Raw genomic sequence first — 71,078 nt, forward strand, 5'->3', positions numbered from 1 at the left:
GATCTGATTTGTCATGGAATCCAAGATTTATTGTTGTTGAAGATATTTTGGAAGTTTGTATCAGATAAAACCATAAATGAAGTCTCTATATGGCTGCAAAAGCCAAAATAGCCAATTTTGGACCTTTAAGGGGCCATAACTCTGGAACCCATGAAGGAATCTGGCCAGTTCAAGAAAGGAAGCAAGATCTTGTGGTGATACAAGTTGTGTGCAAGTTTGGTTAAAATCAAATCATAAATGAAGCTGCTATTGTGCAGACAAGGTCAAAATAGCTAATTTTGGCCCTTTCAGGGGCCATAACTCTGGAACCCATTAAGGGAGCTGGCCGGTTCAAGAAAAGAACCGAGATCTTATGGTAACACAAGTTTTGTGCAAGTTTGATTAAATTCAAATCATAAATGAAGCTGCTATTGTGCAGACAATGTCAAAATAGCTAATTCTGGCCCTTTCAGGGGCCATAACTCTGGAACCCATAACAGAATCTGGCCAGTTCAAGAAAGGAACCAAGATCTTATGGTGATACAAGTTGTGTGCCAGTTTGGTTAAATTCAAATCATAAATGAAGCTGCTATTGTGCAGACAAGGTCAAAATAGCTAATTTTGGCCATTTCAGGGGCCATAACTCTGGAACCCATAATGGAATCTGGCCAGTTGAAGAAAGGAACCAAGATCTTATGGTGATACAAGTTGTGTGCCAGTTTGGTAAAAATCAAATCAGCAATAAAGCTGCTATTGTGCAGACAAGGTCAAAATAGCTAATTTTGGCCCTTTCAGGGGCCATAACTCTAGAACCCATAATGGGATCTGGCCAGTTCAAGAAAGGAACCGTGATCTTATGGTGATACAAGTTGTGTGCAAGTTTGGTTAAAATAAAATCATAAATGAAACCACTATCGTGCAGACAAGAAATTGTTGATGCACGGACTGACGACTGACGACGGACGACGGACGAAGGGTGATCACAAAAGTTCACCTTGTCACTATGTGACAGGTGAGCTAAAAACAAAATACATAAAGAATCTACACAACAATGTATTCTCAAAAATCTTAATTGGATAATTAACAAGCAAATTCGATGAATTAGTATCCCCGCTGAAAGGGCTTGAGGTGAGGAATGGCAAAAAAATATTTCTGGCAAAAAGTTAAGGATGTTACTAAGAAGCAAATAATTTCATAAGTCAAAATAATTTTAACAGAAAATGAATGGTTTTTTTTTTTTGTTTTTTTTTTTGAGGGGGGGGGGGGGGGGGGGGGGGGGACCGAGTGGGGGTGTGTGACCAGGTGAGGGTACAAAATTTCACCTGTTGATTATAAATATTGATGGAAAATTAAAAATGAAAAACAAAAGAAAACAAAAACAAGAGCTGTAGGATGACAGCGCGCTCGACTATTCGAAGAATTGATTGAAGAATGGGGTCAAAATATTTCCATAGATTTTCAGACAAAAGAAAAAAATGGATTAAACAAAAAAGTTCCTGTATTTGTGGATTTCGATTAGTCTTGCACTAAATGGCAATGTGTGACCATGATGGCAAATATGTTAAGTTATATGTTAGGCAAAAAATGGACTTGTATAAAAAAACTTATATAATTTCCAAGTCCAAAAAGGGTCATAATTCAGTCAAAATAATTGAAAAAGTTATGTACACTTGCCTACAGATGGAAATCATGTTGATATACTAGTGTTAAAAGTTTCAAAGCCACAGTTCAAATAGTTTTGACAAAAATTTCCAAAGTCCAAAAAGGGCCATAATTCAGCCAAAATAGTTGTCAGGGTTATGTACTCTTGCCTACAGATGGAAATCATAATAATAATAATAATAATAATAACGACTTTATTTTACGTGGATAACATATTTGGTGTTTAACCAATTTTCAATATGGTCCACATTATCAAACAAAAGATACATGATTAATTACAAAATTTACAAATCAGAGAACAGTAATGATTGATAAATATACAGCTATACAGCTGAGAAGCAAACCTGAAAAGAAAGTTCAATAATGAACAAATGTAGCATAAAACACAACAAGATAATAAAAGTAACAGCAAAGGCATGCATATATACACATATATTACAACTTAAGAAAATTTAGCTTAAACCATGAAATTACATATATAAATTGGTGGTCCCAGCCTGAGAGTACTTCCACTGAAGGTATGAGTTTTTGAATTTTTGAAGTGTATCTGAATTTCGAATATATGCTGGAATAGCATTCCAGATTACAGGTCCAGAGTATGATAGGGATTTGCGAAAGAATTCTATGCGTGGTTTGGGGACAGCCAGGTTAGCATTATTTCTGGATCTAAGTTCAAGCTCACATGAATTTTGCAGGTACTGAAATTTAGAGTTTAGATACTGGGGGCAAATGTTATGTAGGGATTTATAGACCAGAACAGCCTTTTTATAATGAATTCGTTCAGGAAAGGTCATCCATTTGAGTTCTGTAAAGAGTTCAGCTGATGGTGCATTGAAATCCTTATCAAGAATAATTCTTGCTGCTCGTTTTTGAAATTTGACAAGTTTTTCTATAAGGTCATCACTACAGTTGCCCCAGATTGTACAACAGTAGTCTAGGTGGGGTAGGATGTATGCATTAAAGAAAAGCTTGCGGGAATGTATACTGAGAAAGGATTTAATTCTTAGCAGAAGGTACAGATTAGTGTTACACTTTTTCAGTGTATTTTCAACTTGAATCTTCCAGTTAAGATTTTTATCAACCTGAACCCCTAAAAGTTTTTCTGCAGATGAGTATTCTAGTGATTGTCCTTGCATCTGAATTGAGTTTGTGCTTGTATGAGCATTGATTTGTTTGTTATTGTAGGATGCAGATATAAACATTGCTTTTGTTTTAGATACATTTGGAATCATACAGTTCTGTTGACACCATTTCTCAACTCTATTGACATCATCTTGGAGAGAAGTGTGAACTTCAGTAACTGTTTTGCCGTTAGCAGACATTGTTGTATCATCAGCAAACATGTCCACAGTAGAGTTACCTGTGTGAAGTGGCAAGTCATTTATGTAAAGAATAAATAAAAGAGGCCCAAGGACTGAGCCTTGGGGCACACCCGCTGAGATATCTTGTGCTTCTGATAGATGACCAGATACAGAAACCTTCTGTTTGCGATTTGTTAAATATGATGTAAACCAAGTAATGGAAGAGTCACTGAAGTGATATAGCTTTAGTTTGCTTAATAAAAGGGAATGATTTACGAGGTCAAAGGCTTTAGTCAGATCTAGGAATATTGTCCCAACACAGAACTTATTGTTTATTGCCATAATCCAGTCATCAATTATACTGGTTAGTGCTGTTTCACATGAGTGGTTTACACGGAAACCTGATTGCTTTGGATGTAATAATTTGTTTTCTTCTAAGAAGCTTTTCAAATGTGTAGATACATGACGCTCAATGATTTTAGATAGCACAGGCAGGATTGAGATAGGCCTGTAATTGTTTTTGTCTGACTTGGATCCTTTCTTGAAAATTGGTGTTATTTTGGCTACTTTAAATTTAGCTGGGAATTTGTCTTTACATATGCTGAGATTTATTATTTTAGACAGTGGTTTTGAGATTATATTATGACTTAATTTTATTATTCTGGGTCCAATTCCATCAAGCCCAGTTGACTTTGAGACATCTAGGTTCCTCAATTCTTTTGAAATGAATTGTTCTGTCACTGGAGGTATTTCAAATGTTTTGTTACTGTCAATTTTTGTATTGACAAACTGTTTAACTTTTTCTAGGCTTGCATTTTCAAGACATTGTGGTGGTTTAGGCCCCATTTTGAATATATTGGAAAAGAATGAATTGAAAGTTTCTGCTGTAGACTGCGGATCTAATATTGGGTTACCATTGTCATCGTTTATATAATTTGTTGGGTGATGAGTAGATTTTCCTGACAAGCTCTTAAGATTTTTCCATAATCTCTTTGGGTTTGCTTTGTTAGAATTAATGGTTGTAGTGTAAAATGTTTTCTTTGCTTGACTAGTAAGTTTTTTTACTTTTTGTCTCCAGAGTTTAAATTCAATTTCATTTTGCGCTTTCTTAGCAGAGTCTCTTGACCTTATTGCATCAGCTATTTCAGTATTAAACCAGTCTGGTTGTTGTTTATGTTTAACACGCTTTTGTTTTTCAGGAATATGAGCATTCATTAGATCAAGTATTATTGTGAGAAAAAAATCCAAGGCATCATCAGGATCATCATACATGTCTATTACAGACCATGGTTGATTTTCTAGTTCAAAAAGGAATTGTTCTTCACTGAAGTTTTTGTAAGACCGATATTTGTAGAATGCAGAGGGCCATTTTCATTGTTAGAAGAACATTTTCGGGTGAAGCAGATAGGAAAATGGTCACTAAATGTTAGACATGGTACTTGAATATTGATGATGTGGTCTGGCCTGTTTGTGTAAATATGGTCTATTATTGTGGATGTTGTAGAAGTTACCCTGGTAGGCTGATTAACAAGTTGTATGAGATTATAAGCACTTGTTAAGCAGTTCCATGCATTATTAACAGTTGTGTTATTCACATAGTTATAATTAAAGTCTCCGAAAAGAAGTGTCTCCTTATTTTCAGTGAAAGCTTTTTCTAGACATAGTTCTATTTCAGTATTCCACACAGCTGTTGAAGATGGTGGTCTATATACATAGCATAATGATAAACAAGTGTTTAAAGTTTAAAAGCCAAATAGTCTTGACAAAACACGGTAATATACGAAAACAGAACCAATTTCCAAGTTCAAAAAGGGCCATAATTCAGCCAGAAAAGACGACAGAGTTATGTACTCTTGCCTATTGATAGAGACTATAATACTAAACAAGATATAAAAGTTTCAAAGCCATATGTCAAACACTTTACACAAAATATAAACTGGTACGAAAAACTTAACCAAGATTTCTAAGTCAGAAGGGGCCATAATTCAGCCAAAATGCTTGATGGAGTTATGTACTCTTGCCTACAACTGGACATGGTGAAGGTAAACAAGTGTTGAAAGTTTCAAAGCTTTATCTCAAAAGACTTTTTCAAAATATGAACTGGTACAAAAAACTTAACCAAGATTTCTAAGTCAAAAGGGGCCATAATTCAGTCAAAATGCTTGACAGAGTTATGTACTCTTGCCTATAACTGGACATGGTGATGGTAAACAAGAGTTGGAAGTTTCAAAGCTTTATCTCAAAAGACTTTGTTAAAATGTAGACTGGTACGAAAAACTTAACCAAGATTTCTAAGTCAAAAGGGGCCATAATTTTGTCAAAATTTGGACTGGTACGAAAAACTTAACTAGGGTGTGACGCCGACGCCGTGGTGAGTAGGATAGCTCTACTTATTCTTCGAATAGTCTAGCTAAAAAACTGGGTGGGGGATGGGGATGCATGATCGGGGTGACGGGGAAGACCAAGTGGAGATTGAGGTGGGGGAACGGTACACCTTTGCATGCTAATAAATATTCATGGAAGGTTTGAAAATAAAATAAAAAAAGGAATTTTTTTTTTTTTTTGGTGGGGGGGTGTGAGTGAGAGGGGGAGGGGGTAAGACCAAGGCAAGGTGGTGACCAGGTGTGGGTACAAAACTTCAGATGTTTATACTAAATGTTCATGGAAAAGAATGAAAGAAGTGTAACGAAATTCTACCAATGAGTTGGTTTGTTATGTACAAATCTGTCGATTTTTAAACAATTAAAGGGCAATAACTCTAAGGAAAATTGACTAATTGAGAAAAAAAATGACAGGCATCATCAAAGTATGTTGGTTCATATTTATTTCAAGTTTCATGAAATTCTACCAGCTTGTTACTGAGAAATGGCTGCAGACGTAGATTTTTCATTAAATCAAGGGCAATAACTCAAAGGGAAATTGACCAATCCGATATATCATCGCAGTATGTTGGTGCATGTTTATTTCAAGTTTTATGAAATTCTACCCGATAGTTACTGAGAAATGGCTGCGGACGGACATTTTTTGGTATTTTTCATTAAATCAAGGGCAATAACTCTAAGGGAAATTGACCAATCAAAAAAAAAACTTGACGGGCATAATCACAGTATGTTGGTTCATGTTATTTCAAGTTTCATAAAATTCTACCTTCTAGTTACTGAGAAATGGCTGCGGACGCACGGACGGACAATGCCATTTCAATAGCCCCCTCCTGATTTCATCGGCGGGGGATAAAAAGTGTGTTTGTTAATTCATAATATCTTTAAAACATAATATTCATAAAAATCATTTTTGTAATAATGATAATACATTAAATGATTTTTATCAGTATTATGTTTTAAAGTGATTTTTGGGAATAGATTCTTCAGTCTTGGAAAATATAGACCATGAAGCTATGAGATCCATTTTTAGCCCACCATCATCAGATCAAATCACTCTGTGTCCATGGTCCGTCCGTCCTTCCATTAACAATATCTCGTTATTGCATCTCCTCAGAAACTACTGGGGGGATTTTCACCAAACTTTGTCAGAATGATGTAATAGTACCCTAGTTGTGTCCCCCTGAAAATCAGACTGGTTCAACAATTTTTGAGTAAGTTATGGCCCTTTACTTATTTTTATAATTTACATAGATTTATATAGGGAAAAACTTTGAAAATCTTCTTGTGCAAAAGCACAGGGCCTAGGGCTTTGATATTTGGTATGTAGCATCATCTAGTGGTCCTCTACCAAGATTGATCAAATTATTGCCCTTGGGTCAAATATGGCCCCACCCCAGGGGTCACATGGTTTATATAGATTTATTTAGGGAAAAACTTTGAAAACCCTCTTGTCCAAAACCACAGGGCCTAGGGCTTTGATATTTTGTATGTGACATCATCTAGTGGTCCTCTACTAAGATGGTTCAAATTATTCCCCTAGGGTCAAATATGGCCCTGCCCTGGGGGTCACATGGTTTACATAGACTTATATAGGGAAAAACTTGAAAATCTTCTTGTCCAAACCACAAAGCCTAGGGCTCTGATATTTGTAATGTAGCATCATCTAATGGTTCTCTACCAAGTTTGTTCAAATTATCTCCCTAGGGTCAAATTGTTCATATAGACTTACAATTGAAAAACTTTTAGAATTTTCATGTCAAAAACCTACACCATTCAAATTTGGACCACATGTATAGTTTCGAGTGGCAAGATGAACCCTGACATGAGCTGACCTTGATCTTGACCTAGTGACCTACTTTTACATTTCTGTAACTACAGCCTTCAAATTTTGAGAATTTGACCACATGCAGAGGTTTGTGTACCAAAACAAACTTTGACCTTAACATTGACCTATTGACCTACTTTCAGTTTTGAAGGTACAGACTTCAAATTTGGACCACATGCATAGTTTTGTGTTCCGAAATGAATTTTGACCTAGTGACCTACTTTCACATTTCTCAAGCTACTGCTTTCAAATTTGGATCACATGCACAGTTTTGTGTTCCAAAATTATATTTGACCTTGATTTTGACCTAGTGACCTACTTTCACATTTCTCAAGCTACAGCCTTCAAATTCGGACTACATGCATAATTCTGTGTACTGAAATGAACTTTGAACTTTAAGTTGAGATTGACCTAGTGACCTACTTTCACATTTCTAAGCTACCATGCAGCTTCAAATTTGGACCACATATTTTTGTGTTCTGAATTGAAATTTGACATTGAATTTTACTTAGTACCTACTTCCACATGTCTCAAGTAAGTCAGCTTTCAGATTTGGACCACATGCACAGTGTTGTGTACTGAAATGAAATTTGACCTCGATTTTGACTTTGAACTAGTCCTGAAATTTGGAGCATTCAAAAATGGCTCAATTGTGGGTGCCAAAATCACTGTGAGAGCTATGTTGTCTTACATGTGTATCTTTCACATTCCTCTGTTTAAATTCCAATCTAAGTCAGAGTCACTGTTTGATAATAATGGCACAATTGGTATTTTCCTTCATATCATTTCTTACATTCATGCAATTTTAATTTCACTATATCACATATTTGGAATTTTGTTTAATTATACATTGAAAATGTTAAGAAGGAAAAGAAGATGGCAGAATTATGGACTGGACAAGAAACAGGGAGGTGTAAAATAGTCTCTATGAAATTAAATTCATCAAAAAGTGAACAAGAGGGCCAAAATGGCCCTATATCGCTCACCTGTTATCATTGCACTTAAGGACAAGAAGGTCAAAAAATCATAATCAAGATCAATCAAAAGAATTATGAGAAAATATAGTTGAAATTTTCTTAAAGTTACTTCAAATAAAATTATTTTCAAATCAGGCCAGTAGTTTCATGCCTGAAGGATTACATCAGAGGAGGTTAGGAGCAAAAATTTGACTGATGAAGCCCAAAGGACAGGAACAACAAAGGGAAGATATTAAAAATAAATCTAAGTCCTCAGAAAAAAATCTAAGTCCAAAGGACCAGAACAACAAAGGGAAGAATTTAACCAAAATTAAAAAAAATTCTTACAAGGTACAGATATGTCAAAATACACCTAAAAATTGGAGGTACCATCCATGTTGTACCACAGAAAAGTGGTCTCGGTTTTTCCCTACGGCCAATAATTAAAAAGTTTCTTAAATAAGATATTATAGTAACATAAAAGGGAAGTAATTAAAAAAAATTATTGTAAGTGAACAAAAGGATCTGCCAAATAAAAACAAGAGCACTGCAATCGACGCAGATGCAGAGCAATATACACACAAAACAAAATCATATGACCTTGACCTTGAAGTGAGCCATCCGAAACATGCGCTCTGCACATTGTTTCGATGAGGTGAACATTTGTGTCAGGTTTCTTTGAAATCCTTTAAGGGGTTCAAGAGTTACAGAGCGGAAGGGAAATTGCTAACCAACAGACATACAGACAGATGGACACCGAGGCTAAAACATATTATGTCCCGTCGGAGAATACAAAGGAATCGAGATCTTTTGGTGATATAAGTTGTGTGCAAGTTTGGTTGAAATCAAATCATAAATGAAGCTGCTATTGTGCAGACAAGGTCAAAATAGCTAATTTTGGCCCTTTCAGGGGCCATAACTCTGGAACCCATAATGGAATCTGGTTCAAGAAAGGAACCAAGACCTTATGGTGACATAAGTTTTATGCAAGTTTGATTAAATTCAAATCATAAATGAAGCTGCTATTGGGCAAACAAGGTCAAAATAGCTAATTCTGGTCCTATCAGGGGCCATAACTCTGGAACCTATAATGGAATCTGGCCAGTTGAATAAATAAACCAAGATCTTGTGGTGATACAAGTTGTGTGCAAGTTTGGTTAAAATCAAATCATAAATGAAGCTGCTATTGTGCAGACAAGGTCAAAAAACCTAATTTTGGCCCTTTCAGGGGCCATAACTCTGGAACCCATTATGGGATCTGGTTGGTTCAAGAAAGGAACCAAGATCTTATGGTGACACAAGTTTTGTGCAAGTTTGGTTAAATTCAAATCATAAATGAAGCTGCTATTGTGCAGACATGCTCAAAATAGCTAATTCTGGCCCTTTCAGGGGCCATAACTCTGGAACCCATACTGGAATCTGGCCAGTTCAAGAAAGGAACTAAGATCTTATGGTGATACAAGTTGTATGAAAGTTTGGTAAAAATCAAATCATAAATAAAACTGCTATTGTGCATTGTGTACACTACGGTAGCGCTTTCATACTGTCGCACTGACCCGTGTACTTTCGCTCGGGGCATTATGGGTAAGAACTATTTTCAACATGGAGTCGTAAACAAGGAAGTGAAAGTGTGCTTTGCATTTTAGTTGAATATTCACCATTGTTGTTTCCAGAGTATGATTAATTCTAGTGTATCCATTTTAGTATCATTTGAAATGATGAATTTAAGTTATCTGCAGTTGTGCAAATCGATTCATACATGAAAACGGCATCGTTTAGCTTGTTTACCTGCAAAATTGTACATGTATATTTCTGTACAGCTTTTTGATTGTTTGTTTTGGGTTTAAAGCCGTTTTTCAACAGTATTTCAGTCATGTTACGTCGGGGAGTTAACCTAACCAGTGTTCCTGATTTCTGTACCAGTACAAACCTGTTCTCTACAAGTAACTGCAAACTTCTCCACATGAATCGCAGGTGGAGGACAAATTTTTTCAAACACAAATATTGTTTATCAAATAGCCGCAAAGAACATTAGCCCCGCCCGAGGATCGAACTCACGATCCGTAGATCTACGCGCTACCTACTGAGCTGTACATGTACATCATTCATTGTACGAATGTACAAAAGTATTGAACGTACCATTTTCGAATTCATTATAACTATAAATTGAAATAATGTCAATCATACATTTTTTTTATTTTTTGCAGGACTAATTTCCAAAGTATCAGTTCGATGTAGTCCAGTAAGGCTAAATGTACAGTCTAGTCAGAAATGGTCCAGACTTAAGGTAGTTCTGCACGTTTGGATCGAAATTTTTTCTACAATGTAGAATTCGATTAAACTCTGATTTTTCAAAACTTCAGAATATACCTAGAAAATTCAGCAAATAAAAAAGATAGGGTCGTGTGCTTGATTTTTTGCTAGACTGATTTGAAAAATTTGGACCTCACGCAATATTTCATAATAGGAGTCTATGGGAAAATCATAACTTTCATAACATTTTCGCGAACAGAAATTTTTCTACAATGTAGATTTTGATGAAACTTCTCATAGTTGTAAATAAACACATGGCCTATAATTTGATGAAATAAAATGTATAGGTCCGTGTGCTTATTTTTGAGATATTTGTCCATGATTAAAGTAAACCGGACATTTCACGCTAATTTTAAGACATAATTTTGAATTATTTAATGTGTGATATGTTTTAATATCTTATTTTGACTTTAGAAATATAGCAACAGTACCATTGTAATAAATTTACTCACAGGCTGCAATTAATTCATAAAATGATTTTCATTTCCGTACGCCGAATCCAGTCTTTATTCTACGTTTTCCGGAAAAATGACGTTACGCCATCACTTCCTGTTTATCAAACGTGCAGAACTACCTTAAAAGGCTAATTACCAGAATGATGCACACTTTGTTTTCTTGTATTGTATTCTTGTTTTGTTAATTGATATTTTTCTATACAAATTTGAATAAACAGTTGATAATTAGTACGAGTTTATATGATATCGGAATAGTAAAAATCTTATTCAATAAAGATTTCTCAGCTTGCTTCAAAATTGTAAAAAATCTCAGAATTTATTTCCTGGTGAGGACAGTCAGTGACAGGTAGCTCAGCTGGTTAGAGCACCCCAGACATAGAAGTACAATGTCATGGGGAGGTCTCAGGTTCGAATCCTGACCTGGCACTTGTCCACCTTATTACCTCCAATTATGTCAATTTACACTTCCAAATTTTAACACATAAATCTTCAATTCTTCATGTATGTACATTTGATCTTATGATATTTTTCATAACACAAGCACATTTAGAAAGTGTTTCAAGCATTTTGCCATGGAAAACTTATGAGACTGATGCTTTAATTTATTTTTGTAAATTTTGTTGTTGAATACAATATCCTATTAACTTTGATATAATGTTACAGGTTAGATACATGAAATGGTAGGTATATTAATGTAACATTTACATTTTTTCAACTGAGAAACAGGCATGTCCCATGTTTTATAACTGCAGGTCAATAGGTAATACAAACTAGGACATTTTTGTTTTATTTAGTAAAAATTGACTAGATGAATACTGACCAAGATACTAGTAACAGTATATTTCATTACATATTTGTAAAGGTCACTATAAAAAATCCTTGCATATTTCTTAATCTGCTGCATGAACTGTCAGAAAGGTGTACTGATAGAAATAATGGAATCTTTTGAAACTAAGTGACATTCTTATTTTTGTATCTGAATAAATTATGAATAAAATCCATTTCAGAAGAAAGGGACTTGATTTAAACATATTGCTTTGTGTTTTAAATGGTATGGTTGACATAATATTTGCTAAAAGTTTTGGTTGGAAGATGTAAAAAAGATGGAAGGAATCTTTGGTCAAATATTGGAAATTAAACCTACTTTCTGAGAGAAGAATGAACCAAATATTTTACAACTAGCCTGGGAAATAGAATTTTTGTGTGAAATACTATCAAATTAAAACATTGAACAGAATCTAGAAACATTTTAAACATCTTTTATTGACTGTATATATATATATACTGTTAACATTTTAGTTATTATTTTCATTTAAGTTATGAGTGTATTACCCTTTTACCTCTTACTGATTTGATAAAATGTTTTAATGTGTGTACCAGTAATAATATTAATAATCATTAGTAATATTGCATGACTTCTTACATAAATATCTGGTCCATAGTTTGTGTTTTATGACATGTCTAATATTTGAGAATAATAGTTAATATTAATGTCTAAAGTCATGTTATATACCACTTATTGAATGGCTTGCCAGTCAGTATTCATGACTTAGCCCTTTTTTACTATTGATCAGCAAATACTTCCATTAATAATTATATTGTATTGAAGTTGTCTGTGCTTAGGATTTTATATGTTTACCTGAAGTGTATTTGTTTGATATGTTCCCCATGTTTAAAAGGCCTGTTAATTAATAAAAAAAATAGACTGCAAAATAATGTGTATGAATTTTAATATATGTACAAATAAAACTGGAATTTACAAAGGTGGTTGTTTTTCACTCATGATAGTGATGTTGAAAACTGAAATTCTGTCAGTATTACATTGTCCATGATTCATACGTTAACAACAAGTACTTTTTAGCATTTCCAGTTAGTAATAGCAGAGAAATTATTCTCTCTTTTGTCTGTCAGTGGTGCACCAAGGGAAGGACTAGACTATCAGAACTGCAATATGTAAACTTTGAGTAAGTGTTTGATTATTAACACTTTGAACAGAATATGAATTATGATATACATGTACATTGACATGGGGTGCCAGCTGGTATATCAGGCCACACAGTATTCCTTCTTGATGACATGACTTAAGCACTCTATTTGTGCATCATTTAGACGTTTAGGACATTGATCTTATGGTATCTAAGTCTCCAGATCAAAATTGAATATACCATAATTGCATTGCAATACTATAGTATAGGAAAGTGAAAGTAGATCTTCCTTTTTGTCAAAAAATAATTCTATGACACAAGTCAGAGAACGATAACGGTTTAAAAAGTTTAAGTAATCACAATTACGCATATTTCTTGTAATAACATGCAAAAAATAAGTAGATTCTGAACATTTACATTCCTCTGCGGGACTATGTTTTAGTGTATGTACAATTATCCAAAATCGGCTAGTTATCAGTTCCTAGTATAGAGGTTAGACGGAATGTGTGACGTCACGCTCTATGTATAGAATGGCTATTGTGCAGACATTTAGGTCAAAATAGCTCATTTTGGCTCTTCAGAGGCCATAACTCTGGAACCCATAATGGGATCTGGCCAGTTCAAGAAAGGAACCAAGATCTTATGGTGATACAAGTTGTGTGCAAGTTTGGTTAAGGTGATGTCACTTTTTGAATTTCCGGTGAATAACAAAAAACCAAAGAATATTCAGCTCTTTCCAAAAACCGTTATATCATGATTCAACCAAATAGTTTCCTTTGTCTACCAGAAAGGAACAATTCTTATATCTTAATATTGAGATTTGATACCTTTATAACAGACAATAAACTAAAACAATAGACATTCATATGTGACGTCGGTGAGCTCAACAAAGCAATTTCAAGCACAAATATTAATGTGGAATATAAAGTAAGTTGCACATTACAATATCCGTCCAAGATACTTTCAAAAACAATGCATTTGCAGAATAGAGAGATAAAAATAAGTTTGACAGCTCGCGAAAACTAATGACAAATTTTGACAGGTATATGATGACTCATGACCTAATTAATTTTTTTCTGTTATTTCTAACTTCCAGTTTGATTTTCATAAAATGGGTATTCTTTATTGTAGCTTACAACTCATACATTTAAACAATAAAAGAATATATTGTTATCTCACTGTTGTTTTGTCTATCCATCTCTCGTACGAATTCCTATTGTTTCAGTCATTTGTCAGTAATTAGAGCAACTCAGTGTTGCAATCATACAAAACACATCCCTTATTTTCACATAGATATTGAGGATTTATCTAATTAGCACATGTATTGTAATAATGCTAAACTATCTCAGTCGTGACGTCTCCTTAAAATAAAATCATAAATGAAACCACTATCGTGCAGACAAGAAATTGTTGACGCACAAAAATAGCAAATTCTGGCCCTTTAAGGGGCAATAACTCTAGAACCCATGATGGGATCTGGCCAGTTTTTGAAAGGAACTGAGATATCATGCCAAAACAAGTTTTGTACAAGTTTGATCAAAATTGCTTGCAAAATGTGGTCTCTATCTTGTTCACAAGAAATTGTGGACAGACGACAGACGGAAGACGGACTAAGGGTGATCACAAAAGCTCACCCTGTCACTACGTGTCAAGTGAGCTAAAATGTAGAAATATATTATTATCAGTCTAGTGACTAGTCTAGAACACCTCCGACTCCGGGACAATACACCCTAGGTATTTACAGATTTTCACAGAGGACTGCATGATGTTGAAATTATCATGATATGGACATAGAATATAGACTGGCTCAGTTCAGTACATTTAATCATAAAAATGTAAAAAATATATATCATAGTCTAGGAGCTAGTCTACAGTAGAGGTGTTCCTGTGTTTATAATTTGCTAATACTGTTAGCTGGAAATTCTAATTAAATGTTTCACAGACAGGTCTACTTTCGTTTTCAGACAATATAAAAAAAAAACCGTCAGGAAACAAAAAGTTTATACCTTGGCCTCAATTGATCTGTTTGCTATTTAACTTCCAATTTCTTGGAAACAGCTTTCAAAACCGAAAGTAGAATGCATGTCAAAAACTAGGCTGAGAACTACCAAAAGCCGCTAGGTTACAACACACTAAATAGCTGTTTAGGTTACAACACACTAAATAGCAGTTATATAAATTGATATATTTTTAATGGCTGCTTCACACATCAGGACCCATTTTAAATGACTGTGGCTTACATTTTCTTGAGAATATTGTCAGTGCTGAATAAAAATTAAAAGAAAAGTGGGGGTCAAGTTTGATGCAAGAAGAATATTTTCAGTCAAACACACAAACTGCAAAATCAACTAAAAATGAGACCTCAAATTGTAGTGGTGGACGGATAGTTCAGTGGTTTGCAAGCTGACTTTCCAATCCAGAGGTCCGGGGTTCGATCCCCGACAGATGCCTTAGGAATTTTCAGAAATGCTTTTCAGTGTTTCCCACCCAGCTAGAGGTGTACTGGTCAGAATATGTCAGAAAGCCAGACAATCATCGCGTGTATTGGTGCTGTACACCGGGCACGTTAAAGAACCAAGGGGTCTATTAAAAAAAACCCTAGGGTCTGGTACCCGTATTCCCTTGTATCTCAATCTGCACCTGTCAGACACTTGTAAATAATGGTGGTGATAGTGTAAATATGTAAATAATGGTGAAGGATTTGACGCATTATATGCGGTTCGTCTCATAAGGCGGAAAAGATGAAAGATGATGATGGTGGTGTAAGATCTAAGTTTACATGAAGCTGTCATGTTATTATTTCATTATGAAAATGCTACCTACATGTCAAACATAGATTTCAGCAAAGAAAATTCAAAGAAAATAAGGAAAATAGCTATACAGAGCAAAAAATCTGAGGACTATTTGAATGCTACCATTTTTTTCACGCCATTTTCCTATTTAGTGGTGTCTGCGCATATCTGATACAAGGTATCATCATACTAGTTTATTCGAGTTATATTTAGAGAGTATATAACCACGGAGAAGTGTAAAGAACAACGACGATATTTATCACAGTTTCCACTAACACTTCCGATACCATTACATATATTTATCTGTCTGGTCAAATACCAATCTCCCCAAGATCCAGATTGCCGAATCACCAGTCAATATACTCGGTGAGGTCAATTCAAAACACCTGAAACCCTTCTCCACCAAGAGTATCCTCCACATCTAATTTGAAAGAAAAGGTAAAACGCCCAAAGCGTGTTGAACTTAACACAAATGAAGGAATTATTGACCTTAATATCAATTGTAGATCAATAAAAAATATTGAGGACTAGAAAATGGCTTGTGACCAAAATAAATTTGTTACCGCAATTATAATGGACCTTTTCAAGCACTTGACTGCCTGTCACATGACTCACTTTTTTTTCAGATTGCAACATTTATGAATATGGTTTATCTGAGTCTGCTCTGAATTTAGTAAAAAAAAAATAATTAAGCTATCTAAATAACTTTAAGTGTTGCGTTAAGATTGGACTCTTATATATATATATTAGCGGGTTTAAAGAAATACATTTAAGGCGTCCCATAAGGCTCTGTATTAGGCCCTATCCTGTTAAATATATTCATTAATGATACTAGTAGTTTTTATTTTGTTGAAAACAGTAACTTGTATAATTATACAGAGGATAATACATTATAGCATGCAAACCACGATATTCAAATGTAGTAAGAAGTCTGGAATAAGATAGTATGTCTCTCGTTAACTGCTTTACAAACATTCAAATGAAAGCCAACACAGATAAATTTCATGCTATTACTATCGGTTATAAGACAAAAAAGAAAACATTAATTTTAATCTTAATAATATCAGTATTAAGTGTAGAATGTGGTACTTTTAGGTATAACTGTTGATTGTAAGCTTTAATTTATTGCAAATATTTCCAACATACGTAAACAAGACTTCGAGACAGCTAAATGTCCTAAAAAGAACTAAAAAGAACTGCAAAGTACTTATGCCGACAGGGGAAATAAAGCATTTATAACTCTTTTATTTTGTCAAATTTTAATTATTGCCCGCCATACTTGTCACTTCTGTGGGGAGTGACCAGATGGTAAGGTACGGAGCCTGAAATGACCACAAATAGGCTCGATTCGGGTAAGAAAATTTGTCGTAACTTTGTCGGATTTTCATGAAATAATGACGAACGCCTTTCTCTATTAAAAACAGACACTCGGTGCTGGTAAGAAGCCAGAAAAAATGATATTTTTCGCAAAAAAATGTAACGGCGCATTTCGTTGATCACAAATTGCTGTGCTATGGCACGGAGCATTTCACTTAAAGGTGCTCTAATTGATTTGTAAATCATCTTCAGGCCATAATTCGTTAGTTATTATGTGGCCTTCCCGATTTTAGACTGATGAGCGAATTTTTTTTTGATAATATCGGTGCTTGTCGCCACGGCCTGACAAAAACAGAAGCACTATGGTCCGGTGCACTTTTGGGAAATGCTATGGCCCGGAGCAATATTAAAAACGCTCCACCTTCTTTGCTATTTTTTCCCCGTTTTTCCTAAAAAATGAATACGTAAAGTTATTTTACTTTGAAGAATGTACGAATTTAAACATGTCTTGGCTCTACATGATTTCTACTTGTTCATGTTTCCGCATAGATAGTCAAATTTAGTCGCTGGAAATGAAATACATTACCAAGTTGAAATTGTTTATAAATTTGAATGTATAATAGAATAAAGAATCATCTTAAGTTTGTATTTCAGAAATGGTGGAATACATATGTGATGTATGCGGCACAAATTTTACCCCCCAAAAAAATCTTCGCAGGCATCTTATGAAACATAATATTCAGGGGAAATATGTATGTTGCGGAAAGCCATTCAAGGATTTCTTTGACCTGAGGTCTCACCGTGCCAACAAATATAGGGAAACTAAGAGTATATGTGTACGTCTTGTGGGACAGAGTTCTCAACAAATCCCTATTGACTCGACATGAGAGAAACGAGAAAAAAAAGATCATTTTGTCAGTTGCCATCAGTGTAATTAAAAAGCGCGGGATAGAGGCAGCCTTAACGAACACCTGGCAACCCACACTGGTGAAAGAAAACACGTCTGTGACAAATGTGAAAAAATATTCAAGCATAAAAGTAGTTTGTCCAGGCACAAGAAGTGCCATTGATAATTATATACACAATGAACATACATGTGGTTATAGACAGTAACGATACAGATCCAGTATTACTACTTTTTTAATGTTTATTGATAAACAACTGTTTAAGTTTCAAGTTGTAACTAGTGCAATTAGTCGATATGAAAATGGATCTTCTGTAATAGTTTAAGTTATACACCAGTTATCTTTAAAACCTGTATGAATGTTCGATGTCATGGTAAATTGTAGTTTTGAGCATTTCTTTATTGTCAAAAATCGTAAAAAGTCGACCTGTCCTCTGTGAATTCATTTCCATAGCAGAGCTTACAGTTTAACAGGTTAGCCGTTTCGTGTCCGCATCATAAAACCTCTTGACAAATTTCAAATAAACTTGACACAAATGTTCAACACATCGAGACGACGCACAGAGCGCTTGTTCTAGTTGGCATGCTACAGCGTCAAGGTCACACTTAGGAGTCAAAAGTCATATGACTTTATTTCGTGCCCGCTCTGTAACTCTTGAACTGCTAGAAGGACTTTAAAGAATCTTAGCACAAATGTTCACGACATCCAGACGACATAATGCAAGTTCTAGATAGCAGGCTTCAAGGTTAAGGTCACACTTTGGGGTCAAATGTCATATGATCATGTTTCGTGTCCGCTATGTAACTCTTGAACTACTTGAAGGATTTTAAATAAACTAGGCACGAAATTTCTCCATATCAAGACGATTTGCATAACGTTCTGGATGACTCGCTTAGCTGGAAGGTCAATGTTACACTTAGGGGTCCATGATTATATTGCTCTTCATTGCGGTACTCTTGTTTTAATCTTAGTTCAAACCTGCATAACATTCAGTATTGATAGCATTTTTTGTACCAACAGTTGGTCTAAATTGTAATTGCTATTTAAATGTTCATTACAGTTTTTGGTCGATATAAATATCAATAAGACGTAACACTCGACATTGCATTGTATCTGTTGTACCTCTGAACTGTTCAGACAGAAAGAAATCCTGAAATTGTGATAGATATAACAAAACCTAACGAATATTTTTATCTAAAATGCTAAAAATGCATACAGCTTGTGTAGAGTTAGGCTTTCGTAGACTTGTGTACGACGAAATATGCTTGTATTTCGGACAGCTACTGGTCAAAACCTTTATTCATATTAACTGCTGTGTATGTGTTTAATAATTAGCTTATTTTTTACATTCCTTTGCACAAGATATGTGCTGTGATATTACTGAGCTTTTTTGTTACTCGTGATTTACCATTGAGACATAATACAATCACTTTTGTGAACATATTTAATTCTGATTTTGAAAGTTTCTGGAATGTATTTGAAATCATGGGGAAAAAAATCAATGACCAGAAGCATTTATGTAAGTTCAAAATATGTAGCTCTTTCTCGTAAATATATGAAATTAACTCCTATTGCTATTTCAGTACAGTAGCCTGACATATTTCGAATTTTTTTCATTTCCCGAACCTTAAAAGCTTTCGGCACTTTTACGATAAAATTTCGTCATTAGGTAAGTCGATGAAGTCAAGTTACAATGATAAGAACAAAACAGAATATTGACCGTATAATATTATTATGTTTCATTTGTAAATCAAAATATAACATAATCTTTCCTTGTAAATCAATATGTTCTGTGATAAATCACATTTACAAGGTTAGTTTTGCAAAACTTCACTTTCTTAAACTAATTGATTTCAGGTGAAGCCTGAAGCAGTCTACCAATTAAGACACCAGTCTCCATATCTCATTCATGCGAGTCTTAGGCAACACAACCTCCCATCCTATGCATCAGAAAGAGAATCAATCATGCAAGTTAGAATCCCCGGCTGTGATGTTCATTACCTCCATCATATGTTTGCAAATTATATGGATCAAACATTCTCAACACACTCATCGAAGGCACTGCAAAATTAATTTCGGACTAAGAAGGTGTTAACATTCCTTTTTCACCGCGGCTTCCAATAAGCTATCATTTTTAAATCACCCATAAAATGAATAAAGCGCCCACGAAATAGCCTATAGCCTAATTTCCAGAACAATTTACTTTGCTTAGAATAGCGCATGCCACTTGTGCTCTGTAAACTATACCATTTTAAAACGTGTATAAACAGTTGAAGGGCGGTATTGTCTAGATGAAAGTTCCCAGTGCTTACTAACTGAAAGAAGTTTAACATCACTTCATCTGAGTCACATTCTTTTAACTTTCTGAAAGCAATTGGTAAAATATTTTCAATGCTGTCGTCAATCTCATTTTTATACACTTCGTCAAACGATGTACACATGTTATCATTCAATATGTCATTACAGCTGTTGTTCTGCTTTTCAGTAGAAGCTCTGAATACAGATTTCCTTGTTGTTTTTTTAGAGGGTGTTGGCTTTGAAAAAATATCTGGTAAACATGCCAGTGGTTTGTTTGAGGAACGGCTAGGACTAATTTTGAAAGGACTAGAATGTATAACTCTTTTTTTCTTGGAACTTGATCATCCAGTCGGCGTCCACTTATATGGCGATCCGTGAGCTCTTATTGTTGAGACCTTTCGTGAGTGAGAAGAAAGTGTATTGAAGCCACTTAATAGTTAATACTTAAATAGTTTTGTTGTTGGCGCTTTCACGATATATTTCGAACTTCCTAAAATTTCTTCCGTTTAATTCGGCCAACATTTTTGTCTAACTACTTTTGGATATCATTGTCGAAGTCTGCCGAAAACATTGAAAGATAACTCCACCCGTCGACCTTCGGCTCCTCATCATTGACTGAACCTGAAAATGAAATCACAAGCACATAGAACAGTTTTTACATTTCTTAAAGACGCACTTCTTTAACTACAGCTGAAATCATGTGCTTCAAATTCCAAGGGATCCAGTGTTTTACTTAGAGATAGTCGAAATTTCGTTTAGAATTATATCTTAAACAAGTATTTTCGAGACGAAACTTGAAAATTTCCTCTAATTTTCCAGAATTTTTGAAATAATTGATAATCTACTGTATAATAATGACATGCCGTGAGTAAAAACATGAAAAATTCGGCAGAGGATGGAGCGCTTTAATATTGCTACGGGCCATATAGCATTTCCCAAAAGTGCTCCGGATCACAGCGCTTCTGTTTTTGTCAGGCCGTGGCGACAAGCACCGATATTATCCAGAAAAATTTCGCTCATCAGTCTAAAATCGGGAAGGCCACATAAAAACTAACGAATAATGGCCTGAGGATGATGTGCAAATCAACTAGAGCACCATTAAGCAAAATACTCCGTGCCGTAGCACAGCAATATGTGATCAACGAAATGCGCCGTTACACTTTTTGCAAAAAAATATCATTTTTTTTCTAGCTTCTTACCAGCACCGAGTGTCTGCCTTTAATAGAGAAAGGCGGTCATCTTTATTTCATGAAAATTCCGTCAAGTATTAAGAAAGTTACGACAAATTTTCTTACCCAAATCGAGCTTATTTGTTGTCATTTCAGGCTCCGTACCTTACCATCTGGTCACGTGGGTTCCCCACAGTGGTCAACATGCTTTCATATTGATGTTCGTGTGCATGCTTATATCAGTTTATGATTTGCCTTTTCTGCTTGGCAATCTTTAATTTCATATATATTATATTCCTGTTTGTTACTTATTTGTGCTTGATAGCTTTATAAATATGTGCTTCATTTGGTGTTTTAAAAATTTGACATACCTGAGCTGTACGGCTATATTATGTTTGTTTCTATCTGGGGCTTTGTATGTGCTTCATTTGTACCAGGAAGGTCTAATACGTATCAGTTGTTCCAGTTTGTACGTTCTATATATCTGTGCAATAGAACATTTCTTTCTGGTACCCTGTGAGACTTGTGCTTATGAGGTAATAGTTTTTAATACAATTCTTAAATTTACACATATTTGTGTTTTTTTCCTTTCAGGTCTTCTGTTTTCACATTTTAGAGAACTATTTAGGCCGTTTGTCTATATTAGCGCAATTCTCACAGGTCTAAACATGTATTTACGTTCAATGCAAAAGCCCATGCTGTAATAATATAGATGTACTTAGTGTTGCCTGCTTTGTTATCTTATATCGGTTAATAGCTAAGCATAGTTAATGATCTCTGTTTATATATGAACCGACTTTTAATAAAATTTATATTGTATTGTATCAATCAAGAACAAAATCCCAGACAATCATCAAGTTATTAACCATGTCAAACCCTATATCGTCTGTTGTACGGAAACTTGGCTTAAACCCGAGGTAAGAACTCATAAAATCTTCCTAGATAATTTAACTACCGAGTATTCCGGGATGATAGACTGAACAACCAAGGCGGTGGGGTTCTCACTACCATTTCCAGGAAATTCACCTGTCGAAATGCAACATGTCCTTTGCTGTTCGCTGATTTGACAAAAACTATGTTTGGTCAAACAAGTTCATTTTTCTCGAAAAGAAAACATGTTCGAGAAGCGTTTGTAAAATGTTTCGTGTATGCGGATACTCGTTTTAATACATTTCAATTTATTGTGTAACTGGTATTGTAGACTAAGTACTATGTAGAATGTCCTAATGAAATATCATAGTATATTACCGTCTGAAAATAAAAATGAGATTGCCGTTATTCCAGTTAATCAAGAACTCTAAAAGAGCTTGCTTCACCAGTCTGACTGTACATACACTCAACAAAATTCCTAATCGGTCAGTTTATATTGTATTACTTTTTTGTAAATAATGCATTTATTCGCACGAAATTTCACATACCGACATTTGAATAAGTACTGCAGCTAATTATTTATTTAATTTTTGGCCTACTCACGGATAAAGTAACCGCATTAGGCGTTTTGACTAACATTACATATTTTGTACGTGCAGGGCATGTGCACCAACATGAACGTGTTCGTTTACACTTTTGGCATTACTGACGAAAGTCCTACTAGAAAAAATACATATCATGGTGAAATTGGCACAAAAGCAACGCGATAGAGCTGTCGGAACGTTGCTAGCCGGGACACATTTACGACACATGGGTAAATGTTTTTGCAATTTCGAAATAATTTTGATATAATTTGTTTGTAGCTGTTACTTTGATGGGTTATTCCAGTTTTCAAAGTTATTTCCGTTTACAAGAACCTTCAATCTTTGGCTATCTACCATCCGAGCTCTTTTGGCGAAATTTAACCAAAGTACAATTCACTGAAGCGACCGATTTGGGATTTTGTTGTAAAATTCCGACAGCTCGGGCGCGTTACTCTTGTGTCAATTTCACTATGATATGTGTTTTTCTAGCAGGACATTCGTCAGTAATGCAAAAAGTGTTCATGAACACGTGCATATTGGTGCACATGCCCTGCGCGTGCAAAATATGCAAAACTGTCAAAACGCCTAATGCGGTTACGTTGGCCGTGAGTCGGCCAAAAATAAACAAACAAAAAAAAACAAAAAAAAAATAGTTGCAGTACCTATTCAAATGTCGGTATGAAATTTCTTGTGAATACACGCATTATCAATAAAATAGTTATACAATATAAACTGACCGATTAGGAATTTTGTTGAGTGTGTATCAGTGTGATATGAAATAATCTCAAATCAATCTAATGAGTTCCTACATTGGAGCATATTCTCTAGTGTTATGTAGAAGGTGTGCCTTAATCAGTTTGGTATTACTTTTAATTGTCATTTTATTGTAAAGGTATATGATACAATGCCATGATATCTTCTGTTTAGTGCATGTTTAACAATTGTTATATCTGTTACTGAAAAAGTAGGAATACAATATAATGTAAGAGATATTGATCTATAATTACCCGAGTCTGACCTATCATATAGGGCTAGATTTTTTTCCACTTGAAATGTGTAGATCTCTCGTCGATAGGTGTTTGAAAGATAGTTTTAAGGATTAGTGATAGTTTCTTTAAAAGTGTTTAACGTACAGTGAGTTGATTTTAAAGGGCTAATGCACTATACACAATGAGAGTTTAAGTCTGACAGGAGTTTTATATACCATTGTTACTTACATGGATATTTGGAATTCTAGGATATACTATTAACTCACATTCTAGCCAAATCGTCCCAGTTTTGTCCATTTTTGGGGGCAATGCCCCCAGAGTTAACAAACCGTCTTTCAATTTTCGTGTCGGGCTTATGACCAAACTGACAACACACAGAAAACAAGTTCCAAAGTATTTACCAAAAATAACTTTCATATTGCATTTTGCAATAAATATTTTCGATCCAGATATGATTAAATAGATCTACACATTTTATAGCAACAACAGTATGTGAAGAAAACTAAACTGCGTTATAAATATGAATTATAATAGATCAAATTTTATCATGTGCGAATATATACTAGCCGATAATTGCCTGTTTTGGTAATGTCGGAGGCAAATGTTTACTGGAAAAATATATATAGTCATGGGCAGTATCTTAGTGTCAGCTGTAAAATTGTAGTTTGTACTTTCAACATTTTTATTTTTGCGAACCACTCTTCAATTTTAGAGAAATATATTGGGTTTAAATACTTGTATAATGTCAATCAAAGTTTTACTAGGCATCGATTGAATGTCAATTTCAACTATTGTAACAAAATATTTGTTCAGTTGGGAAAAAAAACTAAAAAGAAACTGGTAGACTATACTACCAGTACATCAATCATTAGCCGACTCTCGGGCACTTAGGCTTTTGATTTTTTGTTTTATTGATACGATGAAGCTGGAATCCAGAATGGTCCTAATTTTCGGAACGTTCGGAGTTCTTTGTGTGTTCATGTTGTTTTCACACTAAATTCCTAACGTAATACCGACTCGCTGGGGTATATCCTCGTCAAAATGGGGGAAATTTACAATGCTAAAATCAAAATCACCCCTCTTTTTATTTTGGTATGTGTAATGATGTCATAAATAGAGAGATGTACATCTAAAAAGGAAGCAGAATTGTTAGTTGTATTTAACTTGAGCTCCCGGGAAAACCGGTATCCACCAGTTAAGAAAAATACGGATAATTCATGTAAAGAATTTCATCCAGGTAGCATGATGTATTCTCAAATGCAATAATACTGTCCGCTGCTTATTCGGAGAAAGGCTCAACATAAAATATCTTTCATAACAAATTAACAATATAAAAATCAAAGCCTTGAAATGTCTGACGGTTGTGGGGTTTTGGTAGATTTGTTTTCTGTTTAAATGCCTGTCTATGAATATACATGAATGAGAAAGAAATACAAATTTACTGTGCCTCATATCTAAGATGAACTCTGCATGACCCAGCTTGTGATGTAACCATGGACTGTTCATTGATAATTCTTCCGCATTGTTCATGAATGGGACTATTTTGTGTAGCACATGAATTCCTTTGTATAAGATTCGGAATAAAATACAGATGTTATGATTGTCAGAAATACACTTTAACTTTGGTAGCGGGATAAACCCGCAACCCACAATATGAAACAAATTTGCGACAAGGGGTGCACAATTCGTTCCCACACCTATTGGAAAACTGCATTTCCAAAGCTGTTGTAAATATGTTTCAATAAAAAGGGTAGGACTTTACAAACTTCGTCATAGTATAATATTTTACAATGCACCTACATGTAGTAAAAATGCCTTATTATACCCCCCGACAACAAAGTTGTAAGGGGTGGGGGGTATACTGGTTTCAGGTTGTCTGTCTGTCCGTCCGTCTGTCTGTCCGTCTGTCTGTCCGTAGACACAATCTTGTGCGCACCATCTCTCCTCATCCCCTTGACACATTTTAATGAAACTTCAAACAAGTGATCAGTAACAACAGTAGTTGTGCATGGGGCATGTTAGGTTCTTTCAGAAATTTTTTTTGCAGAGTTACAGGACTTTGTTTTTTGTTACTATACTATATACATAGACACAATCTTGTACGCACCATCTCTCCTCATCCCCTTGACACAATTTAATGAAACTTCACACAATTGATCAGTAACAACAGTAGTTGTGCATGGGACATGTTAGGTTCTTTCAGATAAAAAAATTGCAGAGTTACGGGACTCTGTTTTTTGTTACTATACTATATACATAGACACAATCTTGTGCGCACCATCTCTCCTCATCCCCTTGACACAATTGAATGAAACTTCACACAAGTAATCAGTAACAACAGTAGTTGTGCATGGGGCATGTTAGGTTCTTTCAGAAAATTTTTTTGCAGAGTTACGGGACTTTGTTTTTGTTACTATACTATATACATAGACACAATCTTGTGCGCACCATCTCTCCTCATCCCCTTGACACAATATAATGAAACTTCACACAAGTGATCAGTAACAACAGTACTTGTGCATGGGGCATGTTAAGTTGTTTCAACGACAAAAATTGCAGAGTTACGGGACTTTGTTTCTTGTTCACATACTATGTACATACAGTCTGCATATGCAATCTTGTGCGCACCTAATCTTCCGAACCCTTGCACATAATTTAAGGAAACTTCACACAAGTGATCAGTATCAACCCTAATTGTGCATGGTGTATGTTACGTTCTTTTAGATAAATATTCTGCATAGTTATGGGACTTTGTTTTTTGTTACTATACTGTATACATACAGTCTATATACATACAGTCCACATAATTATGCAATCTTGTGTGCGTCAAATTGCAATGTATTGTGTCAGTGCATGTGGGGGGTACATTCATCACCTTTAGTGATAGCTCTAGTTAAAATTGCAAGCGAGAAATGTAGCATTCTTCCTTGAAAGTCTTTTGTATAAGGGCAATTAGTTTGTCATTTATTGAATGAATTAATAAAAATTAATTTATTGAATTTATTGAAAAACCGTATGTAAAATCTGAAAACACCTTGTAACAATTACTTTCTAAACTTATCCAGGATTTCGCCTTACTAGAGTTTTCGTATACTGTATCGCAATATATTTTCGTTTTGGCTTTTACAGCAGTAAGGCATGATATTAATACCTTTAAACGATTGGTAGTGGTACAAGAGCTTGAATTAGCGATGAAACCAGCTTTAAATGCTTGTTTCTTCAATATAGGAATCTAATACATGGTTGGATGTTTGATTTGTTGATCATCTATACGAACCTTAAAATTAGAAACTTCGATGATTTGATCAGTGGATAAATCATGTCCAACAGAAGGATTCAAGTGATAAGCTATGTCATATTTTGATCTCTTCAGTTCGTTCAGCACGACATTTATGTTATGATAATTTACCTTCTTCTAATTTTTAGTCAGCTTGGGTGGTTTCAATACTCCCATTTTAATAGCTTGGATACGATGCCTGCTTTTAATTTTGTCTTTTGGCAGTTTCTGATATGTAGGCACCATAACTTCAAATCCCCTCTCTAACTTCCACTTTGTTTTATTCTGCCGATTGTTTTCTCGTTTAGAGCAAACCCATTCTATTAACTGGAGACCATACGCCGCTTTTCATGGAATTGCACTCTGTATATCATTGAAGGTTCCATGTATGTCGCCTAATGAATACATCTGTGGATGTCCCGAAATTGTACTTTTGTACTTGGTACATGCATAAATATTGAGTTCTACTCAACCCAGCAAGAGGACGTGGGTGGTAGCAAAGAGCTATAAAAATGTGTATTTTATACTTCTTTGGTGGTAGCTTGCATTTCTAATATCGTCTATGAACAGGCTCAATTTAACCGAGACTGCAACATTTTCATTTATGTCGTATTTAATACTATTAAGTTTGTTTCGTACAACATTAATATAATTACGATAGTACTGTTGGCTGCCATATCTGCTGGAACTAAAACATACTTAGTATGAAGTTCTTGGATTTCCTTTTAAACTTCTTAAAGTAAACTTAGGCTAAGGCGGAAATAGGTGTTCATTTGTTCTATAAACTTTCATACGAGAATTGACAATGTTAAAAATATTGCGTTTCCAAAACGTTAATTTCAGGAGGTAGGTTACCTTGTTACTAGGGTAAATTCAAATAAGTTGAACCGCAGCATTTTTTTTTGTATTTCGTGTAATATGATGTTTTAACTGCTACAATATCAATTTCGTTTATCTCTGCCCCTTCAAGTTCAATTTTTATCCATGTTTGAAGAACATGACCACCCAAAGATATTTTATATTGAAAGAAGAAGGAAAATACGGATATTTAACACTTTTCAGTGTATTTTAGTTTCATTGATATCCGTGGAAGTCTGCATAACTGATAATTTTACTAGTGTGCGCTTAAACTTTCTAATATAAGCTTAAAATGTATATGTCGCGGGCTCGTGTTTCCATGGTAACGCATTTTCTCTCTTTTTTAAACAACTATGTATAAAAAAACAGGGTTTTCGACGGCTTCAGTGCCATTCTGAGAATGACCAACATGGAATATTTGGGAAATATTATTAGTAAAATACCAAGCACTTTACATGGTACCCTACATTTCTTAAAATTTAAAGTAACCATGGCAACAGAGATTTTAGAATAGCTAATATCTCGCTTTTTGTCGTAATTTCTTATAAAAAAGTATTGAATAAAAGTGTCTTTCTTGTTAATGTAGCTTATAATCATATTTTTTTCAGACGTAAGTTACATTTTCGTGTTATCTGCATTTATTTAAACAAATTTCACAGCTTCAGATTTGTCTGGCATTTTTCATTGAAAAATCGTTCAGCATGCTGCTAATACTCTCATGGATATTGTTGAAATGAAAATAAAAAGCCGAAAATGTGTTCATTAAATAGACCAATGTCAACGCTTTTGAATTTTACATTTAGATATATAGGTCACGGGCTTCGTTTCCATGGCAACATCAATTCAATTCAAGAAACCGCAATTTTCTTCTGAAATTTGAACAATTTTAGATCTTAGTTTTAGTATATAAGTAACAAATTATCAACGAAAATGAAAAATAGGTATTACAAATGAAACTGCTAGTTTCTTTTTTAATTTGAAAATAGCCGTAACAAGTAACCTTTCACCCAACTATATTCCAAATAACATTGGTTACCATCAACCATTTTCTTACATTCCACATAACATTTCAATATAACTACATAAAAGAATCAAAATGTTTATTATTATTCAGAGCAAAAGCCTCATAAAAATATTTCAGCAAATAATGGCTTTTTGAAAATAGTTCAAATAAAGAAAATGCACAGAAAATGCATACGTACCTTCAAAATAAAAGCTATTGCTTTTGCGCGGTAACTGACACGTAACGTTATGACGTCAATGAAGTCATTTTAAGGCAACATTGTTTTGAAGCGTTTCTGCTGCAATTTATTCATTATTTCTGCATTATTAATTAAACCATAAAGCATCAGATCGGAGATGGGTTCATGATTTGTTTTGAGAAGAACGGAAATACAAACACATTTAGTTTGTCGTAAACTTCATCGTAAATCGCCTCGTTAGCTTCCGGTTGGACATGCGTACTTACAAATATTAACGTAACCTACCTCCTTAATGCATTGGGATCTGCATTCTCACGACTGCTGTGACCTGATATTACTACTCATTCTTAAATTGAGTTTAACTTCAGCAAGTATAATTAACATTCTCTCCCATTTTTTCTACAAAACGGGCAAAAATACATCCACAGTAAAATTTAAACCAAAGCTAGCTTTAATTTAGACTTCTGTGGCCACCCCAAGTGAAAAATTAGTGTTCAATAACCTGTTCCCCAGATGACTCGTGCATTGGTTGCTTTATTACTGTTAGACCTATAATTATATTATGCCTGTCCATATTTATCGACGAGAAAAATCAAACTCTGGATTTTTTTCTCGCACTGGTGTCCATTTAACGCCTTTGAAAAAAAACTTCAGTTTATATATGTGTTTTTTACACCTATTAAATTTACAGACTAAAGGATAGGGTTATGTCTAACCTAGGTTTAAAGTGTACACTATTATCAGTGTAATGTGTAGGCCTACGTTCAATGAAGGAGAATACGTCAGTGTATCCGTCAAAACAGTGGTATATGCCCTAAATGTGCGTCATCATGCGCATGCGTATCAGTAAGTTGGAAGTCCAGCATCTACTTTCGGTTTCAAGAAGCAAGTTTTTTAGAAAAAAGTCCAGATTTTAAGAAGAAAACAAACTGAAGTGGCAATGACAGTAAGAAAAACTAGTTTTACAGTTACCAGTTTCTATATAGATACGTTAGTGATGAAGTTTAATTGCACTTTTATATGATTTAATTTGCTTTTCATTGAATTTTAAAGAGAAAGTTGAAACATTTCTTGAAAATTTTAAAATAGCAGTATACTACTTCCAAGGGCAACTTGTGGACAACATGATATTATCTAAATTTTTATTTAATTAGGATATAAATTCAACTTTTAATATTTTTGTAAGGTGGAATATCTGAAAAAATGATACATTAGCCTGTAGGTGTCCATGTAGAGACTTCAGTGGTATATGTACCTGCAGGTAAGCTTTAACTGATTAAAACACACTATCTGTTAAGATAATTGAAAATGAAAAATGAAAAAAAGAATTGTACAGCATTAGATATGAACATTGGAAATATTGATAGTATTTCAATGGATGCGTGATTAGTTTGAATTTTTTTGAAAGGCAGCCAAGCTATATATCGACAGGAGTTAAAAGTTCAGATCACTTGCTCCTCATCGATGTGGGTTCGAGCCTCACTAGGGGCATTGAATTATTCATGTAAGGAAGCCTTCCAGCTGGCTTACAGGGGTCTTCCTCCACCATTAAAAGCTGGGAAGTTGCCATATGACCTATCATGTGTTGGTGCGACGTTAAATAAAAAATTTAAAAAAAAATTACTATAGTTCAAAGCATGGTCAGGTAGATATTAAGGTGATACTAGATTTCATACTACTACTTTAGAAATGTTATTCAACCATCAATATTTTGAAAATATATCAAAATGGTCAGAGACCATAAATTTAAAAAAGTACAAGGAACTTATGTAAAATAAAGTATAAATCGTCGCACCACGTAATTTTACGCACACCTATTTCGACGCCATTTTTGTTTTGACCTCGTTCTCGATTAACTTGGGGTTTCCGATGACGTAGTTACTCGGTGTAATGACAGAAAACATCATGGTTAATTTTACCGATAAAAAGGTTGGAAAGTTCAGGAATTTGAAGATATTTATCAACTTACATTTACCCTATACATGATTTTTAATGTTTCTACTAATGCAAATTTTCATCCATTTTGAAAACGTCCCTGTGGAAGCTTAGATTAAAAAAGTTACTGGAAATTTTATTGTACGTCTGCAGCCGACTTTGGTGCTATCAAGGTCACATCACTGCCACGTGACATATGTAATCACACTATTTTATGCACTGTTTTGGAAGGTGTACGCATTATATATAAATGCGATCATTACTACACACTTCATTTTTTTTCTCTTGTCAAGTAGGCTGCGAACACTGGGTTCATCTAAAGTTTTGTATAAAACAAAATGTGCCAAATTCCTCTGTAAACACTGCAGTCCAGAAAAATGAAAGAAAAAACATCAGACAGTGTGTATTAAAAAAGCAAAGTGATTATTTATGTTCTTAGCCCCTTATGTTGATGAATGTTTAAATGTTTTCAGATTTATTTATATCATTTGGCCTTTAATATTGATTATCTACTTGCATCTGCTTTTATGTCAAGTTTTATTGCAGCATCCATGACAGTTATGGTGTAGCGCATTACTTACAGTGATTGCACAAATATTTAAGCCAATCAAAAGCTTCGTAACAAGTACCATGTAAGATGCGTCGAAATAGGTGTGTTAGAAAAAGTATGGCCGATCACACTAGTTGTTGTTTACCATTTGATTTCTGGCAGTCAGTTGTTTAGAATAAGATGTTATTGGTATGATTCAATGCATAAAAGGTTAGTGTACATGCAATATCTAATAGAGTCACGTATGTTACTGAATGAAAAAGCGCGGCCATGTTGCTTGTTATGTGCGTCGAAATTGGTGAGTCTGGGATATTATACCTGAGAATAAGGTAATTAATGTTTTAAGTCTGTTCTGATTGGTCAGTAATGTATACAGTCAAAACCCTTATATTGTTGTATGCCACAAACACCTAATTGTTGTGATCATACAGCGAATAATAGGCAAATTAACATACTGTGAAGACTTCTGATAAAATAGATGCAATGATTGTGGGATGTTCATTGGTTTTCACTTTACACTTGCAAATAAGATTTAAATTGCCGTAAACAAGTAACTGCAAACTCCATGTGAACAACTTGCTGTGAACATCTTGCAAACTAGTTGCTGCAAACATTCCGCAACCAGGTTGCGGAACAAGCTATGAAACATGGTTTCCAAGCAAAACCCAGCCAGAAATTGCCTACAAAATAGCTTCCTCAGTTGTGCCCAGTTTCACTATCCAGCATCGAAATAGTCAAGCGTGCAGTCTCCTGTGACAGCTCTTGTTCTATTTCCTTCTAGATTATTCAGCTGCAAAAATTTAAGCATCCATTTCATTTTCAAAATTCCTCATACTTATTCATGGAAGCATAAGAGTAATATGTTCCTATCATCCTCTGACAACAATCACCATTCACATTTGAAAAATGTCTGTAATACGTACAGTTTTTATGCACCTGTTCGAAGAAGGAGGGGTATATTGTTTTGCAGATGTCGGTCAGTCTGCCTGTCGGTCGAAATGTAGACCAAATGGTTTCCAGATGAAAATCAAGAACGCTTGGGTCTAGGATCATGAAACTTGATAGTGAGGTTGATCATGACCAGCAGATGACCCCTATTGATTTTGAGGTCAGTAGGTCAACGGTCAAGGTCACGTTGACACAGAACAGTAGAACTTTTTTTGCCAAATAACTAGAGAATGCTTTGGTTTAAGATCACATTTGATACAGAGGTCACTTATGACTGATAAATGACCCATAATTATTTATTTGAGGTCAGTATGTCAAATGTCCAGTGCACAGTGACCAAATAATTTTTGCTTCTTGTGCAGTTACTGAATGCATCAAGGGGGACATTCGTGTTCTACAAGCTTTTGTTGCTTTTAAATGTCCAAAACATCTGGTTGTAATTAAGTTTGACTCATACTGTAACCTTACAGAATGATGATGTTAACAAATTAATTGATCTTCAATTACCTAATGAAATCAGAACAGTAGGCCAAAAGATTAATAAATCAGTCACAGCATGTTCTCGGCTAGCAGTGAATATATTGCGAATACTTCCCGTCTACAGGTATGTTTGTGGTATGTTCACTGCATATTCATATCTTTTTGACCATTTCATACGGTAAAAAGTGATGTTTCTGTTTATGGAAGGCCATATATGCATAATGTTATAATGGAAGTCTATGGGAAAACAATTGGTGGTCTATAAACAAAAAGTCGAGGCCCGAAGTCAAGGCAAATAGTTCTCAGTATTGACTGGAGAGCCATTCAGAATGTTCAAATGTCATTTTCCAAAATTTAAGAAGCATTTTCTGCTCGCACATACAGTTCACATATTGTATATATCAGCATACAGTTCACATGTTGTATATATCAGCATACAGTTCACATATTGTATATATCAGCATACAGTTCACATATTGTATATATCAGCATACAGTTCACATATTGTATATATCAGCATTTGAAAATGAAGTAATATAGCAAGCCATTCAGTAAATGTTTTATTGTGCCCCCCCATGAGTGGTGGGGGCATATAGATTTGGTCTTGTCCGTGCATCCGTGCGTCCGTCCGTCTGTCTGTCCGTCCGTCCGTCCGTCCGTCCGAAGTTCGTGACGCGCCTAGCTCAAAAAGTATTTGATATAAATTGATGAAACCTTGCATGAGTCTTTATCATGATATGAACTTGCGCACCTCCTATTTTTCATCTGGCTCCACCCCCTATTTTCAGAGTTGTGGCCCCTGAAATAGTCAAAAATGTACATTTTGACCTTGTGACACGCCTAGCTCAAAAAGTATTTGATATAGATTCATGAAACCTTGCATGAGTCTTAATCATGGTATGAATTTGCGCACCTCCTATTTTTCATCTGGCTCCGCCCTCTATTTTTAGAGTTATGGCCCCTGAAATAGTCAAAAATGCACATTTTCACCTTGTGACATGCCTAGCTCAAAAAGTATTTAATTAAGATTCATGAAACCTTGCATGAGTCTTAATCATGATATGAACTTGCACACCTCCTATTTTTCATCAGGCTCCAACCCCTATTTTCAGAGTTATGGCCCCTGAAATAGTCAAAAATACACATTTTCACCTTGTGACACGCCTAGCTCAAAAAGTATTTGATATAGATTCATGAAACCTTGCATGAGTCTTAATCATGATATGAACTTGTGCACCTCCTATTTTTCATTTGGGTCTGCCCCCAATTTTCAGAGTTATGGCCCCTGAAAGAGTCAAAAATGCACATTTTCACCTTCTGACATGCCTAGCTCAAAAAGTATTTGATATAGATTCGTGAAACCTTGCATGAGTCTTAATCATGATATGAACTTGTGCACCTCCTATTTTTCATTTGGGTCTGCCCCCTATTTTTAGAGTTATGGCCCCTGAAATAGTCAAAAATGTACATTTTCACCTTGTGACACACCTAGCTCAAAAAGTATTTAATATAAATGGTTGAAAACTCGCATAAGTCTTTATCATGATATAAACTCGCACACCTCTAATTTTTTGGCTGGCTCCACCCCTTATTTTTAAAATTATGGCCCCTGAAATAGTAAAAAAATGCACTTTTTCACCTAATTATATACCTAGCTCAAAAAGTATTTGATGTAAATTCAGGAAACCTTGCTGGAGTCTTTATCGTGATGTGACCTTGCACACTTGGCATTCTTCTTGAGAATCTTAGCTCTTATTTCAGAGTTATGGCCCTTGAAATAGCCAAAATAGTGGATTTTTTGTTTGTGATGCTCATAGCTCAAAAAGTATAGCGCCTAGAATAATGAATCCTTTTCATAAAATGTTTCTTGAGGCTATACCCCATTAAGACTGCAAACATTTGAATTATTGCCACTTATTTGTGACAAATGTACCAGTGGGGGGCACACCCTGTGTCCTACAGACACATTCTAGTTTCATTTAAAGTTTTTCTGTCTGCATTTTTGACATTAGCTCACCTTTGTTGAAGGACAAACGCTCAATAGCTTCAACTATGGACTGGCAATTTATATAAGGAGTCATGCATTTAATAAATTTCATTATTACATTTAATTGCCCTTTTTCAGTTTTATTAGGCTATCAAGAAATAGTCAGTATTTTTAAACAGATAGATGGTGGCCTATATAGAATATATAATATCACTTTTATGCTGTTTGTCATTTTATAATTCTTGAGAGAATAAAACATCTGACAGGGGAAAAACTATTTAGTATGATCAACATCTAGACTGAAATGTATGCAAGAAAAGTGATATATGGCAATTTTACATTGAATATTTTAATATTTGACAGGGACTTAGCTGGAAGTTGAAAGATGCTGCTGTAGAAACTTATTTTCCAATGAAAATAAGTTTCAAATTTCATTTCAAGAGCCATGGTATAATGTTCTGTAAATAAGCATAAATCAACATATACATGCAAGTTATTACTGATGTAGGGAAGTTTTATGTGTCTGGGATACATATACCCATTCAACACTATATGCTTAACTGTAGATAAAGCCCGCCAACTTAGCTCAATAGGGAGAGCACAGATCTGTGGATATCGGGGTCGTGAATTTGAGCCCTAGGCGAGGCGTATGTTCTCCATGACGATTTGATTAAAGACATTGTGTTTGAAATCATTCGTCCTCCACCTCTGATTCATGTTGGGAAGTTGGCAGTTACTTATGGAGAACAGGTTTGTACTGGTACAGAATCCAAGAACACTGGTTAGGTTAACTGCCTGCCATTACATAAACTGAAATACTGTTGAAAAATGTTGTTAAACCCAAAACAAACAAACTACTAGTCATTTAAGAATACATGGCAGTTGAGCAGATAAATATATTTATGTTTATTATCTATTACATCTGAGGTTTTATAATGATCTATCAGGAAATCTATTTTCTTGATGGGTAACTGGTTCACTTATACTAAATGATAAATATGTTTATAATGTTTATATGTTCAGCATTTTCCTAGTAGACAGATTAACCCTTATCATGATGGACATAGAGAATCTGTCATTGGTCTTCGGTTAAGAAAATCCCAACCCGAGGGCGCACCGCTCAAGTCTTAAACGAGGCTGTGCCGAGTTTAAGACTTGAGCGGTGCGCCTGAGGGTTGGGATTTTCGATCTTCACCGAACACCAATGATGGATTCTATTTCTCACTTACCACAACAGAAACAATAAAAACAAGCATGAAAATGATATGAAACTATTTAAAACGCGGGAAATTGACGTCCGTAAGCAGAAGTGACGTCGTGACATTTCAGTGACGCACAATAACAAAGTTCGGCTTTAGTTTTATCGTTTGTAACGTAACGGTACGTTCTTATCATAAAGTAATGAAGTTTGAATCGAGAAATACACTATAAGGAACGGAGAGAAAAGATAAAGGTACCTGATTTTTAATTATTTTACATAAATAGTATGTATATTCAGTGCATGAAGTAGTCCGTCACAGGAGTGTGGGATAACCCATGTGAGATAAGATTTTCCAGCACTTCTAAAAATAGAGATTTTTCTGTCCGATAAGTGAGAAAATTGATTCTGCCTTGGCTACCAGTGTAGATTATGATCAGCCTGCACATCCGTACAGTCTTATCATGATTGCACTGTTCGCCATCCAGTCAGTATTTTTTTGGTAAGCACCCCTTTTAACATTTATAAGTACTGTCAAAATTGAAAGATAGACAAGTTCATTATAGAGATTTAGCAGGGAGAGGGTTAAAAAAAATATTTTAAATACATACAGGTATGGTTTGATTGTTTTTTCTATGGTAGTATTGATCAAGTATAAATCTTGTTAAAGTATCATTTTGAATTTAATTGGAAAAGGAAGTTGTTTAAGTCCATTAGATTTTTGGATGTCTGCCAAGTTCTCACATGACATAAGCACACAGATATAGTATCAGTTTATGATAGAGGATGTGCCCAGTGTCACATTTATTTGAAAAGTCTACATTTGATAATCAGGTAAAAAGTCAATAATGTTTAAAGACCCACCACGACCTAGTGACCTACTTTTTTCACCCCAGAAAATTTCATAAAAATCATTCTTAAAATAAAGGTTATATACATGTAGTAGGGTAGAGTATAAGGGTACACTTATACTTCCTTGCTATTGAGCTAGCTTTTATAGCGACGTGGTAGAGTGTTCGCCTTAGATGTGAGAGGTCCCGGGTTCGATTCCCGGCCAGGCCTGAAATATTTTCAGCCTGTTACATTTGGTGTCCAACGTAAATAACTCACGAGTAGATATGAATGGACACCTTGGAACGTCCCACAAAGGTTCAAACTCCTGGAATTCGAGGACGAATTCTAAAATGGAGGGGGTGTATGTAGTAGGGTAGAGTATAAGGGTACACTTATACTTCCTTGCTATTGAACTAGCTTTTATAGCGACGTAGTAGAGTGTTCGCCTTAGATGTGAGAGGTCCCGGGTTCGATTCCCGGCCAGGCCTGAAATATTTTCAGCCTGTTACATTTGGTGTCCAACGTAAATAACTCACGAGTAGATATGAATGGACACCTTGGAACGTCCCACAAAGGTTCAAACTCCTGGAATTCGAGGACGAATTCTAAAATGGAGGGGGTGTATGTAGTAGGGTAGAGTATAAGGGTACACTTATACTTCCTTGCTATTGAACTAGCTTTTATAGCGACGTAGTAGAGTGTTCGCCTTAGATGTGAGAGGTCCCGGGTTCGATTCCCGGCCAGGCCTGAAATATTTTCAGCCTGTTACATACAGCTATACTACAAATTTTCAGCGGTACAATTTAGGCTTTTCCGGAATAAATGTGTTTTGACAACTTCATTTGTAAACTTATTCAGTCAATCTCTTCTCAGCACAGTTTCAAAAATATAGAGGAATAACTATCTTAAACTGTAGAAACAAAATGTGATTGAAATTTAACTAAATACACTGATTTCTGTACACATATTGCTACAGTAATTCAATAAAATGTTAAGACATTACACACATTGTCTTGGCCTGATATATGTCACTGTCAGTTTGTAACTAGATAGTCATTATTTCTCATTTTCTTCATGCAAAGCATGTATAATTACCATCATGGAAACACAAAAGAATACAGTTACCTTGTGATGCCTCTTTGAAAGACCCACCACACCTAGTGACCTACATTTTTCACCCACAAAAACTTCATGAAAATCATTCTTAAAATACAGGTAATATACAGCTATACTACAAGTTTTCAGGTGGACATTTTAGGCCTGTCCTAAATAAATGTGTTTTGGCAACTTCATCTGCAAACTTATTCAGTCAATCTCTTTTTAGCATAGTTTCAAAACTATAGATGAATAACTATCTTACACTGTAGAAACAAAATGTGATTGAAATTTAAATACACTGATTTCTGTACATGTTGCTGCAGTAATTCAATAAAATATTAAGACATTACACACATTGTCTTGGCCTAATCTATGTCACTGTCAACTTGTAACTAGATACTCATTATTATACCCCCACAAAACAAAGTTTGGGGGGTATATAGGAGTGAGCTTGGCATTTGGTCGGTCGGTTTGTCCGTTGGTTTTCATGGTTTCCGGATGATAACTCATGAAAGGCTTGACCAATTTTAATAATTTGTGGTACACATGTGTAACATCAGAAAATACAGGTCGAGTTAGAATTTGGGGTCAGACGGTCAAAGGTCAAGGTCACAGTGACACTGAACACTTAAATGGTTTCCGGATGATAACTTGAGAAAGCTTTGGCCTAGGATCATAAATTTTGGTACACAGGTGTAACATCATGAAATACAGGTCAGGTTCTACTTTGAGGTCAGTAGGTCAAAGTCAAGGTCACAGTGACTCGGAACAGTTAAATGGTTTCCGGATGATAACTTGAGAACGCTTGTGTCTACGATCATAAATTTTTGTGCACAGGTGTAACATGATAAAATACAGGTCAAGTTCGACTTTGAGGCTAGTAGGTCAAAGGTCAAGGTTACAATAACACGAAACAGTTAAATGGTTTCCGGATGATAACTTGAGAATGCTTGGGCCTAGGATCATGAAAATTGATAGGGAGGTTTGTTATGACCAGCAGATGACCCCTAATGATTTTGAGTTCAGTAGGTCACAGGTCAAGGTCACAGTGACCCGGAATATTTAAACAGTTTTCGGACAATTAACTTCAGAACGCTTGGGCCCAGGATCAAGAAACTTAATAGGGAGGTTGGTCATGACCAGCAGATGACCTGTATTGATTTTGAGTTCCAAAGGTCAGAGTGACCTGGAACATTTAAACCTTTTTCGGACAATGACTTGAGAATAATTGGGCTGAGGACCATGAAACTTGATAGGGAGGTTGATCATGACCAGCAGATGACCTCTATTTATTTTTAGGTCAGTGGGTCAAAGGTCAAGCAAGTTCAGCTTTGAGATTGGCTTAGTTCTGTGACAAGGCCATATTGTGGGGGTATAATTCGTCACTCCTGTGACAACTCTAATTTTTCATTTTCTTCATGCAAAGCATGATTGTATAATTACCATCATGGAAATACAAAAGAATACAGTTATTTTGTGGTGCCTCTTTAAACGGATATTCATTTGAATTAATTTTAAAATCATGTGATCCCGAAGAATTACCGACCAATTACAGAAAAGCGATAAACACGAAAGAAAGACAAAATGACCACCCATGTCATTCTAAGAAAATACAGAAACAATCATTTGTTTCTCTGTACATGTGTTGATTTCAAGGGAATATTGTACGGCTATTGTAATGTTTAGTAGTATATTTCAAAATGTGTAGTCTTCTTTTAAGATTTATGTCTATTCATTTGTCTTTATTTTGCACCTTTAAAGATGTTTTATTCAACATTTCCCATAACTGTTATTATTTCCAGAAGTAGACCATAAGGTTTGATCAGATAAGTATGGCAATATTTCTACCTGGAAGGTTTGCTGATAAAATTGGGGAGTGGGTGGGGGTCCTACGCAGGTTGCAGGAGTTGAACCAAAGTACTGCTTGGAAGCTAAACGTTTTTTCCACATTTGACATTGTGAACATTATAAAGAAATATGTACGCAATATTTATATTGCTATTTAGTTTCAGACACCGAGAATTAATTAATAGTAGGCCTTCGGATTGTAGGGCTTTTGTACTAGTGCAGGCTATCTGACTAATCATCCTCTGCCTTTTGTTTTGATGTTGTTCGTCTGTCTAAAATTGAAAATGCCTGTAATTCAAACAAAAATCGAAATTTGTTTATATAGAAATTGCTGCATTAATAATTTGGTTGAATAAGTTATGTTGTGAGAAATATTGTTTATGCAATATTATGTTTATTGTGAATGTTCTTCACAGTGTGTCAGTAAATAATATGTGCCGGTTAATTGAATTGTAACAGTCTCAGGAAAAATGTGCAGCCTCAACCGGGATTCGAACCTCGGACCTTCGGCTTACCGTGCCAACGCTCCACCAATTGAGCTACTGAGGCCACCCGATACGAGAACAGCTACACACCTTCCCTCTTATTGCGAGACATTGGCTCTCCTGGCCAATGTCTGCCGCAGACTGTTAATCGAATTCAGATACACATCCCAGCCAAACTGCTTCGCCCCGCATGGGCTCCAAGGGTGAGCATTCCGGACAAGCCCCCAAATGTAACAGTCTCAGGAAAAATGTGCAGCCTCGACTGGGATTCGTACCTCGGACTTTCTGCTTTCCGTGCCATAACTCCACCAATTGAGCTACCGAGGCCACCCTATACGAGAACCGCTACAGAATATTCATAAGAATATCAGTGCTGATCATAAGTTTTGTTATATAAGTTCTTTATACAGCCTGTGAACATTGATCCATGGCATTAAATTTATATTTATAACCTAGTGTTTTTCTTATTCTCAATGGAAATGGAGATAATTATAGTATAATCCCCATTGACCCAGTAAAAGCATTCAATTTGTTTTCCCCTTGACATTTAATGTAAATATAGAACACTATAGGGCATTGATGCATGCATATCTTTCATCAGGATTTCTTCAGTAACTGCAGAGTTATTGCTCTTTACTTGTTTTAAGATTCATAAATGCCCACAACACAAAGTAACTAACTTACTTTTAAAAAATATAGATCATTTTAGGACAGAACTTTTCCCCTCAAGTGATTTTGTAAAAAATAGGAACCAACAAACTGTTGCACGGTCCTTTGGTTCATAACTTGTGAATATTTGCAAATTAAATATCTTTCAAAATATAGTCGCCTCATATACAAACCAAGTATTCAGTAGGGAATATAATTCACTGGCTATGGACCTGTGGGTGGTCACCATTTAATTTAAGAAGTACTCTTTTTGCAGATTACACAAAAGTTTTCAATTACTAATTTACTATAGAAGTCAAACTTCTTTGTTTCAGCTTTAGCAGTTTAAAAAGATGGCAGATTTTGGTGGAAGTGACCCACCGCCAGATAGAAATGAAGGTAAAGGAAGGGAGGAAGTAAAGAAGAATGGTAGTGGGGGAGAAGGAATGTCTCGGACAGAAGTTTTTTTACCTCCAGATATTGGAGCATCTGGAAGCAGTTTTGTACAAAAGTCTTCACAGCAAGTGAAAGGTATCATGTCTAAACTAATAAACCAACTGTATAGATATGTATTAAAGGCAGTGACCTCCAGATTTTGGCTAAAAAATGATCTTTCTTTCAAATTGAAGTTTGATCATATTTTGAGCATTAGAGTATGAGTTTTTGTTTCTAAACTATTTCAAAAACGCCAAATCAAGAAAAAAAAGGTGTCCATGTTGGGAATCGAATCCAGACTGCCGCCGCAATAAAAAAGTTTTCTGCTTTCTTTACCAATAGCGCTATGAAGGATTTAGTGTTCAATGCGCATTCAATATAGATATCCATAATTGAGGCAGTTTACCTCGAGTAAAGCGTTACAAGTACTTTTTGATTTTCATCGTAAAAAGTAGTAAACAACTAATTATGTGTATCCATAACATATAGTCTGTCAGTAATTAAGTTTCAAAGCATTCTTAAGAAATATAGCATTAATTTTAAGATATCTAAAAGAATTACTTTTTTGTTGTCAAAGGATCTGGATGCCAGTGCCTTTTAAAAACATAATTATGTCTTGTTCACAGTTGTTTAAAAAGGAGAGACAGTATCTTGTTCTTTGAAATAAAAATGGAAAATGTATTGCAATGTCCATAATATTTTTAAAAAATTACTTGATGTTTTCAATCATATATACGTATATTCTATGCCAGGGCTTCGGAAATTTGCCGGTTTGTCGGTTTTGGACCGATTTTTGACTTTTCAGACCGATTCATGAAGTGAAAAAACGAAAAAAAATCGGTCCCGTAAAAATGGAGAAAAGTATAAATTTCGGTCTGAAATCTCAATACACGATCACCTGCCAAGCAGGAAATTGTTGGTCGCACCCTCAGATAATCAGTAAACGTGTCAAACGGTCTGATTGTCACCTTGATAATCGGTCCGTAATTAGCATGTGACGCAATCAGTGCTCGCGCGGCACATCCTTTAATGTTTGCAGACAGCGGACTGCAATGTATTAAACATTTTTGACTGGTTTCCAAATGTTATGACTGGATCCAAATCCTTTCGATGGGGATCCACTTCTTTTATTTAGAATCCAACGGATGGTTTATTTAAAAAGGCTATGTTTGATCACGGGTAAAAACCAAATGGTCACTGCATTTAATGAGACATCACACGGGAAACCGATATAAATAATTTTTATAATTACTTGATTTGTAAAAATTACATGATACATTTGTTGGGGCTCCAGTTGAAACAAGTGCAGAAAATCGTCTTTGCAACCCGACTGTACAAAAAAAGAAAGAAAAAAAAATGGACTGACAAACACGAATGATAAAGAAAACCGGAGTGGCGCTGTTTATCAAATCGGTCTTTTAAAAAATGTTTCAAAACGAAATTTTGTTTACATAAGGAATGAACATATAACTTAATAAAATGTAGTTGCTTATTGAAGTACAACGCCAGTGAAATGAAATATCCGTGGCCAACCCGCGTGACAAAATGGTACTACACATGCGGGAAATTCGATCTCAGCGTTCACATAACGTACACATTCGGTCCGCGGCAGAGTATTCTTAAAATACTGAGGATGTATAGCAGAGAATATGTGTCGTGTAATTCAATTTGACGCATTGTATTTTATAAAATTCCGTCAAAGAATGAGGAATTTCCGAAACATCACAAATTATCTGCCGTGTATACGGTACCGAAGTCACGTGCGTTGGCTTTTAGACTAGTTAGGTACACGGTGTATGCCTCGGTAATTTTATCTTTGCAAGTATTTTTTCGGAAAAACATCGAAATTTAAACAAAGTAACGATCACACATAACCCTGAATAACTGGTCTTCATTGTATGGTAACTCGCGTTGACGGGTAACTCAGTTTTAATGCATGACATGCTTATTATCACGTTTTACAAATATGGTATATTGGTAATGCAGTGGGTGGGGTAGCGCCGATGTCAGGATTTTCGTTTCGGACCGATTGAGTTCTCAAAATTTCCGGAGCCCTGTTCTATGCGATCGAGGAGGTGTTCTCTATTATAAAACATGCTCATTGGGTTCTGGTGCTGGCAACAGGGACATGGACCTGTGGAAGAGCTGTGGTGGTACCAGTGGTTTTTGTGGGGTGGGGGGAATTTAATATCAGTGAACAGAGGTCCTGTAGGAGTCAGTAGAGATGACTACTTCCTGTGAGTATAGTGCGGAAGCAGATGAGCAAAGAGCATAAATTTCTCTCAGATCAAATTCAATTTATTTTTGAAACACTAAGTAGATGGTTCTGATAGCACAAGTGTTCCACAAAATGTTATTTAAATGTTCCTATTTAAATCAACTTAAAATTTTAAATCAGTACATTTTTCTAGACCTCTAAAAAGGGCAGGGTGCTGCTAAAAAGGGGCAGGGTGTATTTTACGCGTTGCATACCTTTGTCTACGAAAATCATACGGTAGATTTCCTTGGTTTTTGTTGTAATGTCTACATTGTAAGGTACTACAGAAAGATTTGCAATGAATCTGAATGTCAGGAAAAACATTAATTAATTTACCTGTTTGTCTATATAACATGATGATCATTTATAAATACATGCAGTTTGTTTTATGTTTGCATACATTATTTTTGTCTGGAAAGTTTTCTTGATTAGAAATATACCATAAAGATACTATTGAATAATTTAATAAGTCTGGTGCAAATCTGTCATTACACATTCATTACATTACTGAATGTACCGTTGATACTCATGTATAAATGCACAGTTTTTAGCTCGATTATTCATAGAATAGTGAGCTATTGGACTCGCCCATGCGTCGACGTCCGCGTCTGCGTCCGCGTCCCGATTTTGGTTAAGGTTTTGTATGTAAGCTGGTATCTCAGTAACCACTTGTGGGAATGGATTGAAACTTCACACACTTATTCACTGTGACAAACTGACTTACATTGCACAGGTTCCATAACTCTATTTTGCTTTTTTACAAAATTATACCCCTTTTTCGACTTAGAAATTTTTGGTTAAGGTTTTGTATGTAAGCTGGTAACTCAGTAACCACTTGTGGGAATGGATTGAAACTTCACACACTTATTCACTGTGATGAACTGATCTACATTGCACAGGTTCCATAACTCTATTTTGCTTTTTTACAAAATTATGCCCCTTTTTCGACTTAGAAATTTTTGGTTAAGGTTTTGTATGTAAGCTGTACTTACTAATTGGAATGGATTGAAACTTCACATACTTGTTCACTGTCATGATCTGACATGCACTAAGCAAGTCCCATAACTCTACACTCTTTTTTTTTTCAAAATTATGCCCCTTATTCGACTGAGCAGTTTTTGGTATCAGTATCCACTAATTGGAATGGATTGAAACTTCACACACTTGTTCACTGTTATGATCTAACATGCACTGTGAAGGTCCCATAACTCTATTTGGCATTTTTACAAAATTATGCCCCTTTGACTTAGCAGTTTTTTGTTAAGTTTTTGTATGTATTGTAAGCTGGTATCTCAGTATCCACAAATTGGAAAGGATTGAAACTTCACACACTTGTTCACTGTCATGATATGACATGCAGTACAGAGGTTCAATACCTCTACTTTGCATTTTACAAAATTATGCCCCTTTTTCAACTTTTGTAGTCATTCAATTGACAAGGCTGTTGAATAGTCGAGCGTTGCTGTCCTCCGACAGCTCTTGTTTTTACAGTGGACACCCCCCTCAACCCCCTTAACCCCGAAACGTGGCTGCATATTATACAAAGGTGTAGACAATTTTCCAACTACAAATTTAACAAAATAACTTTGTTTACGATTTTCGCCATTTTGGTAAAGGGAAACTACTCTACGCGCTGACTGTCTACGCTAAATTCTGAGATTGCCGTTACGTTCTGTAAAAGATGGAGTGGTTTATTTTCTTTTAAACAAAATTAATATCATAGAAATTTAATAGTATTTTGATGAAATAAATATAACAAAATCATATATATTCTGATAGGGAGTGATACTAATTAAAGATCGACTGTTATCTTCAACCGAGATCAAACTGAGAACAACAAAGTTGCCAATAATTATTGGCCATTTATCGGCATTTAATAAGCAGCAGACTTTGTTTTAAGATGTTTTTTAGCTCACCTGTCACATAGTGACAGGGTGAGCTTTTGTGATCACCCTTCGTCCGTCGTCCGTCATGTATCCGTGCGTCAACAATTTCTTGTCTGCACGATAGTGGTTTCATTTATGATTTTATTTTAACCAAACTTGCACACAACTTGTATCACCATAAGATCTCGATTCCTTTCTTGAACTGGCCAGATCCCATTATGGGTTCCAGAGTTATGGCCCCTGAAAGGGCCAAAATCAGCTATTTTGACCTTGTCTGCACAATAGCAGCTTTATTTATGATTTGATTTTTACCAAACTGGCACACAACTTGTATCACCATAAGATCTTGGTTCCTTTCTTGAACTGGCCAGATTCTATTATGGGCTCCAGAGTTATGGCCCCTGAAAGGACCCGAATTAGCTATTTTGCCCTTGTCTGCACAATAGCAGCTTCATTTATGATTTGAATTTAATCAAACTTGCACAAAACTTGTGTTGCCATAAGATCTCAGTTCCTTTGTTGAACGGGCCAGATCCCCTAATGGGTTCAAGAGTTATGGCCCCTGAAAGGGCCAAAATTAGCTATTTTGACCTTGTCTGCACAATAGCAACTTCATTTATGATTTGATTTTAACCAAACTTGCACACAACTTGTATCACCACAAGATCTTGGTTCCTTTCTTAAACTGGCCAGATTCCTTCATGGGTTCCAGAGTTATGGCCCCTTAAATGTCCAAAATTGGCTATTTTTGCTTTTGCAGCCATATAGAGACTTCATTTATGGTTTTATTTGATACAAACTTCCAAAATATCTTCAACAACAATAAATCTTGGATTCCATGATAAATCAGATCCAATCGTAGTTTCCAGAGTTATTTTATATCTGATTACCTCCCCTGATGGTAGTCAAAATGGATTTATATCAGTAAGTACTTACAGGACTTATTTGAAATTTCATTATTGTCATTAGTTGGACCGAGCCAATCAGGGTAGATAACTATGGACTGATTTTATGTCAAATTACCTCCCTTTATTTCAGATTAAAATGGGTATATCTCCGTAACTAATGAAGATACTGATCTGAAATTTCATTTATGTCAACAGATTTATTTGGCAGATCCTTCTTTTGTTAACTTACAATAATTTTCTTTTGAATTACTTCCCTTTTACTTACTATAAATAGCCTATTTTTAGTAACTTTTTTATTATTGGCCGTAGGGAAAAACCGAGACCACTTTTCTGTGGTACAACATGGATGGTACCTCCAATTTTTAGGTGTATTTTGACATATCTGTACCTTGTAAGAATTTTGTTTTTCTTTTTGGTTAAATTTCTTTCCTTTGTTGTTCCTGTCCTTTGGACTTAGATATTTTTTCTGAGGACTGTCTTGTCCTCAAGTGCAATGATAACAGGTGAGCGATATAGGGCCATCATGGCCCTCTTGTTCTCCTTTTTTAATCTGTTTTGCAGTTTGCTTTGATTGCTGACCTATCTAATTGTTGTTTGTTATGATACGGTCGGTCGTCGTCTGCATACCGATACTGCATACATGCCTCGGGCAAATACACAGCACCTGTGTATAGTCGGTGCGTGTCATAACTTCGTATCGATTGATAATTATCTGGGATGTTATTTTAACAGATGATTGATGGGCAGTTCGTTTAGAAATACTTAATTAATGGTCAAAGGGGCGGTGCTAAAAGGGCAAAGGGGCGCTAAAGAAAGGCAAAAGGGCAGCGATTTTGGGCAGAAGGGCGGCACTAAAAATGGGCAGGGCGCTGCGCCCTGCTGTTCCGCTCTAGAAAAATCCCTAGTACATTTCTAAGTTTTCCTTTTATGAAGACAAAGAATGGAGAAATTATTTCCCATACAAGTTGATTAGTTTTGACAGTAACCAGTCCTTCACAATTTCCTGGACGAGGCGTCACCTCATCTTTGATCAAATGACTATATTGTTCTTCCTCCATGCCTTTACGAAACAGATCTGTAATATTGTAGGCTAAAACTGAATCAGTGTCTGCATCACAAACTTCCTGACTTTTAAATTTTTAGACAGTCCTGCAAAACGACTGGAGACATTGTAATCATTATTATTAGAGTCTGTTTTCTGTTTTTAACAAGAGGATTCAATCATACTGTCATCATCGATTTCAGCGAAATCTTCATCATATCCCCAATACTGCTTTAACTGAAATAATCTATCATTTGTGGCACGCTGCTTTTCACGCAGTGACTGCAGAATGGTAAGTATTTCTGCAGTTGTGTCACCAGTATTTGCATCATTCTAACTCTCAGTAGAGTTATTTCTCCCACCACACAGTGGTGTGGGAGACATATTAATTTACTCCAGTCTGTGTCTGTCTGTGCGCGTGCTCGGACAAATGTATACTTTCCCCGCTGGTTAGGCAAGAAATATTAATTTACTCCTGTCTGTGTCTGTCAGTCTGTCTGTCTGTCTGTCACAAATCTTGTCCACACTCTTAAGTTGAACATTTCTCATCAGCAAACTTGAACAAATGTGTTTGACCATAAGACCTCGGCCATGTTCGATAACTAGCCAGATTAGTCCAGGCATTTTTAGCCCACCATCATCAGATGGTGGACTATTCAAATCACTCTGCGTCCGTGGTCCGCCGTCCTTCCGTCCGTTAACAATTTCTCGTTATCGTATCTCCTCAGAAACTACCAGGGGGATTTTGACCACACTTTTATCAGAATGGTGTATTGGTACCCTAGTTGTGTCCCCCTGAAAATCAGATTGGTCCAACAATTTTTTATTGAGTTATGGCCCTTTGTTTATTTCTATAATTTACATAGATTTATATAGGGAAAAACTTTGAAAATTTCTTGTCCAAAACCACAGAGCCTATGGCTTTGATATTTGGTATGAAGCATCATATAGTGGTCCTCTACCAAGATGATTCAAATTATTTCCCTGGGGTCTAATATGGCCAAGCCCCGGGGGTCACATGGTTTATATAGACTTATATAGGGAAAAACTTTGAAAAACCTCTTGTCCAAAACCACTGGGCCTAGGACTTTGATATTTTGTATGTGACATCATCTAGTGGTCTTCTACTAAGATTGTTCAAATTATCCCCCTAGGGTAAAATATGGCCCAGCTCCAGGTGTCACATGGTTTACATAGACTTATATAGGGAAAAACGTAAAAAATCTTCTTGTCCAAACCACAAAGCCTAGGGCTTTGATATTTGTAATATAACATCATCTAGTGGTTCTCTACCAAGTTTATTAAAATTATCCCCCTAGGGTCAAATATGGCCCTGCCCTGGGGGTCACATGGTTCATATAGACTTACATAGGGAAAAGCTTTTAAAGTATTCTTGTCAGTAACCTACAACATTAAAATTTGGACCACATGTTTGGTTTTGAGTGGCAAGATGAACCTTGACATGAGTTGACCTAGTGACCTACTTTCACATTTCTGTAGCTACAGCCTTCAGATTTGGACCACATGCATAGTTTTGTTCCGAAATAAAATTCGACCTTGATTTTGACCTAGTGACCTACTTTCACATTTCTCAAGCTACAGCCTTCAAATTTGGACCACATGCATAGTTTTGTGTACCGAAAAAAACTTTGACCTTGACATTGACCTAGTTACCTACTTTCACATTTTTGAAGGTACAGGCTTCAAATTTGGACCACATGCATAGTTCTGTGTTCCAAAATAAAATTTGACCTTGATTTTGACCTAGTGACCTACTTTCACATTTCTCAAGCTACAGGCTTCAAATTTGGACCACTTGCATAGTTTTGTGTACTGAAATGAACTTTGACCTTGAGATTGACCTAGTGATCTACTTCCACATTTCTGTAGCTACAGGCTTCAAATTTAGACCACATGCATAGGATTGTGTACCGAAAAAAACTTTGACCTTGACATTGACCTAGTGACCTACTTTCACATTTCACATTGAAGGTACAGGCTTCAAATTTAGACAACATGCATAGATTTGTGTTCTGATGTGAAATTTGACCTTGATTTTGACCTGGTGACCTACTTTCACATTTCTCAAGCTACAGCCTTCAAATTTAGACCACTTGCATAGTTTTGTGTACCGAAATAAACTTTGACCTTAAGATTGACCTAGTGACCTACTTTCAGATTTCTCAAACTACAGCCTTCAAACTTGATGCACATGCGTAGTTTTGTGTACAAAGAAGTTTGTCCTTGAAATTGATCTAGTGACCTGCTTTCACATTTTTCAAGCTACAGCTTTCAAATTTGGACCACATGCACAGTGTTGTGTATGGAAATGAAATTTGACCTTGAGCTAGTCAATAAGTCTTGAAATTTGGAACACTCAAAAAAGGCACATTGGTGGGCGCCAAGATCACTCTGTGATCTCTTGTAGAGTTGTGGCCCTTGAATTACTGAAAATCAGTCTTTTTACTCTTGTCCACACTCTAAGTCATACATTTCTCATCCAATGTTCACCAAAATTAAATAAAATGTGTATGACCAGAAGACCTCGGCCAAGTTCGATAACTAGCCAATTCGGTTTAGGCACTTTAGAGTTATGATCCTTGAATTATCGAAAATCAACCTTTTTACTCTTGTCCGTGCTCTAAGTTGAACATTTCTCATCCAATCATCACTTAACTTGAACAAAATGTGTTTGACCATAAGTACTTGGTCAAGTTCAATAACTTCCTAAATTGGACCAGGCACTTTGGAATTATGGCCCTTGAATTACCGAAAATCAGCCTTTCTACTCTTGTCAGCGCTCTTAAGTTAAGCATTTCTCATCTGACCTTCACCAAAGTTGAACCAAATGTTTTTGACTATAACTCCTCAGCCAAGTTAATTAACTAGCCAAATTGCCTGAGGCACTTCAGAGTTATAGCCCTTGAATTACCCAAAATCAGCCTTTTTACTCTTCAAAGGTATACTTGTAGTGAGTAAACAGTATATAAAGACTGACTTGCTATTTAGATGATTAGGCAGTTGTAGGAGACATGCGCTTTTCTCAAAAGTAGCTCTAGTTTTTCTTTGTTTTACATGGGGCTTTGCCCTTGGAGGAAGTACTAGTATTCCCCGACAAACTTTTTGATGCTTTTTCATTGAATCCTGAGGACTTTGCTTTATCTTTTTTACTATCCATCGTGATAGAGCCTATCAGTGGAAGATGAAACTTCGCACCACGTGCAAAGGCAAATAATCGTAAAATTCTCGAAACACAGTAAACCACTCGAGAAATGAACGTAACTGGATGTAGTAACAATCAAGTCACAACCAAAAATACTAATAAACACTATTTAAAAGATGTTTAAACCACTTTAAACGTTAAATTTTTCATGACAGCGTCTAATAATACTAAACCATCCGCCATGTGGTAAAGACGCTGATGCGCATGCGCGAAAAACAATCTCATTTAATGACGAAAATAATTTTGAACGAAATAGAATTTTACAATGTGCTTTCCTATCAAACATTTTTCATGCAAAATGGTATTAATGTGACCCTCTACCAGGATTATTCAAATTGTTCTAAAAACAGCTTGGCCACCAGAGGGCATGGTCACTTCCCCCTGTTTGTATATAATGGAAACTTTAAAATGTCTACTTGTATGAAACTGCTGGCCCGATTTTGAAATAATTTCACACAAATTATCCTTGTGTGACCCTCTGCCAAAATAGTTCAAATTGTTCTAATTTGACTAAAAAAAAACATTGCTGTCAGAGGGTGTGGTCAGTTTTCCATAAATATTTAAAGTGGTAACTTAAAAAAATTTCGTGTGTGAAACTGCTAGCCCTATCTTAAATAGTTTCACACAAATGGTCATTGTGTAACTCTCTACAAAGATTGTTCAAATTGTTCCAGTTTGTCAAAAACATGACTGGCAGAGGTTGTGGTCACTTTTCCCTATATACATATAGTGGAAGCTTAAAAAATTTCTTGTATTATTTCTTCTACTGCCCAGATATTTAAATAATTTCACACAAATGGTCCTTTTTAGCTCGACTATTCATAGAATAGTAGAGCTATTGGACTCGCCCATGCGTCGGCGTCCGTGTCGGCGTCCGCGTCCGCATCGGCGTCCGCGTCCCGATTTGGTTAAGGTTTTGTATGTAAGCTGGTATCTCAATAACCACTTGTGGGAATGGATTGAAACTTCACACACTTATTCACTGTGATAAACTGACCTACACTGCACAGGTTCCATAACTCTATTTTGCTTTTTTACAAAATTATGCCCCTTTTTCGTCTTAGAAATTTTTGGTTAAGGTTTTGTATGTAAGCTGGTATCTCAGTACTTACTAATGGGAATGGATTGAAACTTCACATACTTGTTCACTGTCATGATCTGACATGCACTAAGCAAATCCCATAACTCTGCTCTTTTTTTTTTCAAAATTATGCCCCTTTTTCGACTTAGAAATTTTTAGTTAAGGTTTTGTATGTAAGCTGGTATCTCAGTAACCACTTGTGGGAATGGATTGAAACTTCACACACTTATTCACTGTGATAAACTGACCTACATTGCACAGGTTCCATAACTCTATTTTACTTTTTTACAAAATTATGCCCCTTTTTCGACTTAGAAATTTTTGGTTAAGGTTTTGTATGTAAGCTGGTATCTCAGTATCCACAAATTGGAAAGGATCGAAACTTCACACACTTGTTCACTGTCATGATATGACATGCAGTACAGAGGTTCAATACCTCTACTTTGCATTTTACAAAATTATGCCCCTTTTTCAACTTTTGTATTAATTCAATTGACAAGGCTGTTGAATAGTCGAGCGTTGCTGTCCTCCGACAGCTCTTGTTTTGACATTCAAATTACTGATTCGCTGCCAGGGGGCATGGTCAGTTTTCCGTATTTGTACTTATTGGAAACTTTTGAAATAATTTAACATAAATGTTTCTTTGACGATCCAAAGATTATGCCAAAATAAAAAATTTGTTTGGTTTAGGGAACGTGACCGACCCTAACACTTTTTTTTCGATTTTTTGGGTATGAATTTTTTAGGTACAAATAATTTTTAGTACGAAACATTTATGATACCAAAATCATAAACATCAACCTATGTCTTCACTCCGCATCCATTCTTTCTACCAGAGGTCTACAATGGTTCCCCGTGTGAACTCGAGAGTTTGATGAACCTCAAATGGATGAGAATGTCCCGCATTTTGATTTGTAAATTTATACAAAGCCATACTTTTTCCGATGAAAAGTCGCTGCCATCTTGAAAATTGAAAACATACATCGGTATGAAAATAACCGATAATTTAACAATAAAGTTATAAAAACTTATCGAGTTTTCAATGAATCAATTCTAAATGCAAGGCCTTAGTTAGTTTAAGCTCACCTGAGCCAAAGGCTGATTACCCTGGAATGAAAAGAGGCCCTGCCCCGGGGGGTCTCAAGTTTTACATAGAGGAAATTAAAAAAAAAATCGTCTTGTCTGAAACTGCAAGGCCTAGGCTTTTAATATTTGGTATGTTGCATTGCCTTGTGGTCCTCTACTAAAATTGTTCAAATTTTTACCCTGGGGTGAAAAGAGGCCCTGCCCCGGGGTCTAAAGTTTTACATAGACTTATATAGGAAAAAAACTTCAAAAATCTTCTTGCTTGAAACTGCAAGGCATAGGCTTTTGATATTTGGTATGCTGCCTTGTCTAGTGTTCCTCTACCAAAATTGTTCAAATTATGCCCATGGGATGAAAAGAGGCCCTGGGGGTTCCAAGTTTAACATAGACTTATATAGGAAAAAAAATTAAAATCTTCTTGTCCTATAGTTCAAGGCCTAGGCCTTTGATATTTGGTGTGTAGCATTGCCTATTGGATCTCTTACAAGATTGTTCAAATTATACCCCTGGGGTGAAAAGAGGCCCCGCCCTGGGGGTCACTTGTTATATGAGTTATATAGGAAAAAGTACTTAAAAATTATTAGATCATAGTTCCTAGACTGTTTAATTATAATTACGTGATGACCCCAAGTGATTAGGGGTCACCTGACTGTGACCTTGACCTACTGACCTACTTTCTTGATCTTTCAGATACAACCTTGAAATTTGGATGACATGCATACATATCTTAAAACTGACTTTCAGTGAACATGAATATGACCTACTGACCAACTTTCTTGCTTTTGAAGCTTTAGCAAAGAAATTTGTTCAAGCAAGCAACTTAACTCAGGTGAGCAATATAGGGCCATCATTCCGGCAGCCCTCTTGTTAAATATTTGTTGGACTAAGTTACAAAGACGTTTTGACAAAAAACCGATATTGTATAGTTGAGCCTGTATGATGAATATCACATATTTTTGTGTCCCAATTTTTTCTGCCTTTCGAACAATTTTATGGTAGATGTGGCCAAAAGAATCATGAAAAAGCATTTCTCAAGTTTTAAGAAAAGTATAAAGGTGTCAGTGGCAAGAAAACATCTGTGAGCTTCACCAACTGAGCAACTGCCAGTATTTTGAGTGCCAGGAGTAGAGCTTGAACCTTTCTACACCAAAAATAATCAACTATTTTTTCATACAATTTAAATGTGTATCAACAAAAATGCAACCAGAATCCACCAGATTGTAGCATTTTTAGGTCTTAAGTCATTGAAACTCCTTGGATGAGCCCTCTTAAACACCCACATTTGAAGTTTTTCTCAAACCACACACCCCCTCCCCACCTATAATTTTCAAAATCATTGGGCTCCAGGACTGCGAAAGTCACATTAACTTAGAAAATAATACATGAAAATTGTGCAAAAAAGTCTGCATCAGTATGGCTATTATTTTTTTCTAGGCTAATGTGTGTTTATCATCTGTCACACTAGTCTTATGACGAGAAACTGTGTACAGTTTAAGTCAATAAAATATTCTTTTTCTTCTTCTTCTAATCTTTGTTATTAACTTCTACTGCCTCAAGAATTTTTAACACCTGAAGCATATAATTGTCCTCTTCCAAAGTAGCACACATTTTAGCCTGTTTAGGCTCAAAAACTCAGGTAAGCGATGTAGTTGCATCATGGCCCATTTGTTTTGTAAACATATGTATTATCTTTCAGATGAATCTTCAGAACTGACAGGGAGTAAGTCTGGGGATCCTGGAGCAAAATCCATACAGAATCCCAACACTGGAATGAAGGTTAGATATATACAAAACTGGAATAATTATGTCTGTAGGACACAGGGTGTGCCCCCCACTGGTACATTTGTCACAAATAAGGGGCAATAATTTAAATGTTTGCAGTCTTAAGAGGGTATAGCCTCAACAAACATTTTATGAAAAGGATATTCATTATTCTAGGCCATATAGTTTATGAGCATCACAAACAAAAAATCCACTATTTTGGTTGTTTCAAGGGCCATAACTCTGTAATAAGTGCTAAAATTCTCAAGAAAAATGCCAAGTGTTAGGTCACATCATGATAAAGACTCAAGCAAGGTTTCATGAATTTACATCTAACTCTTTTTGAGCTATGCACATAATAGCAGCATTTGCTGAGTTAATCTTCCCAAATGATTTGGCAGGTGTCGCTACCAGCGAATAGGTCCTATCATGTGGTGTACTCTCGGCTTTTATCATAGTATTAAATAATTTCCTTAACCTTTCATTCGTTTGACAGCTGAATAAAAAATTAAAGTATTCAAAAAAAAAAAAAAAAATTCTTATCATGTAAATATCCAATATCATCTATTTGGATAGCTGTTTCTTCTGTTTTAACATAAAATTTAAAGCCTTGTAAAATTTTCATCATTTCAAAATGCTGGCTAGTAATATATAACTGAAATTATTGTTGTAGCATTAATTTAAGCGAGTCACATTTCCGTTTAATTTTTTAAGCAAAGAGGGGCTAGCTAATGTAGCTAGTTGAAAATAGTGCTAAATTTTACCCCTGAATTGAAGCTTTGTTTCAAATAGACAATGGTTACTCTGGATACTTTAAGTTTACATAAAATTTCTATCCACTGGCTGCATACTGATTTAACAATCATAAAAATGTGCATGCCATGTGTCCTGTTAATTCTAGGGGTTCAAGAATATGTCCTTGAAGCAGACTTAACACTTCCTGCTCCCACTTAGGTGTTAAATATCGGTCAGTCTGATGTTAATGTAATCAGGAAGGTCTAATATGGGGAGTAGAAACTCCGTATAAATCAATACATTTATCTGTACTATGCTGTCGTCCATACCTGTAGATATCGACCAGTCGTTAGCGATCGATATTTTGTTTTCGCCACTATCGATTAGCGCGTAATTAGCATATTACCTCATGTTAATCATGGAGCTATAACACTTATTGTTCAAAGGGTTTACCAGTCACATGTTAAGTGGCGATAATTAGATGATCAGAGATTGATCTAAAGGGATTCTGAAGCAAAAACAGCATGCGACTGCATGTGGTGATATGCTTAATTATTATGAATTAACTCGAGCTCACTTCCCTGAAGAAATATTTTACCACGTAACTTCAAACCTTTATCAAAGGGCCGATTTTTGTTGGATTTGAATAAAAAAAATGGAAAATAACAGAAAGCTGACACTTTTCTTAATCTTGTAGAGCCATAATTATAATTATTGTTTATAATGTCAGATTTCTACATACAGAAACAAACATTCTTCTTGAACGTAGGGAATGTTTCAAACGAAATTGTTGTTTAAACTCCAAAAATTAGTTTAATAAATTTAATCTTAAAACTGATGTGTGAAAAATACAATGTATTTAAATTAAAATAACAATATTTTTTTTAAAAAAAGGCCGACAACGAAGTCACATTTAGTATTCCGAACTTTTAGATAAAACTGCAGAAAATCATCTAGGTTTAACACGCATTTAAATGGTGAAGAACAGAGCAATATCGTAAACAAATATTTTCAGGCAACAGTTTACAGTTTTGACTTGCTATTTTCATTAAAATATGTCCTAATTTTTTTATTCTAAATACTCTGAATCAACAAGGCAAATATCATGTAAAAAACGACATCTTTCTCTCTGGGTAAGACAAGTCTAGATTTAGCCATTTTCACAGGGCGAAAAGTAACATTAATGTAGATATTTTCCATTTAAAAACAGATGCAGGCAATAATTTCATGGCAGAACTTTTGTTTTCAACAAAAAATTCAACAAATGCTTTCCCAGATTTTCACTGAAAGGACGAGTTAAACTGTAAGGCGTAAGTGTTTGAGTAATAGCAGAATAACCTACGGCATACGCTTCGATTGGACGACAGCATCAGATAAGATAAATGCCGGTTTCCAGTCCCCGTATCAGTTGTTCCAGATGTAATGTGTATAATAAGTTTTCTTAATACTTTTAACAATTTGAAATAATATCTAATATATAGGTCTCATATTTGTTTTTATTTTTAAAGCTTTATAAATTTGTGGTCTGTGTATTAAAAATCCTACAGATGTTTTTATCAAATATAAAGATTTATATTTTCACTTTATGAGGCAAGTTGCTGTAAATTTGAATTGACTGAAAATTAAAAAGGCAGCACCATAGAATTAAATTAATACGTAGTATGTCGACTTGTCAATAGAGATCATTTATGCCTTATGGATGATATTTTCATGAAATATATGAGAAAACAGCTATAATAATTAATTGGGCTGATGGAAAATTGAAGGGACGGGCATATATTCTAACATTTTACAGTAATTATTATTATAATTTCTATATTATTCATGACATCATTGCATTAAGCTGTGTATGCAGATCTTTCCGATTAAGTTGTAACTTCAGAAAAATATACTGTCTAACTTTGCTTAAGTCTTGATCATGATGTGACCTTGCACACTTGGCATTCTTCTTGGGAATCTTTGTGCATATTACAGAGTTATGGCCCTTGAAATAGCCAAAATAGTGGATTTTTTGTTTTTGATGCTCATAGCTCAAAAAGTATATGGCCTAGAATAATGAATCCTTTTCATAAAATGTTTGTTGAGGCTATACCCCTTTAAGACTGCAAACATTTGAATTATTGCCCCTTATTTGTGACAAATGTACCAGTGGGGGCACACCCTGTGTCCTACAGACACATTCTAGTTATTTGCACCTATTCTATGGCAGTAAGTATTTATGTAAATTACTTATGGTGATATTATGGATCTTAAGTACATGGAGTGTATAGTAGGATCTATGACAGTACAGTCAACACCTCTGATAAATAACTACGGTACACCTCCAAACAGTAGTCACCTCCTTAACAGATCTGTCTTCCTGATGTTAAAGATTAAATTCTTAAAAGCATTTTGAAATTAGCTCTCCAGATCAAGAGCTATTGTATTGTTTCCTCTAGAGAAATTGCACACAAAGAAGTTTTATTTAAACATGTTGAAAATGTTCAACCCTATACTGTCCTGCAAAATTTCATGATTTTACTTTGGTATTTACATTTCAGAATAAGAATCAAAATAGACAAATGAACAGAGAACAGATGGGACATGGTGGAAAGAAACCTGAATCATATATAGCAGCTATAGCACAAAACTTTACTGGTGATACTACTGGGCAGAAAATAGGGATACATAAGACAGAGAAACCACAAAAGCATCAAACAGCTGAAAGTAATGAACCTGAGTCACATCTGAATAAAGAAGATACAAAAGCAAAGGCTGCTTCAAACAAACAAGAATCTTTCAGACCTGAATCTGAAGATGGGAGAGGAACTCGTGGATCACAAACAGTTAGAATGGGTACCAAAAATAATCAAGAACATTTGCATAGAGAACAAAGACCAGAAAAAATATATTCAAAGCAGAATAGGGAAGGCATAGATGGCCATGAAGTGAAAGTGTCTCATGTTTCTGTTACAGGCAAACAGTCTGACAAAGGTGAACATGGAAGTCTTTTGAGTGGATCCTTTTGTGTAATTAGAGATGAAGGTGAGTAACATTTTTATTGAGTCGGCTAAACGCTTTCAAGCGTTTGACGAGTCCTTGCTATCGCCCGATTTCTCATTCTTATTAAATGGACTCACAACACAGCGAAGTGATGTAGTTCCATTAGATTATCTCTAATTTCAAAGAGTTCATTGATCGAATGAAGTTCAGTTATGTCAATCCTATTTGCTATGACCAATATACGATATAATCCGTCAAATTTATGACTTGATATTGTGCAATACTCGAATAAAGCCACGTATTTTCTTCCGCGGTAACTCATTAAGCATAAACACGCATAACGATTCTGCGGGATTTGGTAATACATTTGCGCATATGATTATGGTCACGAATTTTATGCCCTTTTGTCACAAAATAGCAAATATGATGTTCACAAATTCAAATAAAAGCTGCATATTAACTTATTAGCCAAATTATCCATTTGATACCATGTCCGTTTCAAAAAATAATCTTTAAAATCATTGCTCAAATAACAAATTTATTGCGCTGTGCATTTTATGAATTGCGCAGGCTTACCAAGCTTGCGTAACATCCAGCGAAAGACAAAATATAGTTTCAGAACATACTGCTAGTATTTTATTGAGTCGGGTACCTCTGAAAGCATTGGAATGTCTCTTATCAAATAGTTTACCACATCGATGAAATTAAATTATGACAGCTTCATTTTAAATGACCCGAATAAGATATGTGCAGTACATTAATTCTTCCGCGAGACTTCGCGGATGAATTCTAACTACATTCTGGACACTTGTCGGCGAACACGCGTGACCTGTTTATAACAACGCATCTACGACATTGCTTGGGTTGAAGTTAGCAGTCAGTAAGCGGATAAATTATCGGAAGAAGAAGCTCTTACTGGTTTGTTTAATTACTACTGATATTAAAAATGATTTTATTTCTTATTTTTCAAGAAATAAACAAATCGGCGAAACATTAAATTGTATTTTCTTGTAGTTTTTGAAATCGAAAGTAGAACGTCTATGTTTGGCTGCTTTGACGAAACGAAACAACTTTTTTATGAAAGATTTAAATAAGAGGTAATTTAACCGTAAACTTCAATGTCAGATACTGCCAATTGCTGCTAAATGTCTTCGTGTCATCACAATTTGTAAAACATATTGTTGAAACTGGAGATTTAGAAAAGTGTAATCGTATCCGGATATAATATTTTGGGTAAATATCGAGCTGTGTTATGAAATTTTAACATTCAAGTAACAGACATGATAGATATTATTGTAACAGAAATGATTCTAGAATTTATTTTTATAACACCTACATAGAATCTATATCAGACTCATATTCTAGTCCTGAGGCTAGTCCAAATAATTGTACTTGAGAGTTGAATATCGTTAATATTTTTTGACTTGTCGATATCCGCCTCTTGGTAGACAACGTAAAATATCAAAATGTAAAATCGGTCTAACCGAGGTCTCATTATTTAGACTAGTCCTGAGGCATGATCTGAAAGTAAAAAGATGAAGTGACAGTCATTCATACTTTGGATATTGTAATACTAAAAAGAATCTAGGTAATATTTAGAAATTGAAACATAAAATGTTCAGTTAGAAATCGCACCAAAGGCTGTATCAAGGGTCTACATATTCAAAAATTTCTTGTTGTGATACCCCAAACCCTTCTTGCAGAAGGGGGTATTCTCCCACACCCTTCCCCCATATTGCCACTTTACAGTTTGATACATTTGCCCTTTTACCACCTGCCACAATGCCCATTTCAAAATCTGACTGCAATTTAAAGCGGGAAGAAACACCCCTCCCCACACCCACCCTGCTACCGACCACGTAAAAATGGCTCAAACATTTTTCAGCCCAGCCTGGGCCTGTCTGTCTACATGAATCAAAATGGATAATTGAAAGAGCATGGACTAGGGGATTACAAACATGATTTTGATGGGGTTAACAGGTCTGAAATAGAATAAATGATGGTTTTAACTAAAAAAGAACTGCATTTATTAATATCGGTTACACTATATATTGACACTCAGCAACATTTACATACATGTATCTCTAAACGCAAAAGTAAGTATACTTTAAATTGGCACCACTTATAATATGATTGAACAATACCTAACATATGACACGGTTATCGCCAGGCCCATTATCTGTAAAATATCTGAACAGTTCTTTCGTCCATCCGTTACAAATTGTATGTGGCAATCCGCGTTGTAAAATTTTAATATATAAATTGTCATATTCAAATTTTATCATGTGCGAATATATACCAGCCGATAATTGCCTCTTTTGGCAATGCCGGAGGCAATGTTTACTGGAAAAATATATATAGTCATGGGCAGTATCTTAGTGTCAGCTGTCAAATTGTAGTTTGTACTTTCAACATTTTTATTTCTGCGAACCACTCTTCAATTTTAGAGAAATATATTGGGTTTAAATACCTGTATAATGTCAATCAAAGTTTTACTAGGCATTGACTGAATGTTCATTTCATTTATTGTAACAAAATCTCTGTTTAGTTGGGGGAAAAAAACTAAAAACAAACTGAAACTGGTAGACTATACTACCAGTACATCAATCATTAGCCGACTCTCAGGCCCTTCAGGCCTTTGATTGAATATACAGTGGAACTCTTTGTAGCTAACCGATATAACAAAACTTGGATAATTCTAGCATTCCCACTGACTTTTTAGCTCATCTGAGCCAAAGGCTCAGGGTGTTTTGTGACCCCTTGATGTCCATTCATCAACAATTTCTAAAAAGAATCTTCTTCAAAACTACTGAGCAGATTTGCACTAAACTTCACAAGAATAATCATTGGGTGTCCCCCTGTTAAAATTGCCCAAAGAATTAAAATCCATTCAGAACTTGGGTTGCTCTGACCAAAAGGAAAATCTGTAAAAACCTTCTTAGAAACTGTTCGCCAGATTTCAAAAATATTTTGTAAAAGTGATCTCTAGGTGAGCCTGTACCAAAATTACTAAAGCCATTCTGTTTCGTTAAAAGACATGACAAATTTAGTAGGGGGAAATCCTCACCCTGGCCCTTATTTAAGTCACTGTAGGGTTTGGTGTTCAGGGTTCTCAAAACAAATGATGCTTTTAAAACCATTCAGACAAAAAGATTTGAGTAATTCACTTTTACTAGTACATGTACATTCTGCTAAGCTTAAGCTGTTCTATTTTGGTAAAACATGGCTGCCAGGGGTGGGCCTTATTTTCCCTTAATGGCTATATTGTAAATTTCAAAATTCTTCTTTAAAATAAGTGGGCAGATTTACACCAAACTTCAAATGTTCCTTGGGTAGAGCTTCGTTTTTCGTTATTGGAACTCTATTTCTTTTCCCAGTTTAGTTTTGGTGCGTATGTGAAACGGCCATTACAAGTATATGAAATTATTGTCCAAAAATGTTGACATTTCGTAGAACGGTTTTGCGGAACTATAATGCATGAAAAAGAAATGTTTTTTCAGCATCCGTTCGGCCACACTTCCCTTTAAACAACATCTCCTCCTAAACCACCTGACCAATTTTGATGAAACTTCACAGGGATCATCCTCTGATGGTCTTCTTTAAAACTTGCTCAAAAAATTCAATTCCATGTAGAACTCTGGTTGCCATGGCAACTAAAAGGAAAAACTTTAAAAATCTTTCTATCCAAAACCACAGGTCATAGGGCTTTTATATTTGGCATATAGCATCATCTAGTGGTCCTCTACCAAGATTGTTCAAATTATCCACTTAGGTTTAAATATGGCCCCTCCCTGGGGGTCACATGGTTTACATAGACTTATATAGGGAAAACTTTAGAAAAAATTCATGTCCCAAGGGTGTGGAAATCCCAATATTTTTCACTTGTCCACGGACAAATGAGACATAAAAATCTACTTGTCCGCAGTCAAAACTTACTTGCCCGGATTTTCAACATTTTAGCATGCAAATGATTCTTTATTTTGGACAAAATCTACAAGCAGTAACAAAAGCAAACATAATAAAGTGTAATACTTTAGCTGTTTCAAAAATTAAGCTTTCGGCACTTTAGGTTGTGTTTGTCCGCGAGGCCGTCAGACATTTAACAGAAATATCTGGAAGACTGCCCATCATGCCATGTGAAATCATGTGAGAAAGCATGAAACATTCTGACTGTTACAGTTAGAAAACATGAAAATTCCTGACTCATACTAGCGAAGTCTTTGTGCTTTGACTGTTGACTTCCATTTTTGTTGGCAGACGAGGTTGTAACAACGAGTTTGTCCAAAACTTTATGATAATTGTTTATGTTTCCGGTTTCTATTTGCTGAGTTCGTGACATGGAACCAATCAAAACGCAGAGAAAGAGATGCTAAATTTAGACGCAGTATGGTTTTCCCAAAACTGGAGAAATCGAGAGGCCCTTGGCGGGTGAAACATCCATTTTGTATGTCAAATTATTTTATTAACTGCCTAAACTTGAAGCACTGTTCAGCGTTTCTGAATAATTTTTTCCTTCTTTCATTTCAAACCAGAAAATTTGTGCTTGTCCACGGACAAACAGAATGCAAAAACTCACTTGTCCGCCATCAAAAAGTCCCGAGTCGGACAAATCGGACATAGGAATTCCACACCCCTGTGTCCAAAACCACAAAACATAGAGCCTCAATATTTGGCATGTAACATCATCTGGTGGTCTTCTGTAAAGTTTGTTCAAATTATGCCTGTGGGGTGAAAAGAGGCCCCGTCTGGGGGTCCCAAGTTTTACATAGGCTTATATAGGAAAAACCTTAAAAAATCTTCTTGTCTGAAACCAAAAGACCTAGGCCTTGATATTTGATGGGTAAGCATTGCCTTTTAGTTACCTACCAAAGTTGTTCAAATTATGCCCTTGGGTGAAAAGAGGCCCCACCACAGGGTCTCAAGTTTAACATGGACTTGAATATGAAAAAAAAAATATATATTCTTGTCTGAAACCACAAGACCTAGGCCTTTGAGGTTTGGTCTGTAGCATTGCCTTGTGGTTCTCTACCAAGATTGTTTAAATTATGCCTCAGGGGTAAAAAGATGCCCTGCTTTGGGGTCTTAAGTTTTACATAGACTTACATAGGAAAAAACTTGTAAAATCCTTCTTGACTGAAAGGTCAAGGCCTAGGCTTTTGATATTCAGTATGTAGAAATGCCTAGTGGCTCTCTAACAAGATTGTTCAAATTATATCCCTGGGGTGAAAAAGGCCCCACCCCAAGGTCACATAGCTTTTAGCTCACCTGTCACGAAGTGACAAGGTGAGTTATTGTGACCGCTTGATGTCCGTCTTGCGTCGTGCGTCGTCCGTCATGCGTCAACAATTTGTAAAAAAATCTTCTTCTTGAAAACCACTGGGCGGAATTTCACCAAACTTCACAGGAATGATCCTTGGGTGGCCTCCTTTCAAAATTATTCAAAGAATTGAATTCCATGCAGAACTCTGGTTGCCATGGCAACCGAAAGGTAAACTTTAAAAATCTTCTCCTCAAAAACCAGAAGCCCTAGAGCTTAGATATTTGGTGTGAAGCATTGCCTAGTGGACCTCTACCAAATTTGTTCAAATCATGACCCCAGGGTCAAAATTGACCCCGCCCCAGGGGTCACTTCATTTTACATAGGAAAATCTTAAAAAAAATTCTAAAAATAAACCAGAAGGCCTAGAGCTTAGATATGTTACATGTAGCATTGCCTAGTGGACATCTACAAAATTTGTTCAAATCATGACCCCCTGGGTCAAAATTGACCCCGCCCCAGGGGTCACTTGATTTTACATAGGAAAATCTTAAAAAATCTTCTTCTCAAAAACCAGAAGCCCTAGAGCTTAGATATTTGACATGTAGCATTGCCTAGTGGACATCTACTAAAGTTGTTCAAATCATGACCCCGGGGTCAAAATTGACCCTGCCCCAGGGGTCACTTGATTTTACATAGGAAAATCTTCAAAATCTTTCTAAAAATAAACCAGAAAGCCTAGAGCTTAGATATTTCACATGTAGTATTGCCTAGTGGACCTCTACAACATTTTTTTCAAATCATGACCCCCGGGGTCAAAATTGACCCCGCCCCAGGGGTCACTTGATTTTACATAGGAAAATCTTCAAAAATTTTCTTAAAATAAACCAGAAGGCCTAGAGCTTAGATATTTGACATGTAGCATTGCCTAGTGGACCTCTACAAAATTTGTTCAAACCATGACCCCCGGGGTCAAAATTGACCCCGCCCCAGGGGTCACTTGATTTTACATAGGAAAATCTTCAAAAATTTTCTAAAAATAAACCAGAAGGCCTTGATCTTAGATATTTGACATGTAGCATTGCCTAGTAGACGTCTACAAAATTTATTCAAATCATGACCCCCGGGGTCAAATTGACCCCGCCCCATGGGGTTACTTGATTGTAGATAGAAAAGTCTTTAAAATTTTCTAAAAATAAACCAGAAGGCCTAGATCTTAGATATTTGACCTGTAGCATTGCCTAGTGGACCTCTACAAAATTTGTTGAAATCTTGTTAAAATGTTTATGCCTATGTGCTCTATGTCAAAACTTGATCATATCATTTTGAGCAGTGGTACTCAGGTGAGCGATACAGGGCCATCATGGCCCTCTTCTTATAATGAGTTATATAGGAAAAATATTTAAAAAATTATCTGATCATATTTCCTAGACTGTTTTATTATAATTACCTTATGACCCCAAATAATTAGGGGTCACTTGTCTGTAACCTTGACCTTATGACCTACTTTGTTGATTTTTAGCTCACCCTACGTGACATGTGAGCTTTTGTGATCTCCCTTCGTCTGTGGGCCGTCCATCCACAGTTTCTTGTGAACACGATAGAGACCACTTTTTGCAAGCTATTTTAATCGTACTTGTACAAAACTTATATTGGCATGATATCTCGGCTCCTTTCGAAAACTGGCCAGATCCCATCATGGGTTCTAGAGTAATTGCCCCTAAAAGGGCCAGAATTTGCTATTTTTGTCCGTCAACAATTTCTTGTCTGCACGATAGTGGTTTCATTTATGATTTTATTAGTCCCCCACTGGTTGAAAACCAGTTTCAAGGACTATAGGAATGCACTTTTCCATCCGTCATTCCATCATTCCGCCCGTCCGCAATTTCGTGTCTGGTTCATAACTCTGTCATCCATGAAGAGATTTTAATATTACTTGGCAGAAAAGTTCCCCATGATGAGACGACGTGTCATGCGCAAACCACAAACCTTTAGCTGAAAGGTCAAAGTCACAATTGGAGGTCAAAGGTCAACAGGGCTTTTTTCCTGGCCGGTCCATTACTCTGCTGTCTATGAAGGGATTTTAATATTATTTGGCACCAATATACCTCATAATAAGACTATATGTATGACTTTCAAACCCCAAGCTCAAATGTCAAGGTCACACTTGGCAGTCTGATGTTAACATGGCACGAACAGGGTCTGTTTCGTGTCCGGTCCATAACTCTGTCATTCATTAAGGGATTCAAATATCACTTGGCACAAATGTTCTCCATGATGAGATGACTTGTCATGCGGAAATCCAGGACCCCTGCCTCAAAAGTCAAGGTCACAATTGGAGGTCAAAGGTGAACAGAGCTTTTTTCCTGTCCGGACCATAACTGACCATCCATGAAGGGATTTTAATATTACTTGGCACAAATGTTCCCCATGATGAGATGGCATGTCATGCGCAAAACCCGGACCCCTAGCTCAAAGATCAAGGTCACAATTGGAGGTTAAAGGTCAGTAGGTTTTTTTTCCCTGTCTGGTCCAGAATGCTGTCATTCATCAAGGGATTTTTAGCTCGACTATACGAAGTATAAGGAGAGCTATTGTACTCGCCCTGGCGTCGGCGTCGGCATCTTTCAGCATCCCCACCTTGGTTAAAGTTTTTTTACACTTTCTCTTTTTTCAACTTATCTCTGTAATTACTTGATGGATTTGATTCAAACTTGAAAGACTTATTTCTCATCATCATCCACGTCATCTGACATAAGGGCCATAACTCTGGCACCAATATTTCATGAATAATCCCCCCTTTTCACTTAGATTTTCAGGTTAAAGTTTTGATGCACTTTCACTCTTTCTCTGTTATTACTGAATGGATTTGATTCAAACTTAAAATAGTTGTTCAGCATCATCACCCACATCATATGACACAAGATGCATAACTCTGGCACAATTTTTCATGAATTATTCCCCTTTTTACTTAGAATTTCAGGTTAAAGTTTTATGCACTTTCACTCTATCTCTGTTATTACTGAATGGATCTGATTCAAACTTAAACAATTGTTCAGCATCATTACCCTTATCATATAACACAAGGTGCATAACTCTGGGACCAATTTTTCATGAATTATTTCCCCCTTTTTACTTAGAATTTTAGGTTAAAGTTTTCATGCACTTTCACTCTGTCTCTGTTATTACTGAATGGATTTGATTCAAACTTAAAATAGTTGTTCAACATCATAACCCACACCATATGACGCAAGGTGCATAACTCTGGCACCAATTTTTCATTAATTATTCCCCCTTTTTATATGCCTGTTTGAAAAACGGGACGTATTATGGGAACGTCCCTGGCAGGCGGAGACTGGGCGTATGGGGGCGGCGTCCACAGGCTTTGTCCGGAGCATATCTTCTACATGCATGAAGGGATTTTGATGAAACTTGGCACAAATATTCACCATCATGAGACAGAGTGTCATGCGCAAGAACCAGGTCCCTAGGTCTAAGGTCAAGGTCACACTTAGAGGTCAAAGGTCAAATTCAAGAATGACTTTGTCCGGAGCATATCTTCTTCATGCATGGAGGGATTTTGATGAAAGTCAGCACAATTGTTCATCATTATGAGACGTAGTGTCATGCGCAAAAACCAGGTCCCTAGGTCTAAGGTCAAGGTCACACTTAGAGGTCAAAGGATACAAGAATGAAAACTTTGTCCGGAGCATTTCTTCTTCATGCATTGAGGGATTTTGATATAACTTGGCACAAATGTTCACCACCCTGAGATGGAGTGTCATGCGCAAGAACCAGGTCCCTAGGTCTAAGGTCAAGGTCACACTTAGAGGTCAAAGGATACAAGAATGAAACCCTTGTACAGAGCATTTCTTCTTCATGCATAGAGGGATTTTGATATAACTTGGCACAAATGTTCACCACCCTGAGATGGAGTGTCATGCACAAGAACCATGTCCCTAGGTCAAAGGTCAAGGTCACACTTAGAGGTCAAAGGATACAAGAATGAAACCCTTGTCCGGAGCATTTCTTCTTCATGCATAGAGGGATTTTGATATAACTTGGCACAAATGTTTACCACTACGAGACGGAGTGTCTTGCGCAAGAACCAGGTCCCTAGGTCTAAGGTCAAGGTCACACTTAGAGGCCAAAGGTCAGATAGAAGAATGACTTTGTCCGAAGCATTTCTTCTTCATGCATGGAGGGATTTTGATGTAACTTGGCACAATTATACACCATCATGAGAGGAAGTGTCATGCTCAGTTTCCTTTTTCAGTGTACGAAATTCAGATTTGAATCCAATAGCCCGGAAAATCGGTAGCCCGAGCTGAAATTTGGTAGCCACGGGCTGTCGGACTACCGTGAATTTCAAACACTGCTTTTTAGAATTACTTCCCTTTTGTTGTTACTATAAATAGCTTATATTATAACTTTTTCATTACTAGTCAGAGGGAAAAATCGAGACCACTTTTCTGTAGTACAACATGTATGCTACATATAATTTTGAGGTGTATTTTGACCAATCTCTACCTGGTAAAGATTTTTTTGTGGAATTGCAATTTTTTTTTTTTTGGATTTTTTTTTTTCTTTTTTTTTTAAGATTAACTTCCCTTAGTTGTTACTATAAATAACTTATATTGTAACTTTTTTATAATTGACCATAGGGAAAAACCAAGACCACTTCTGTGGTACAACATAGATGTTACTTTCCAATTTTAGGTGTATTTAAAGGTATCTCTACCTGGTAAGGAGTTTTTTTTGTGGACTAAGAAAAACAAAAGACTTACAATGATTACTAAACAACCACAAAATTAAAATTCCATTTGCAAATACAGGTGCTAGAGTAAAGTAATTTGCTGTGACGGGCGTATATTGTGACATTCTAGCACTCTTGTTACTTAGAATTTTAGGTTAAAGTTTTGATGCACTTCAGTCTGTCTCTGTTATTACTGAATAGATTTGATTCAAACTTAAAATAGTTGTTCAACATCATCACCCACACCATATGACACAAGGTGCATAACTCTGGCACCAATATTTAATGAATTATGCCCCTTTTTGCTTAGGATATACTTAGATAGTGTTTTGATACATTTTATCTTTACCTCTCTTATTACTTTAATTTAATATTTTTGACATAGACTCAGGCTATTGTGCAAGATCTTCATCCACAATATTATTGGAGTCATTAAACACTCCAGTGACAGCTCTAGTTTCCTCAGATGTGCCCAGTTTCACTATCCAGCATCGAAATAGTCGAGCGCGCTGTCTCCTCTGACAGCTCTTGTTATATAACTTGGCATAAATGTTCCCCATGATGAGATGATGTGTCATGCACAAACCCAGAACCCTAGCTTAAAGGTCAAGGTCACAATTGCAGACATCCCAACTCTCCCGATCCGATCGGGTTTCTCCCGATTCTGGTTGTAAAACCCGATCACCCCGATCAGAATTATTAAGTCTCAATCTCCCGATTAAAAAAAAAACCAACAACAAAACAACATAAACAACAAAAAACCCACAAAAAATATGAAATAATCCACTTCTTTGCGCCTATCTGATACTGTATCACTACTGACGAGTCTGTAAACAACAGCTTTCAGATATTTTCGCACCTTATTCTACCCGTGCTGATTATTGTTGATTACACGATTTAACAAAGCCAGGTGTTGATTAATGTGTCACAATTGAAATTAAAATCCAGACATTAGATATCTAATTAAATTTAGGCATAGGAAAAAGAGATCAATATAATTGCACCTTTACTAATCCTACCAGGTGTTCTGTATTACAAAAGTGCTTCTATTGTGACATTTCGATACAAGCAAAACTGTATTATCTGCACTATAAAATACTTACTGGTATTTCATTTTATTATCGGCTTGTAAAAGTTATTTTTTTACCATAAGTAAGTTGACAAAATCATAGGAACCAGTGGTTCAGGGTTAAATCAAACACATATTAATAAATCCTAAACGATTTTGTTGTGCAAAAATGTATATTATTGTGTTTTAAACCGTTTTCGTTTTCTACTCTATTGTGTAATTGCAAGGGAAGTAAACTAATAAATATCTCTGCTTTAAAGTACTAGCCCAAGGCAAGAGTTGACATTCTTTGTGGATCACAACTTTGAATTAAATATTAAAATTTCTGTTATTGATATTAGCAAAACTATCATACACTGCACATTTGTGAAATCATTTTTGTTAATTTCAAGGACTTGGAAATCAATTTCTAGACTTTATTTAATGTATTTCTATCAATGAAAATGTTAGGGTCTATCTCTATTAAATTCAATCAAATTTAGGTTAGAAATTTTACTGGCTTTACCTTTTTCTGTAACTTTTTGAAATCGAAAGTAGATGGTCGCCGAGTCAACCTGCTAGGTTTTAAAAAACATTTCTCTTAAATTATTTTGATAAGAGGAAATGTCATGGTAAATTTTAATATCACTTACTGTCAAATGCTGTTAAACTGTCTTTGCATCATAACAATTTGTCAAACACATCCTTTTAATTGGAGATTTAGACAAATCTACGGAAGTGTAACAACACCCGGATATTCAATTTTGGATAACAGAATTTTGATCAATAAAAGTATTTGAGCCAGGGGTTTTAAATACTGGTTGACAGGGATGAGAATCAAACAGTAAATTTTCTATTTGCTTGAACTTTTATTGTTTTAGCTATATACATTTTGTTTTTACAGTTCTAACAGCTGCACTGTTTGTCATGTAAAATTCACTTGGGGAGTCTTCTTTCCAACAAAAGAAATAAAAGTGCAGGTTTAATTCTCAGTGGTGTTTTGAATTAAGACATAGTGCTTAAAGTGCCATAACTATTTAATTTTGCACAGAAGGCTTCATGTATTATTGTTCCAAAACATTAAAAATGCATGAATAATAAGATATAGACAAGTGAATTTTTTTAAGACTAGTGATTTTATAAGGGCAAATAAGTTTATATTATCATTAGATTTGTTAAAAGCTTCGTTATCATGAACATAATTACCGCGGTATAAAATCTCCCACTTGAACACCTCAATCTCCCACTTTGGAAAGCAAAAACTCCCACTTGGCATTCAGAAAAAGTTGGGATGTCTGCAATTGGATATCAAAGGTCAGTGGCACATTTTTCCTGTCCGGTGTATAACTTTGTCATGCAAAACAGGATTTCAATATTACTTGGCACAAATGTTAACCACTATTAGATGAAGTGTAATGCGCAAGAACCTGGTCCCTACGTCAAAGGTCAAGGTCACACATAGAGGCCAAAGGTCAGATACAAGAATGACTGAGTCTGGAACATTTCTTCTTAATTCATGGAGGGATTTTTGTGTGCAAGGACCAAGTCCCTA

At 35.7% G+C, this 71,078-nt stretch overlaps 1 protein-coding gene across 1 annotated transcript; it reads left to right on the forward strand.

The window, feature by feature from the left end:
* Nucleotides 1–30,013: 30,013 nt before the first annotated feature.
* On the forward strand, nt 30,014–58,515 carry LOC128554368 (uncharacterized). Its single transcript, XM_053535652.1, has 4 exons — nt 30,014–30,319; nt 41,405–41,600; nt 54,684–54,763; nt 58,024–58,515. The coding sequence occupies exons 2-4, from the start codon at nt 41,423–41,425 to the stop codon at nt 58,513–58,515; spliced, it is 750 nt and encodes a 249-aa protein (XP_053391627.1). The 5' UTR covers nt 30,014–30,319; nt 41,405–41,422.
* Nucleotides 58,516–71,078: the final 12,563 nt, after the last annotated feature.

This window comes from Mercenaria mercenaria, unplaced genomic scaffold (genome assembly GCF_021730395.1).
Source record: "Mercenaria mercenaria strain notata unplaced genomic scaffold, MADL_Memer_1 contig_4977, whole genome shotgun sequence".
In the NCBI taxonomy this organism is placed as follows: domain Eukaryota; kingdom Metazoa; phylum Mollusca; class Bivalvia; order Venerida; family Veneridae; genus Mercenaria; species Mercenaria mercenaria.

Excerpts from the sequence above, each read along its gene's own strand:
- LOC128554368 (XM_053535652.1), top strand. The coding sequence starts at position 41,423 with ATGGCAGATTTTGGTGGAAGTGACCCACCGCCAGATAGAAATGAAGGT. Across the intron at positions 41,601-54,683 it reads GTCTTCACAGCAAGTGAAAG|ATGAATCTTCAGAACTGACA; the intron begins GTATCATGTCTA and ends ATTATCTTTCAG. Across the intron at positions 54,764-58,023 it reads ATCCCAACACTGGAATGAAG|AATAAGAATCAAAATAGACA; the intron begins GTTAGATATATA and ends TTTACATTTCAG.